This window comes from Helianthus annuus, chromosome 6, assembly GCF_002127325.2.
Source record: "Helianthus annuus cultivar XRQ/B chromosome 6, HanXRQr2.0-SUNRISE, whole genome shotgun sequence".
In the NCBI taxonomy this organism is placed as follows: domain Eukaryota; kingdom Viridiplantae; phylum Streptophyta; class Magnoliopsida; order Asterales; family Asteraceae; genus Helianthus; species Helianthus annuus.
In genome coordinates, this window is record NC_035438.2 from 130,899,878 (window position 1) to 130,971,966 (window position 72,089).

Here is a 72,089-nt window from a genome sequence, read left to right on the forward strand (position 1 = left end):
GGGACCTTAATAAAGGCTAGAATGCACTGCGTCTACCATTGATTGCATCAAGGTCTGACTGAAAACAACAACGTGATTGTAATGGATTATAATTAGCAAAATTGCTCAAAATCATATATTGAAATATAAGGCATATAAATGACTAAAAATATGAATTTTCAGCTTTTTTTAAATAACAAATCTGAAGCGAATTTTGGTGATCGAGGAAAAAGAAAGTGTCTCTAAGTCACAACATGGTTTCAAAAACAAATGTACAAGTTTTATTACATGATTTGTAGGCATGTCTAAATAGCTGCTGCTAATGGTTAGGTTTTAATTTAATGTCTTTATTTATAGAAACTTTATTTGTAACCCATTTGGCTGGATAGCACACTATATAAAGACTACTATCTATATTTAAATTCATCGTAATGTGCATGACTTTTTTGATCATCTACTAAGAGAAACATTTAGAACATGTTCATTTTATGTTTGTAAAAGATTTAAAGCTACCGGTTTCTGTTTTGTGATTTATGCATACTGGGTAATTATTCGAACCTCCTCTTAAAGCAATGAATAACAAACCTCAGGTAGCTCGTTTGACATACCCGACTAAATTTTAAGTTAGCTTAACCTTTAGCTGCTTGAAATGATATTAGACACGATAAAATTAAAACCCTTAGAACTTAATTACCTCTCGCGGTGACCCCTCAACCAGTTGCGCTTTCTTCCGCCCCGACCCCACTGTAGTCTGCTACTTCAGACTTCATGAATCAGCTTCGTAGAGGTATATACTTCGCATCGCTTCTTCACTTCCTTATATTACCGGTCTCGATCCTTCACGCTACCTAATTTCATCTATTATCACCATTTTGTTGACTTTTGGTTACAATATATAACCAGTGTAAACTTTTTATAAGTAAACATTTTGCAATACCAAATTTTTTTCCTAGTCTTCTTCAAATAATAAGATAAAATACTATTGTTTTCCTAAACTTACAATCCAAAACCAATGCTATAGAATCAAACAATGAATTTGCGAACAAAGTACCTGCAGCAGAAACCAAGATTGTTGAGCTTGGAATCGTTCAAGTGTAACACCCCAACCTGTCTAGGGCTGACGTGTCACTCTTACAGATATCAAAACTAAAAACCAATCCATCACATTAAATAAAAGATCCTAATAACATTTATTACATTACTGAAATAAACAATCTTGGCCAACAACTTCCTAACGCTCCTCACTGAAATCCCAGATCATCCCATATTACCTGTAAAACAAATAGGAAAAACACAAAAAGAAAAATACGGCTGAGCCAAAAATTGCTCAGTAACGGAGAAATCAACAGTACAAGTAAAGTCATATCAGCGGAAAGAAAAAACATAACAGAACTAAGACTGAACTGAAACTATTACTGACACGAGTACTGAAAACCGATGCAGACAAAAGACTAGTACAAAAACTGATACACGAACCGATCTGAAACTTTAACGAAAACTAATACGGAAACAAAAGTCAGCCGTACCCATAACTGATACCGAACCAAACACAAAACCGTTGTAGAGATTGATACATCGTTGACCATGATGACTAGATCAATTTAGCTTCTATAAAAAAAAAAAAACTTATTTTAAAACATCGTTGAATTAATCTAGTATTCATATAAAGAGATTGTCTGACCTATCAAATGAAACGTTTGAGTAAATTAAATACTAATAATTATCTAATATTTTGAACAACATTAAATAATACTATTATTGTCAAAACAAGATACTTGGCAAAACTATTTTCTTATGATAAATGTCTGAATTTAATCAATAAAATAATTTATCAAATTTAATAGCGGATCATCATTAGATAAAAATAACTAATTTTCTAACTTTGAAAACTTACGTTTAAGAAATAGAATAATTCAAATAACTTGGATCTCAAACCAAGTACTTATGACAATTTGTAAACCGGCGTGGGAAAGCAATACATAAACGAAAACAAATACGTAAACAGAAACATTTAAAATAACATTTAAAGAAAATCCCTTAACCTTTAAAAGAAAATAACTGTTGAAATTATCATCTTTAAATAATGGTCGGATTAAGATTAAGATTAATATCTATTAACTAATCAACTTCATAAGTGATGATATAATAAAAATAATTATTTTTATAGCTTCGAGATTTATAGTCAATAACCAAAATAACCGATAACTTAAGTTTAAAAGTATAATAATTTAATTCTTACGAAACTTATTAAACTGATCGAGAGAATTGACACGAAACAAAGACAGATTTAATGACAAGTATAGAACAAAGGTTGAATAAAACACCGAATACGGGTACCGACAGATACAAACTACATGTATAACACGAAATCAAAATCCAAATTGAGACTGATACTGAGACGAAACTGAAACAGACACTGAGTCAAAACAACCATAACTAATACAGAACACAATCGGATACTGAACATAATTAGAAGAATGGTTAACTCGATATCAGAAACACGACCAGATGCGTACAAAACATATGAGACATATCGGAACATATACTGAACATAATCGGAAGCATAACCCGATACATAATCAGAAGTATAATCAGACGCGTACAAAACATATCAGACATATCAGAACATATACTTCACATATTCACATACAGAAACATATACTAACTTACACGGCAACTATATATCAACAAAATAAATCGTGTAACACAGAAGCACCCAAAGCCAGAAACAGAAACAGACTGGTACACAGCTAGCTAGCCCATGCACCTATGAGATGGCGAGTGTGGCGTTCACCCCTTATTCCATCTCCAGACGTACAAACAAACTCAAACTCAGAGCTAAGATCGATCTATAAGCCTCTAGTGGCCAAGGTGCTACACAAGCATAAGCTAGAGACGCCGTGAACTTTTATTACGCACTGTCACGATAAGTGCCACGCCGTTGACGCCCAAACGACAAGCCAGACATGCTTGGGTGACAGAGTACATATACTAAGGTCTTGTAAATAATTTACAAGCAACTGAAAATAATAATGACAGGAACATGCGACCATGAGTACAAGTCTGAGGTATGGCATGCTACAACTCACTAGTAAACAAACATATACCAACTGACTCATATAATGTATCACATATCAAACGAGTACTAATATCAAATCATGAAAACCAAACTTGAGACAGAGACAAAGATCCACACTACAAAGTAACAGATACGATAAAGATGAATACTATGATGAGAAGACCAAAGAATCCGTACCAACGAGTAACGAAAAATAAAAATATACTACGATGAAAGAAAAACACGATCCGTACCAACGAGTGACGAAAAACAAAATTATACTATGATATAAAAGAAACGGAATCTGTACCAACGAGTAACGAAAAATAAAAATATACCATGAGGAAAGAAAAATAGAATCCGTACCTTATGTTTAGCATATCAAAGCAAAGTAAATAAACAAACCGTCCTCAAATAGTCAGTAACCTCTTCCGATCGAAAACAAGGAACTGACATGAAACGGTTTTGGCCGGGCGGCAATGGCTGCGAACAATGGCGAGGTGGTGGCGGAGATCGCGAACCCAGTAACGGCGACGAACGGAATGAGGTTGTAGTAAACGGAACCCGAAACGATGGTATACGGTAGTGACGAACCTTAACGGAGAGTATTTTTGTGCGAAACTTGCGAACTTCCAATGAAGGGTTCTACAAAAATTGTCTAATGACTTCGCCTTTTAATTTTTAACATTCATCTTCAATGATTTGAATGTCGGTTTCCTTCACTACTAGAAAATACACTCCTCTTGACACGCGAACAATGACACACGCATATTTTATGACATTCAAAAGCGTATGTCAAGAAAAAAATGTCATGGTTTACGAAATTTATTAAATCTATGACATTCATTTTTGTGTGTCATGTTTTTAGTGTCATAAAAAAACAAGATTTATCTTGACGCGCAAATAATGACACACGCTCATTTTCTGACATTCAAAAGTGTCTGTCAAGAAAAAAATGTCATGGTTTTACAAAATTCAATATGTTTATGACACACTTTTTTGTTTGTCATCCTTTTAGTGTCATAAAAAAACAAGATCTATCTTAACACGCGATTAATGACACACGCTTATTTTATAACGTTTAAATGTGTGTTAAGAAAAAATGTAATGGTTGTACAAAATTTAATAAATTGATGAAACTGTTTTTGTGTGTCATCTTTTTAGCGTCATAAAAAAAAACATTATATAAACATAAGGAATGGAAGAAATTTAGCTCGAAGGAGTTTGGGATTATGACTTTGATGATCGCAAAGTCTACACGGATAGTTCTGAATGGTCTTAAAAGAAAAGGTAAACTTATTCATACTAGTAGAAAAAAGATTTTTTTGAGCACGGGAAAAAGTAATTTTCAGCGTCTAGAACCTAAACCCGCCCAAAATACTTTTGTGCCCATCTTAAAACCAAAGAATCACACAAATTGAAAAAGCAACCACACAAAAACAATATATTTTTGGGCTACCTAGGAATTCGTCCAAAAAAAACTTGGTTTTTTCCACCTAGTAACAAATTCGCCAAAAAAGCATTAAAGAAAGCTAAATAATTTAAACGGGCCCGACAAAACTAAAAGTAGGAACCCGCTTAAAGTCACCGTCCAAAACAAAATCCCTTTAACCTTCATAGAGCCAAAAACTCCAAAAATCCCACCGTTGCATCGTGAGCCCAGAGCGAACACTTCTTCAAATCGTTTTCTTCTCTAAATCGCCCGCATACGTGGTTGGTAAAAACCCTAGTTTTTTTTTTCATTAGATACTTAAACATAGTGCTAATTTTTTTTATAAAACTTCTTATTGTGTCATGAATTTAGGTTCTCGATGTGTGTTGGAGCTTCTTTTGAACATGTTGGTGAAGTTTGAGGAGGTTTGCAGGTTATGTTATCTACCTCTTATTTATATGTTTGTGTACATATTTTGAATGGTTTATGAACCCTAAAGTAGCTAAAGTTGAATGTATGTTCGATTTTGTTGAATATGATCCTATGCGTGGTCTCTTTATGCCGAATTTTGAGTCATTTATGAGTATCACATGTGGTCCCTTGATTTGTTTATCTATTTTGTTTATTAATCTAGCTAGCATGTATGTATATGTCCTGTATTTACTGATTTTTAACTTCAAATACCATACCATACCATACCATACCATATCCTATCGTACAGAACATTTTCGGTGCATGTATCTAATTTCGATGATTTTCCAGATCGGTACTCTTGGTGTCGTTACCGGTAACGAGCCCATCCATATTTTAACATCTTAGCACCGTAATAACTAAACTGAAAACAACTGAATTTCCAACATGTAGGACGTGTTGGGTCCTATTATTATATATTAGTTTATTTAAAATCGTTTTTTTGGGGACAAAGTCCCTATCGTTACCACGTCATTGTTATTTATGTTTTGATTTTCGGTGTCTGCTTGCCGTTGCCGACACGCGTTTTACAGACATTAGGTCCTCGCCGCAACGCGTGGACGGAAAATCAACTAGTTTGTTAAATTTTAAAGACCGGAGATAAAAAATAACCTAGATGAGATGTGGGGGTTTTGTTAAATTATATATAAAAAATTTTGAATGAGTGTGAGTGCCAAAATAAAATGTCCCGCCCCAAAATTTTATTCCCTCCTAAAAGTTCCATTCGCTCAAATTTCATTCCCCCTAAAGTAACCCTAACTTCTACATTGCCCCCTTTCTTTACTCCTTACCCCAATCGACTTACAAATTAGTTACCAGTTTCGCCCTAGAAGACGACGGGTAGCATAGGAACAGGGTACAATCTACCAGATGCAACTTTTTTTGTCGGATGGTAGGGATTTTCAAATTGATTACACCACTAAAGCCATTGACAACAACGACACCATCAGCGGAGTTATTGTAGGTTTTCTATGTTGATTACAACTTCTAAATTTAATGGATTTATTGTTAGTGTTGAATGATTTTGAATGATTTGTGGATTTTAGGGAATAGAGAAGCAGATTGCGTTCAAGATGATGTTGCCTGGATCTAATTGTAGAATTTTATTAGGTGCATCGCCATTCTAGATGGTAAGTTTGAATGATCTCTTCGTTTGTTCTATTGTTTCTGTAATTGTCTATTTCAAAGGTTTATTATGTGTTTTTCATGACTAATTATGCAATTCAAGGTGTGATAATGTCAGTATGGTCAGCTAAATATCATGTAGGTGTTTGAAGTACTACCAATAGCCAACTAAAAGTATTTACATTTGTTCTTCATTTAGTTGTTTTTGTCAGGATTTTATAATTTGCTGAACATATGCTACTGAAAATGTTTTAATTTATGTTACATAATACAAGGTGTAGCTAGATTAGCTTAAGATGGGAGACAGATTGTTGCAAGAGCCAAATCTAAAGCCCACAACTATGAAAGGTCATATCACCTTCCCGCTGTATTTTACTTGCCCTCTTTTGTGTTACTCTCTCCTGATATATATTTAGGTACTGGAGAGACCGAGAGGCCTTAAGCTGGGTTTGGATAAACTTTGAAGATGATACGAATGTATATATATGACAATACTGAATTACATGTATACTCTTAAACTTTGTTTGAGCTTATAACATGTTTGGTGAAGGTTGTTGCTTAAAAGCTACTTATCTTGTGAAGCACGTGTGCAAACGGAAACCCTAAATTCATAAGTCCCTTGTTCGAATCTGATTAGCCTTAAATTCAGGTCTTGAGTTTCTTTTGTCTCTTGTTTGATTACAGTCCTTCGCTTTCTTTTGTCTTGTGTTTGATTGCAGTCTCTTTACGTCACTGCCCAATTACAGATTTCATCAACAGCTCCTCTTAACGCTTTCTGGTCTTCTGTTCAAGCAACTCCCTAAATTACAGATTAAGTCAGGTATTTCTTGCTATCTGTTAATATATATTCTTATTTGATTAGATTATTGGGCGCGTTTCGTTCTTCTAGAAATAATATCTCCCAAGGGACTATGTATATGCCATTTATCATATACCAAACTGAGGTGCTTTTCCCAACCCTGATTATAGAAATACAGTGGAGTCTTATGAATTATGATTTCCCTTTTTTGTAGAATGCTCTTTCTACTCCAGCATGCACCATCCTCAGGTCTTATATCCCAAAAACTTCTGTCTCAATTCTCATTGGATCTTGGTAAGGTGAGTTCAATAAAGTTTCATTTAACGCTAATAAATTAGTCAACGTGAGTTAAGAAGTTAACAAGTTAAGAAGACTTTCTAGCTGATTATGTGTTGTTGTAGTTCAGATTTTAATTTACACATGTGCTTCTTGCATCCTAGTTTATATAAGAGTTGATTAAATTTGTTAACCGTCGTTAAATTCGCTGCAGAAATTCGTATTGACGGAGGTGGGTCGGTCGTTGTATTGTATTCTGATGGGAGAGTATACCTGGATCGGTTGGGAATAGGTATTTGTAGCTAGACATATATTGAAATAAATCTATATATAAAACAAGTTTTATGATCAATTTTGCCAGTATCAATTGTTCTTTTTTTTTTCGAGAAGGGCTCGAGTAGCTCTCCTGGTTTGCACCACTAATTGTTTTGTTATTAAAGTTTATTGAGATATAATTAGTTTTCAATCTTATTCTAAAGTTCAGCTTTTATGATCCACCACAGGAACGCTAGGTCTTTTTCATGATGTCATGAATGAAAACTTTACAAGGAAATAATTATAAAGGTTGCAGTAAGCCCATGGATAAAAAACTTGAATAAAAAACTTCATACGTTAAGATAACAATAAAATTAGTGAAAAGAGAATGCTTACGTATATAGAGGCATTTTTAATAATAAACATATTTTAAGCAGTTCTTAATTATAAGGTCGGAGGGTATAGAGGGCGCCATCCCTTCACCTCATCCATGTATAGCGCCACAGGGGCTCCACCCTTTTTCAACCAATCACAATTTTTTTTTAAATTGTTTACCACTCTCCATGTGTTTGAGCATTGCTAGTGATTGAGTGTAAAATGGGGAGTGAAGGGGGGAGTTGACATGGCATGAGATTATTGGGTAGTGAAAATGGGGAGTGCTTGAGCACTCCTTCCACCCTTATGACCTTCTAAGTCGCTTCATTTCAAAAATTAGAGTAATATTGTAATAATATATTTTTTTTGTCGTATTTAGACATCACTTATAAAAAATGCTTTTTTGCTATGTTCCAACCCGTACTGCTAAATTTGGACATCACATATAAAAGTTGTTTTTTTATCATATGTTATATAAACTTACATGTAAATGTGTTGCTGTAGATATCACTGTGATGTGGCAGATCAGAGACTTGCTCAACATATTCACAAAGGAAACGAAGATGGGTTGCTCATCAGCAGTGTGGCTCCTTGCTCAAACCTATGGGCTCTTATAATGGATTCTTGCACTGGTATCACCTCTCAAGTTTACCAACTCTCTCCCTCATTTCTCAACAAGGTTCTTAATGTTTTAGGGTTGGGTTTGTTGAATGATTTATTTCAGACTACTAAGCATTTTGTTGTATATTAAAGGATTAGATTATGCAACAGTGGGAGAAATCCTGCTATATTGGCGTGATAGCATGTGCGAACAACGAGAGTTCTTTGGTTAAGGGTAAGGACAATCATATCTTGTAAAGCTGAGTGCTTGCCTGCTCGCTCTCTCATCTTCTAGTTTTTTGGTCTAAAATGTAGGTACCCAATTCATTCAGCAGTGTTACAACGTCAGTGAATCATTTTCTTTTTAGTGAATAAATAATAAATGGAGAGAAAGGTTCCATATCACTATTATGGCAACTGCGAGAACCAAATGGGCAATTGTTATGTCCCGTGGCGCTGGATTCTCTGACCAGGTCAAAACATTTCTTTTGTTATTTACATGAGCAATTTGTTTGATTTTGTATTAATGTGATCCTGGGTTGTGGAACTTGACTTGTTGTATCCAAGTGAAGGTATGCATAAACGATGGGATGCTGGGTATATGATAACATTAACTGCATCTACATCAAACCAAGCTGCTTTTGTTCTTAGCATCCGAGAAGAAAACTTGCAGATGATACACAGGACACACTTCGCACTTCTGTGTATCCTAGCACACATGTCAAGGTTAAGTTTCATGTTTTGTTTCTTTCCTTTCATCACATGTATGGTGTCTCTTTTGCTCAACTTTGTTGGCGGTCTGTAGGAAAAATAGACAAAGGGTCTGCTTCTGATATAATTTTGATTTTTTATAGGGCAATGGCCGTGTATGCTTCACAAAGTGGTGCCAACATAAGGGTTAAACTCATCTGGATTAACGCTAGGGTAAGCACTAAATCCCTTATTTAAATTGTGGTTGTAATGATATTGTAAATATTGAAACCTTTTAGTTTAAAGTTAAATCGCAATGGTTTCACATTTCTTGATATTTTAATTGTGTAGTGTCCACGTCAGCCAGGAGGTACTGAATGTGGCTACTATGTGATGAAGTTCATGAAGGAGATAGCTTACGAAGGAGTTGAAATACTTGACAATGATAATGTAGGTTTAGGCATATTTTAGTCTGTATATTAGAGAAATATGTACTTATATATCCAAACAAATGCTTAAATTCATATTTTAGGATTAAATTCTGATTTTTAAGATTTATTTTATTTAATTGTTGTCTCAGGTTGGGAAAGGAGTAGAGGAATACTCGGCTGCGGATATGGATGGCATTCGGGAAGATTGGTTGACTTATGCGGTTAACTCTATTTTTAAGTTATAAATCGTATTTTAGGTGTTGATGTGTGTCGGTGTGTATATAATTTAGATATATTTTTAAGCCCTTTTTACACTTTTAGCCAAGTTTTAAATTTATAAAACACGATATTTACTAACACTAAACACACATATGGGCAAGTGCACCCATCGTGGACGTAGTATAGTGTTGGTAAGATACCGAGGTCGTCCAAGGACACAAGAGCTTTTAATACCGGTTTATCCTCAACGTCTAATCAAATCAAAAAGTTAGAAAAATGTTTTAAACTAAGAAAAATAAAAACTAACTAAATGCTGAAAAATAAAATAAAATAAAAAACAGATAGACAAGATGAATCACTTGGATCCGACACGTGTATTAGTATAACCTTTGATTATTTTCGCACTTTTGCACTTATTTAAGAGATTATCTTAGTTATTGTAGTAGGCCCCTTTTTCGGAGGTGACGTTACCCTCAACCCAGTAGTTTGAGTCAGCAAGGATACAATCCTAAAGGGTTGGATTATTGAAAGATAATGAATTAAGTTATTAATGCAAATTATGGTAGGCCCCGCTTTTGGCGGTGACGTTACCCTCGGCTAAGTAGTCTGAGTCAGCAGGGATACAGTCCTAAATAGCCGGGTTATAGTATTAATAGTAGTTAGCTTATGAGGGGGTCAAAGAGTTTGGGTCCCCGCCATCCAATACCTATGGGCATTGAAGGAGATCCTACTAAATTTGACCCAGGTCCCAAGCAGGACCTCTAAACGCTGAACAAGGGCAAGACCTTTACCAAACCGTTCCCTTAACCCCCGACCAGGTAGCCAACATACCTCCATATAGACCGTGGAGATATGAATGGTGAAAATCTTTTATTTTATATAGACAGTAAAATAATGCCAAGACACCACGGACAAACGATAAGGAAAGATCACCTTCAACATAAGTAACTAGTTATTAAAGTCATTAATACAAAACCAAATAAAAAGTGCAAAAGATTAAAAATAAAAAGTATTATACTAAACACTTGTCTTCACCAAGTGATGTAAGAGACTTAGGCAAACATGGCCTTGATTGTCAAGAACTCTTACGATCAATCTTGGATCCCGAGACGACTCACACACTCTATGATGGACAATGGATGATGGTGGTGGATGATGGTGTTATGGTGGTGGTGGGTGGTGGATGAAGTGTGAGAGAGGTGGTGTGCCAAGGGATGAGAGAGAATGAAGCCAAGCTCCTCTATTTATAGGCTGAACAGAACGCTGGACACGGCCCCGTGTTCGCTGAACACGGCCCCGTGCCCGTCTGACATTCTCTCTCTTCATTAATTGTAATTGCGAATTACAATTAATGCGCCTGCTGTACTTTCAACACGCCCCCGTGTCCGCTGGGCACGGCCCCGTGGTGAGCAATGGAAGCTTCTACTGGTTTGTCTTTTCTGCTGCTTCCTGGGCACGCCCCCGTGTTCGCTGGACACGGGGCGTGTTCAGACTCTGTTTCTCTTCTCTTTATCTTGGGAGGTGCCGTTGAGGGTCCGGGCAGTTTACTTTTGTTCCTTTTCTTGTATTTATGGTAGATTTAGTAGTCTTTTTGCTTCTTTTGTGATTTTGAGCTCATTTCATCCTGAAAATACAAAAGGAAGACAAAAACACTCTTTTTCCAACATTAGTACTTAAAAAGGGTTAGTTTTATGCCTTAATTGATGTGTTTTATATGTTGCATTTTACACACATCAAATACCCCCACACTTGAACTTTTGCTTGTCCTCAAGCAAAACTCTTTTTAATGTGGCTTACACTCCCAAATGGAATAGGTAGAAGAGAAGTTTTTTAACTTGTCCTAGAGTGTCGGGAATCCAAGGTTTGTATAGGTTCTATTTTTATTTTATTTACAATCTTATTCGTCATGGTTTATTTTGAACTTTACATAAGATAAACTACTTAATTTGGCATAGCATGCCTTATTAAAATTCCATTTATATACAAGTTCACATACCTCACGGGAGATCACTCAATCACTCGGCCGAAGGTGTATATTTAAGTGAATCGCTCGAGAGCGGCACGGATTTACATTTTCCATATGCTTGCCAAGCGATCAATCCTCCTCCTTTTTAACTTTTACCTTTGTAAATATCAAGAGGTCTTTTGGGGTGAAGGCTCGGGTTTAAAGGTGGGTGGTTGGTTAGTGGTTAGTAAAAAGGGCGAAAATCGTAACAAGTGTCGGTTTTCGTCAAATACCTTATTTTTGGTGACATTTATTTTTGAAGTATTTCTCCAAACAAGCTTTTTGTAGCTTATGTTTGTTTTTGACTTCATCATAATTATATATATATATATATTTTTTTTTTTTTTTTGTCACGTAAAGGGTATGTTTATGAAAAACCGAGTATGTTACTAAAATAAAGGTGAAAAAATGAAAAAGGTTTTTGGTGGGTAAAAAAAAATTGTTTTTGGGGTAATGAAATGAAAGGTTTAGGCTCAAAGGGGTTTTCTAGGGGGATTTTGGGTAAGTAAAAAAAAATGAAAAATAATGGTTTTGAACGAAAAATAGTTAGTCCTAATGCCTCCATCATTTACTTACTTGGGTTTAAGTTGGTAAGGACCGGGAATGTATCGTCGTGGCAAGTTCTAGATTTGTAAAGACCGAGCGGCTATTCACACAAGAAACGAAAAATGAGCATTTAATCTAAATATGTGTATTTTTATGCTCAATAGAGGCTCAAAACTCACTTTTTGTGGGAATGGGTTTTTAATGTGACCAAGCATATATAATCGAATTTTAGCTAGACTTGTTATACCGTTTCATAATTTTCTTATGTTAGTTCTTTTTATCACGACGCTATCGGTTGTAAGTTTTTAAAAATATAACCCTTTTATAACTTGTTATTCCCAACTTAAACTAAGACAAGTAAATAAAAAAAATTGAAAAAGTTTTTTGAAAAAAATTTGGGGTGTTTAGCGGTTCCAATAGAGTTTTGTGTAAGGCTTGTTTTCGGATTTTGCAAAATTCCAAGGTTTTAGCATCCCCCCCACACTTAAATTACACATTGTCCTCAATGTGTCCAAAAATAGAGTTTTTGGTTGATTAGAATATGTAAAAGTGTGTTTAAAAACAAAGATTTGTGTTACTGGCGCTCTGGACACGGCCCCGTGTCCATTGAACACGGCCCCGTGGAGAACTGCCAGTAACGAAGAACTTACAGAGGGTGAACACGGGGGCGTGTTGGGTGAACACGGCCACGTGTTCGACAAAAATCTGCAGGTCAGTAGCCAAACAGCAGATCTGGGAGATGGACACGGGGGCGTGTTGGGTGAACACGTCCCCGTGGTGACAGTCTGTTAGCCGAAAAAAATAGGGTTTTCTCCCGGTTTCTTTCTCCTAGGGCTGCGAGTGCTAATGTTTAGCATTCTAACCCTTGCATTGCACCTGTTCAAGCATTCAATACCATCCAACCAAGCACCAAACATCCTAATCTTACCATAGTTAAACATTATCCATCACAAAGTAAAAACAAAGTAAAAATAAAAAGAAAAGAGTTAAGGAAAGTAAATTGTCTTGACAAATGGCACGCAGGCCATGAATTGTTCGATAGGAAGGGTAATCAAACCTGTGGGCTCATAACCAGCTAGCCCTTTGCTTCTCCCGGCCTCCTACTCCATATCTTCATCACTGTCTTCACCTCCGCCTCCCTGCCTCGCCATATACTCCCGGATGCTACCGATGTCATCTTGCATGTCGTTGACGCTGCGTTCGATAGCTCCTACCCGGAGGTGTGTGTTGTTGGCGAGGTTGTAGGTGTTCCGGGTGCACATGAGGTTTTCCTGCAAAAGATCATGCAAACTTTGGAAATTAGGAAAACCGCCTCCTTGAGAGGAGGATTGACCCTGTTCGCCTTGGGGAGGGTATTGGTACTGTGGAGGTGGTGCATGAAGAACTAGAGCCTCTTGCGGGTTCCATGCGTAGCCTTGCGTCCTTTGAAAGCTCACCGTCCCGTCCTCCGCTTCATAGAGCAAGTTCATGGCCCGGCAGATATGGTAATCAACCCGTCCCGACCATGGACTCCTTTCGAAGGACTTCGGGATGTTCGCGAAGTGCTTGAAAAGACGGTACACCCATCCCCCGAAGAAGATTGGTGTAGGAGCAGAGGCAAGGCGGTTCAAGTGCATGTTCCGCAGTAGGAGGTAAGGAACATCGAGAGGCTTCCGGTTGTGGATGCAGTGAAGGACAACCAAATCTCTAACCCCAACAACGCCACTACTGTCATGGCGTTGGTTCAGCGAGTACGTGAGGAGCCTGTGGATGTAGCGATATAACGGGTCTCTCAGTTTGGTACTCTTTGTGCTGCTGGAGTTGTAGATCCCCTCGCCGATTTGAGCCCATGCGGCTTGGCGTTCTGTTGCGTCCAAATCTCGCAATCCCCCGGTATTCTCTTCGTTCCCTGCTTCTTCGTCTTTGTACAGCCCAATGATTGATCCGAACTGCGCCATGGAGGTTCTATAGGTCGTACCCCCACATCGAAACTCGACCGCCTCGTGATCAAATGGGTCGCGTCTCGAGTTGAAGATGAACGTGCTATAGAACTCCAATGTGCATTGGTGGACCGACCGAAGTCGGGTAGTCAATGCAACGTGCAGTGGACCCGTCACTATGTTGTTGAAGCGGTCCAGTTGGTTTACCATTGTCAGAAGATCGGTACATGCCCGCCTTGGATATTCTTCGGGCCTTGTTTGTAGGACCTCATAGCGAGCCCTGGCGTCAAGTTCGCTGGCATTGAACCGTGTGAATTTGGACATCTGAAAAGAATACAACAAAAGTTAGTGCGAAACATGGAAATTCGGGTTGAAAACTGCAAACAGTGGGCTGGACACGGCCCCGTGTTCAGCGAACACGGCCCCGTGTTCAGGCGTCTGTAACACCTAATTTTCATTTTTTCGTCCCGGTTTCGAAAACCTGAAAATTTTTAGCCTAATAGCAGCGGTTTCCCCCGAAAATGAAACCCTAAGTGTCATTTTTCCAAAATCAAACCATTTACCCTTTCAATTTTGAGTTTTTCGGTTCAAGAACAAGGGTTTGTGTTTTTAGTTGGAAATCGGACAAATCTATCAACAATACATGGCTATTTACTTCCTATCACTCTACTCCAAACTACTACTAACAATTTTCATCAAAAATTTTGAGTTCGATCCGGATGAACATGAAGAACCCTAGATTTCCCCCAATTTTTGATGTTTTAACTACATGCAAGTAACTAATCTAACTACTAAGAAGGATAGAATCATACCTTGACGTTGTTAGGCTTGGTGGTAACGTTCGAAATCGGCAGAAAATCGCTCTAAACCAGAGAGTTCTCGGCGAAACGGGGCGTGTGGAATGGTGTAACTGATAGAAAAAGAGGGTTTTATCCCGACAGTCGCCTCGACACGGCCCCGTGTTCAGCGAACACGGCCCCGTGCCGGGTGAAATTTAAAATTTTTTTTTTTTTTTTTTTTAACGTGCTTGTGTGCATGCCCCTTATCTCCGAATAATGGTTAGATGATTTTACCAGTTTCGAATGATCACTTACCTGTAACATGTCGGGTATGAGTTTATTCGTTGACCGTTTGAAGTGCGATTTCCTCTTCCTCATCCTCAATGGATCCTCTGTAGAGTTTCAGCCGTTGGCCATTGACTTTGAATGGTGTTCCATTTCGAGTTTTAATTTCTACTGCACCGTGTGGAAAAACATGGGTGACTGAAAAAGGTCCCGACCACCTAGATTTTAACTTACCAGGAAACAATCGAAGTCGCGAATTGAACAGTAGAACTTGATCTCCAATCCGAAATTCATTAGATTTAATATATTTATCATGCAAATTTTTCATTCTTTCCTTATAAATTTCGGAGTTAGAATATGCATAATTCCTAAGTTCTTCTAATTCATTTATTTGACAAAATCGATTCTTACCGGCAACTTCTAAATCTAAGTTTACGTTTTTTATTGCCCAGTAGGCTTTGTGAGCGATTTCTACTGGCAAGTGACAACTTTTTCCATAGACTAGTTTATATGGGGTTGTGCCTATAGTGGTTTTATAAGCGGTTCGAAAAGCCCATAAAGCGTCGTCTAGTTTGTCAGCCCATTTTTTTTTATTTATCCCTACGGTTTTCTCAAGTATTCGTTTTAAACCTCGATTAGTCACTTCGGCTTGCCCATTTGTTTGAGGATGATATGCTGTTGAGACCCGGTGATAGACCCCATATCTTGTTAAGATTTTTTCGAGTTGATGATTACAAAAATGGGTACCTCTATCACTTATTGATGCCTTTGGTGTGCCGAAACGTGAGAACAATTTTTTTAGGAATTTTACTACTACTCTTCCATCATTTGTTGGAAGAGCTTCGGCCTCTGCCCATTTAGACAAGTAATCGACCGCCACAAGTATATATTTGTTTCCTTTTGAAGGCGGGAAAGGTCCCATGAAATCGAGTCCCCACACATCAAAGATTTCACAAACGAGAATGCCATTTTGAGGCATTTCGTTTTTGGAAGAAATATTACCCGATCTTTGGCAGGCATCACATGTCTTTACAAGGTTTTGTGCATCCTTGTAAATGGTTGGCCAGTAAAATCCTGAATCAAATACCTTTCTTGCGGTACTTGCGGCACCATGATGTCCTCCGTATGGACCTTCATGACAATGACGGAGTATTCTTCGTGCTTCATTACCATGGACACACCTTCGGATGAGTTGATCGGCACACATTTTGAAAAGATAGGGGTCTTCCCAAAAGTAATGCTTTACATCAGCAAAGAATTTCTTTCTTTGATGATGTGGCCATCCTTTGGTGACTATACCGCTGGCTAAGAAATTAGCGTAGTCGGCATACCATGGTTCTTGTCATCATTTCCAGGGACTCCGTGGGAAATTTTTCGTTGATTTGCTCGTCCCTGGTTGTCTCCAAAGCTGGGTCTTCTAAGCGTGAGAGGTGATCTGCAGCAGTGTTTTCTGCTCCTCTTTTGTCCTTGATTTCGATGTCGAATTCCTGGAGGAGTAGAATCCACCTTATCAAACGGGGTTTAGCGTCTTGCTTCTTGAAGAGGTACCTGATGGCTGCATGGTCTGTATAAACTATTGTTTTAGAAAGAACAAGATAAGAACGAAATTTATCAAAAGCAAACACCACCGCTAGTAACTCTTTCTCTGTAGTTGTATAATTTTCTTGTGCATCATTTAGAGTTTTACTAGCATAATAGATTGGGTGGAAATGTTTTTCTTTTCTTTGTCCCAAGACTGCTCCAACAGCAAAGTCGCTTGCATCGCACATGATTTCGAAAGGAAATTTCCAATCTGGTGCTATCATGATAGGTGCATTGACTAGCATTTCCTTGAGGGTCAGAAATGCTTGATTGCATTCCTTGTCAAAGATGAAGGGTGCATCTTTTTCAAGCAATTTTGTTAGAGGTCTTGAAATTTTCGAAAAGTCCTTGATAAATCTTCTATAGAATCCGGCATGCCCTAGGAAACTTCTGATTGCTCGCACGGAGGATGGAGGAGGTAATCGAGATATGGTCTCGATTTTTGCTCGATCAACTTCCATTCCTTCGCTTGAGATTTTATGTCCGAGTACTATTCCCTCTGTTACCATGAAATGGCATTTTTCCCAGTTAAGGGCGAGGTTAGTTTCCTCACATCGGGATAGCATTCGTTCAAGATTATCGAGGCATTGATCATATGAGTCTCCAAAGATGGAAAAGTCATCCATGAAGACTTCCATGGTTTTTTCAATCATATCATGGAAAATGGCGACCATACAACGTTGGAATGTTGCAGGCGCATTACATAGACCGAATGGCATGCGTCGATATGCAAAAGTTCCGTAGGGGCATGTGAAAGTTGTTTTCTCTTGGTCTTCTGGTGCTATCGGTATTTGAAAGTAACCTGAAAAACCATCTAAGAAACAATAAAATTTATGACCGGATAATCTTTCTAACATTTGATCAATGAAGGGCAAAGGAAAGTGGTCTTTCCTTGTTGCTTCATTTAATCTCCTATAGTCTATACAGACTCTCCATCCTGTGACGGTTCTTGTGGGTATTAATTCATTTTTCTCGTTAGTTATTACCGTCATACCTCCTTTCTTTGGGACTACTTGGACGGGACTTACCCACGGGCTATCGGAGATAGGGTAGATTAGTCCGGCGTCGAGTAGTTTGATGACTTCATTTTTAACCACTTCTTGAACATTGGGGTTCACTCTTCGTTGTGGTTGAATCACCGTTTTGTAGTCATCATTCATTAAAATTTTGTGCGTGCACATGGAAGGACTTATTCCCTTAATATCTACAAGCTTCCAAGCGATCGCATTTTTGTGTTTTTTAAGTAGGTTAACTAATTTTTCTTTTTCTATGCTAGTTAATTTAGACGAAATAATTACAGGTAGACTACCATCTTTGCCTAGAAAAGCATATTCCAAACCCTTAGGGAGTTCTTTGAGCTCGATGGGTGGGTTTTTAGGAGACACCTTATTTTGTGGCTCATCTAGATCAAGAACTTTAAAGGTTTGTTCTATGGCTACCTCTTCGTCGACAAAGTGGTCTTCCTCGTGGTTTGTATCAGGTGGTTCAGCTTCATCTTCAATTAGGGGGTCATTGTTGCCAAAAGGATATTTCATTGAGCGCTCAAGATCTATGCTCCTTTTGAATGCCCCTAATTGAAGAGTTAGACTGTTAAATTTCCGGTTTTTCAAAGCTTTGTGAGTTTGTACAAAAGGTTTTCCCAAGACTAGGGGGGCATCATCTAAGATGACGAAGTCGGTTGGGATTACCATTTGATTTGTTTGAACCAAAATATCTTCGACTACACCGATTGATTTCATTACTTTTCGGTCGGATAGAAAAATGGGTATTTGAAGTGGAGTAAAATCACTAATACTTAACTTTTCAAAAATGTAGTTGGGCATTATGTTAACACAAAGATCTTTATCAATAGTGACATTGCTAATAAACGAATTTTGAAAGAAACATGGAACCGGTGTGATGTTAATTTCAAAAGGATCTTCTTTTATTAGCGAGGTTTGATCATTAGTTAACTTAACACTTACCATTTCTTTGATTTTAGCACTAGTGTTTAACTCTTTTAAAAACTTGGCATGAGGGGTTATTAAACAATGGTTTTCGAAAGTAGGTGATAAGAGAATAATTTTCTCTAAATTAGACTCTTCTTGAATTTTAACATTATCGGACTCACCATTTTCGTTGTTTAACTCATGTGTCTGTTTTTCACTTTCTTGTTCTTCCATTTTTACATTTTTAACTACCTCTACGTTATTATTACTTTTTAACTCTTCTCTCGCGCGGGATTCCTCTTCCTTTGCGCGAGATTCTTTTATGCAACGTTCGATAGTTTTAATGTGTTCTAATATCCTATTGGTCACTTCGGTGAGATTGAAAGAATTTGGATCCTCAAAGCTTGAATCCGGTTGTTCGATCCTTGGTTCCTCATAGTACTCATATGAAGTAGATGGTTCACACCATTGTTCTTCATTGTAAGTATATGATGGATAAGGGTCGAAACTTTGTTCTTCATAGTACTCATATGAGGTGGGTTGTTCACGCCATGGTTCCTCATAATAAGAGTATGAAGGTGGTGGCTCATATGTTGAATCTTCAAAGTATGAGTATGAAGGCTCATACCTTGGTTCATCAAAATACGAGTATGAGGGAGGAGGTTCATACCTTTGGTCTTCATAGGATGTGTATGAAGTTGATGGCTCGTACCTGGGCTCCTCATAAAGGTTGTATGAATTGGATGGTTGATATGAAGTATTATATTGAACCGAGTGTGCATTACGACAATTAGTGCAATAATTACCTCTATAATCATCCTCATCATAGGTGTAGTTGTAATCTCTTGAGTATTGATCCATAGGAATCACTCAACAGACTACAGCTGAGTCTCGGGACCAGAAAACAAAAATAAGACGGAAACAGAAGCTGAACACGGCCCCGTGTTGGGTGAACACGGCCCCGTGTTCAGGGACTGTATCTGGGCGTTTTAATTAAATTTACTGGTCACTTTGAGCACGGGGGCGTGTTCAGTGAACACGGCCCCGTGTTCAGACTCTGTATCTGGGTATCTACTCTAAAAATATGCAGCACGGGGGCGTGTTCAGCGAGCACGGCCCCGTGGTCAAGCTACTGTAAATGCAAAACTAGACTAAAATGCAGAAAAAAATGCGCGCGTTTTGAAAAGGTTTTGAAAAACTGATTAGGCCGTCGATTTTAAGCTTTCTTAAAATCCTTGTGTCCCCGGCAGCGGCGCCAAAAACTTGATGTGTGTCGGTGTGTATATAATTTAGATATATTTTTAAGCCCTTTTTACACTTTTAGCCAAGTTTTAAATTTATAAAACACGATATTTACTAACACTAAACACACATATGGGCAAGTGCACCCATCGTGGACGTAGTATAGTGTTGGTAAGATACCGAGGTCGTCCAAGGACACAAGAGCTTTTAATACCGGTTTATCCTCAACGTCTAATCAAATCAAAAAGTTAGAAAAATGTTTTAAACTAAGAAAAATAAAAACTAACTAAATGCTGAAAAATAAAATAAAATAAAAAACAGATAGACAAGATGAATCACTTGGATCCGACACGTGTATTAGTATAACCTTTGATTATTTTCGCACTTTTGCACTTATTTAAGAGATTATCTTAGTTATTGTAGTAGGCCCCTTTTTCGGAGGTGACGTTACCCTCAACCCAGTAGTTTGAGTCAGCAAGGATACAATCCTAAAGGGTTGGATTATTGAAAGATAATGAATTAAGTTATTAATGCAAATTATGGTAGGCCCCGCTTTTGGCGGTGACGTTACCCTCGGCTAAGTAGTCTGAGTCAGCAGGGATACAGTCCTAAATAGCCGGGTTATAGTATTAATAGTAGTTAGCTTATGAGGGGGTCAAAGAGTTTGGGTCCCCGCCATCCAATACCTATGGGCATTGAAGGAGATCCTACTAAATTTGACCCAGGTCCCAAGCAGGACCTCTAAACGCTGAACAAGGGCAAGACCTTTACCAAACCGTTCCCTTAACCCCCGACCAGGTAGCCAACATACCTCCATATAGACCGTGGAGATATGAATGGTGAAAATCTTTTATTTTATATAGACAGTAAAATAATGCCAAGACACCACGGACAAACGATAAGGAAAGATCACCTTCAACATAAGTAACTAGTTATTAAAGTCATTAATACAAAACCAAATAAAAAGTGCAAAAGATTAAAAATAAAAAGTATTATACTAAACACTTGTCTTCACCAAGTGATGTAAGAGACTTAGGCAAACATGGCCTTGATTTTCAAGAACTCTTACGATCAATCTTGGATCCCGAGACGACTCACACACTCTATGATGGACAATGGATGATGGTGGTGGATGATGGTGTTATGGTGGTGGTGGGTGGTGGATGAAGTGTGAGAGAGGTGGTGTGCCAAGGGATGAGAGAGAATGAAGCCAAGCTCCTCTATTTATAGGCTGAACAGAACGCTGGACACGGCCCCGTGTTCGCTGAACACGGCCCCGTGCCCGTCTGACATTCTCTCTCTTCATTAATTGTAATTGCGAATTACAATTAATGCGCCTGCTGTACTTTCAACACGCCCCCGTGTCCGCTGGGCACGGCCCCGTGGTGAGCAATGGAAGCTTCTACTGGTTTGTCTTTTCTGCTGCTTCCTGGGCACGCCCCCGTGTTCGCTGGACACGGGGCGTGTTCAGACTCTGTTTCTCTTCTCTTTGTCTTGGGAGGTGCCGTTGAGGGTCCGGGCAGTTTACTTTTGTTCCTTTTCTTGTATTTATGGTAGATTTAGTAGTCTTTTTGCTTCTTTTGTGATTTTGAGCTCATTTCATCCTGAAAATACAAAAGGAAGACAAAAACACTCTTTTTCCAACATTAGTACTTAAAAAGGGTTAGTTTTATGCCTTAATTGATGTGTTTTATATGTTGCATTTTACACACATCAGGTGTTGGTAATGTATTGACAAACAATTCTTTTTTTGTTAACGTTAAAATATTTGCAGTATACTTAACAAATGATTATGTAATGGATTATTTTGGTATATATATGTGTGTATTTATTTTATGAAAAACATTTATTGTTTTTGTTATTATACATGTATCCAGGGCAAATTTGTAATTTTATAAAAAAAAAATTATACAATTAAAAGCATGACACGCGTAAATGAATGTCATACGTATGTGTCATAAATGCTTGTCATGAACGTGTGTTATTAAAAAGTGTCATAAAATGAGTGTCATGAATGTGTGTCATTGAATGCATGTCATGAATGCGTGTCATTAAATGTGTGTCATGAATGCGTGTCATTAAATGTGTGTCATAAAAACATGACACACAAATGCATGTCATGTTAATTTTATGACTCCTCAATTAACGACTCGCATTTGCGTGTCATAAAGACCCTTTAATGACACACAATGCATGTCAAGAAAGGTGTTTTTTCTAGTAGTGGTTGCGGCGGTTACTAACAGAATAGGGTTTCGTAAGGCCATGAGAATGATGTGCAAAGAAGATAATTAATAGGTTCATATTTTCATTTTGGCCCTTGGGATATCCTATAATTTACAAAATGACCATTTGGTTTAGTTTGCATGATAAGCAACCCAAAACTACTGTAATTATAATTTAATTGGATAAATAATATTATTAGTTATTAGCATTTAGTTAGTTTTTTTTTTGTTTTTGTTTTTTTTTTTTTTTTGCTTCATTCTAAAAAAAAATGATTTACAATGTTGTTGAATAATGTCTACTCAATAAACTACAAAGTTTAGCCAAATTTAAAATGTACTAAATTTTTTTAGAATCGACATAATTAGTCGATATTTATTACTTTACGGTTTCAAATTTTCGGCTATTACAATTCTACCCCACTTAAAAAAAATTTCGTCCTCGAAATTGCTAAAAGGCTGTGTTCGGATTCCAAACATAAGCATCATAAATTTAGCTACACAAACTTTGACACACCAAAAATACAATTTATTTGTATGAGAGATAAACGAAGACTAAAACTTAACGAATCAAATTTCATATGCACTTAACTAAAATATAGAGTTCTAAGACACAACTAGATTCGCTATAGGTAACAGATGGTGTCCATATCCCAAGCAAATTTACATTTAAAGTGATCCATCGAAAAAAACTTTAACATGGTGATACAAGAACGTGTTAAAGGTGGCTGAATGGAACGCGGCAACGGGTCTGATGCGGTGAACTGAGGTAACCCATGCGGTGGCGATCTTGGCGATGTAAAGCGATGACAAAGCTAGAGCAATGGACTAAATAGCGACTAATCATGGCGGCGTTTGCAGCAGTCCAGCACACAACAACGACGGTATTTGCGGTGTTGGTTAAGGTCGTTTAGGTTCAGGTGGAATAGAGTGATGAACAAAATACTTATTTCAAACGAAGCCAATGGTTTAAGTTCTTCAAACATAATAAAATAAAATAAAATAAAATAGTAACAATAAAGTTATGGATAATGTTATGAATGATATCAAATTGACTTTTTATTTTGTCATAAGCAAATTGAACTTGGGGCGTGCGTGATTTGCATGGCTCAAATACCAGATACCTTTCATAATATATATATATATATATATATATATATATATATATATATATATATATTCTGTAAACACAAAAGTCAATTTACGCATATTAATAAAATTTCATTTAGTATATCCATATTTGAAATTTCAATTTAAAAAAAATAAAAAAAAATAAACAAATAAGAACTCTTATTTATTTTACTTCATGATTATTATTATTATTATATATATATTTCAGGTGCAATGAATCTACCCCTCTAAAAAACTTCATTATCGAAAATTGTTAAGGACGGATAAGAACGAAAGCAAAGACAATATATATAGAACATTCTTGAGATTGCATACATGAGTATCACACATTAAGTTAGTGATATGGAGGACTAAAACCGATTAAATTCAAATGCGATCAAAACCAAACTGAACAGATCAGAATATACGAGTACTAAGACGTAAATGGATTCGGACATGCATCGATCCACATAATAGGAATCCATAAGCGCACGTATGTACATGTAATTCACAATTACGTTCATGATCGTAATCGTCAATCACCTTACATTAGTGCCCTACTTGTCCTCCCGTCATGCATCTCGATGACTTATCCAATTTGTAAGGCAAACAAAGAAACGATAAAGGAGTCATAGTCAAATGTTATATTCTAAGGAATGACGAGAAGATGAACAAGGTAAATGTGTTGATTCCGCGAGGATACATATTACCGATGTCATACACCTCTTGAAGCATGTGTGGTACCAAGGTCTACGTGGTGCGTACTCGAGTTCGTTCGATGACATGGTCACTTGAATCGTGTCGTCCACTATGTTTCGAGTTATTAATGAACTCCACAATGATGATAGAGCAGTTTATCCCATACAATGAGGAAGTTGAAATTCAAAATAGTAATCACTGGCCAAAAAAAAGAACCCCTATCGATTTAAATCAAAGAACACAAACGGGTGAGCACAAATATTGATCAAAAGTCAAAGCCTAACCCAATGTATACCCACTAACTCACAGGTTTAGTTTTTTTTTTTTTTAAGGTTTAAGTTTTCTACAGGAAAGAGCCTTAGCTCTGGTACCATAATTGTAACACCCCAACCTGTCTAGGGCTGACGTGTCACTCTTACAGATATCAAAACTAAAAACCAATCCATCACATTAAATAAAAGATCCTAATAACATTTATTACATTACTGAAATAAACAATCTTGACCAACAACTTCCTAACGAGCCTCACTGAAATCCCAGATCATCCCATATTACCTGTAAAACAAATAAGAAAAACACAAAAAGAAAAATACGGCTGAGCCAAAAATTGCTCAGTAACGGAGAAATCAACAGTACAAGTAAAGTCATATCAGCGGAAAGAAAAAAACATAACAGAACTAAGACTGAACTGAAACTATTACTGACACGAGTACTGAAAACCGATGTAGACAAAAGACTAGTACAAAAACTGATACACGAACCGATCTGAAACTTTAACGAAAACTAATACGGAAACAAAAGTCAGCCGTACCCATAACTGATACCGAACCAAACACAAAACCGTTGTAGAGATTGATACATCGTTGACCATGATGACTAGATCAATTTAGCTTCTATAAAAAAAAACTTATTTTAAAATATCGTTGAATTAATCTAGTATTCATATAAAGAGATTGTCTGACCTATCAAATGAAACGTTTGAGTAAATTAAATACTAATAATTATCTAATATTTTGAACAACATTAAATAATACTATTATTGTCAAAACAAGATACCTGGCAAAACTATTTTCTTATGATAAATGTCTGAATTTAATCAATAAAATAATTTATCAAATTTAATAGCGGATCATCATTAGATAAAAATAACTAATTTTCTAACTTTGAAAACTTACGTTTAAGAAATAGAATAATTCAAATAACTTGGATCTCAAACCAAGTACTTATGACAATTTGTAAACCGGCGCGGGAAAGCAATACATAAACGAAAACAAATACGTAAACAGAAACATTTAAAATAACATTTAAAGAAAATCCCTTAACCTTTAAAAGAAAAGAACTGTTGAAATTATCATCTTTAAATAATGGTCGAATTAAGATTAAGATTAATATCTATTAACTAATCAACTTCATAAGTGATAAGTGATGATATAATAAAAATAATTATTTTTATAGCTTCGAGATTTATAGTCAATAACCAAAATAACCGATAACTTAAGTTTAAAAGTATAATAATTTAATTCTTACGAAACTTATTAAACTGATCGAGAGAATTGACACGAAACAAAGACAGATTTAATGACAAGTATAGAACAAAGATTGAATAAAACACCGAATACGGGTACCGACAGATACAAACTACACGTATAACACGAAATCAAAATCCAAATTGAGACTGATACTGAGACGAAACTGAAACAGACACTAAGTCAAAACAGACATAACTAATACAGAACACAATCGGATACTGAACATAACTAGAAGAATGGTTAACTCGATATCAGAAACACGACCAGATGCGTACAAAACATATGAGACATATCGGAACATATACTGAACATAATCGGAAGCATAACCCGATACATAATCAGAAGTATAATCAGACGCGTACAAAACATATCAGACATATCAGAACATATACTTCACATATTCACATACAGAAACATATACTGACTTACACGGCAACTATATATCAACAAAATAAATCGTGTAACACAGAAGCACCCAAAGCCAGAAACAGAAACAGACTGGTACACAACTATGAGATGGCGAGTGTGGCGTTCACCCCTTATTCCATCTCCAGACATACAAACAAACTCAAACTCAGAGCTAAGATCGATCTATACGCCTCTAGTGGCCAAGGTGCTACACAAGCATAAGCTAGAGACGCCGTGAACTTTTATTACGCACTGTCACGATAAGTGCCATGCCGTTGATGCCCAAACGACAAGCCAGACATGCTTGGGTGACAGAGTACACATACTAAGGTCTTGTGAATAATTTACAAGCAACTGAAAATAATAATGACAGGAACATGCGACCATGAGTACAAGTCTGAGGTATGGCATGCTACAACTCACTAGTAAACAAACATATACCAACTGACTCATATAATGTATCACATATCAAACGAGTACTAATATCAAATCATGAAAACCAAACTTGAGACAGAGACAAAGATCCACACTACAAAGTAACATATACGATAAAGATGAATACTATGATGAGAAGACCAAAGAATCCGTACCAACGAGTAACGAAAAATAAAAATATACTACGATGAAAGAAAAACAGGATCCGTACCAACGAGTGAAGAAAATCAAAATTATACTATGATATAAAAGAAACGGAATCCGTACCAACGAGTAACGAAAAATAAAAATATACTATGAGGAAAGAAAAACAGAATCTGTACCTTATGTTTAGCATATCAAAGCAAAGTAAATAAACAAGCCGTCCTCAAATAGTCAGTAACCTCTTCCGATCGGAAACAAGGAACTGACATGAAACGGTTTTGGCCGGGCGGCAATGGCTGCGAACAATGGCGAGGTGGCGGCGGAGATCGCGAACCCAGTAACGGCGACGAACGGAATGAGGTTGTAGTAAACGGAACCCGAAACGATGGTATACGGTAGTGATGAACCTTAACGGAGAGTATTTTTGTGCGAAACTTGCGAACTTCCAATGAAGGGTTCTACAAAAACTGTCTAATGACTTCGCCTTTTAATTTTTAACATTCATCTTCAATGATTTGAATGTCGGTTTCGTTGCGGCGGTTACTAACAGAATAGGGTTTCGTAAGGCCATGAGAATGATGTGCAAAGAAGATAATTAATAGGTTCATATTTTCATTTTAGCCCTTGGGATATCCTATAATTTACAAAATGACCATTTGGTTTAGTTTGCATGATAAGCAACCCAAAACTACTGTAGTTATAATTTAATTGGATAAATAATATTATTAGTTATTAGCATTTAGTTAGTTTTTTTTTTTTGCTTCATTCTAAAAAAAATGATTTACAATGTTGTTGAATAATGTCTACTCAATAAACTACAAAGTTTAGCCAAATTTAAAATGTACTAAATTTGTTTAGAATCGACATAATTAGTCGATATTTATTACTTTACGGTTTCAAATTTTCGGCTATTACATCAAGTGACCTAATAAGTTCATGTTCTGTCACACGTTTATCAATTTAGTAAATCTAGCCAGCAAGCCAAAGGCCACTTAATTTAGATATAGACCAAGTTTCATCAGTCACCGGAGAACTCGCCGGAGCCTCACCAGACTTCTGTAACATCGAATATAGCTTCAACCGAAACAACATATGCCGATCTAACTTAAAAAGGAACATGCAACTGAATCGAGGCTTACCGGAATTCTTGCTGGAGTTAACCTGAGTCTCGTAACAACCCTAGCTAGCTCGCGCCGCTTCAATCTTGTCCAGCATTATGTAGTCGTCGTTCATTTTTCTAGTACTAAGACAACTTCGCCGAAGAAGCGGTTGTACTATCTAAAACCACCCCATCGCCCCTCTGTTGGCCCAACCTCGTGTTTTGTTCTGTAGGTAGGGGTGTGCACGCGCCGGGAATGAGAAGGCGCCGCCATAGTCATTTTTGAAACTAAACGAACCCGTACTCAATCACCATCCTTGTGTGTTTTCAACTGTGGGAGATAAATCATATTTTCGTAGAGAGATTGAGGAAGAAAAAATGAATGTTAATTGTTAATGTTAACTTGTGGGGTCGTAAAACCATATTAAGTAGTGTCATATTAAGTAGTCAATGAACGACAACCAAAACTAAGAAAAATATAAAATAAAAAATTCTAATACCATGTGACTCACGTGACGTAAAACAATGCTGGAATAACATTTATACCAACATGTATTAGAAATTCAAGGGTGTCAAAGTGATATTGTAAAAAAGTTTTAAGAAAAGAGAGGCAAAATTGACTACTTTAAAAGTTGAGGGGAAAGACAAAAACCTTTTACTAAAAAAAAGAAAAACCGAGGGACCAAACGTGACTATCAAACACTATTCTAAGTAGTAACCGAACGAAAATAAGAACTGAAAAAAAAACGTAAAGTAAAAAACATGAATTTCCAACATCAAGTGACTCACGTAACCAAACTATGCTACAAACATTGTGGAAATAAGAATAATCCCAAATTTTACTATGCTAGAAATACTAAAAAGAGTAAATTACAAGTTTTGTCCTTTATGTATGTGTCAAATTGCAGGCGGTGTCCTTTAACTTCAAAATTGACTGGATTTGTCCTTAATGTTTCAAAATCCTGCATGTTATGTCCTTTAACCCTAACTCACTCGGATTTTTTTGGTTAAATATGGTCATGTGTCTTGCACATGAGGGTATTCTTGTCATTTTATCTCTTCAGGGACTATTGTGTAAAACAAGTTATATTAAGGGGCTATTGTGTAAAACATAAAAAATTTATAAAAAAAATAAAAGAAATTCACCACACACTCTCTCTCTCTCTAAACTTCATCTCTCTCTCTCTCCCTCCTCTCTCTCTCTCTCTCTCTCTCTCTCTCTTTAACCAATCTATGTTGCAGGTCCAACTTTAAGAAAAGCCAGGACAAAATCTACTTGCAGGTCCAGCTTAAAGCAAAGCCAGGACAAAATGGGGAATTCGTAACTGAAGAGCTTCAGCGGGATGAAGTATCATCATCGGAACCCCCTGTCCCTGAGATCAAATTTGAACCACCGATAAAATCTAAAAGCAAAACCGACGCAGTGGATACAAAATCGGATGCGATTCAACCTGAGCTGCAGAACTAAATGGAACAATTTGCCGACGTTGCTGACACGGACACCACCACCCTTCACCCACCGCCGCCCCTAACCCTCCGTCGCCCCTAACCCACCGCAGCCCCTAACCCACCACCACACCTACCTTTCACTCACCACCATCAGAACCACCCTTCACCCACCATCGTACACCTCTCACCACCGCCAAACCCACCAACATTTTCACACCCACCTCAATCCACCACCCGCCACCGCACACCTCCACCACCGCTAAACCAATCATCACCATGGCACCCACCACCGTATACCTCCCACCACCGCTAAACCCACCATCACCATCACACCCACCACAATCCACCATCCACCACCGTGCACAAGTTTTTAGAGAGAGAAAAGACTGCACAGGTTTTAGAGAGAGAGAGAGGACTGAGAGAAAGAGAGTGTGTGAGGTTTGTTTAATTGTTTAATTATCTATCATTTTATTTTATAAAATAGTCCTTCTATATAACTTATTTACACAATAAACCCTGAAAAGGTGAAAAGACAAGGATACCCTCATGTGCAAGGCACATGACAATACTTAACCAAAAAATCTAACTGGATTAAGGCTAAAGGACATAACATGCATGATTTTGAAACGTTAAAGACAAAACTCGTCAAATTTAAAAGCAAAGAACACCGCCTGCAATTTGATACAAACATAAAGGACAAAACTTGTAATTTACTCTACTAAAAAAAGGAACACAAGAAGACAAAATAGTGTTACTATTCATCCATATGTTAAGAATGTTAAGAATTAATACTCTCTCTCTCTCTCTCTCTCTCTCTCTATATATATATATATATATATATATATATATATAAGAATGTTAATTAATATACAATAATTTAATTTAATTTAATTTTTACAACTAACTAGATTATAACCTCGTGTATTACATGTGTTGATAAATGAATTTTATATATTAAATAATAAGACAATATATCTTTAAAAACCTATTTTATTGCACGAGTTAAATAAATGTAACTTTATATATAAGATAATAAAATGGTATATCTATAAGAACCATATTGTACGGGTTTAATAAATATAATTTTATATACCCAATAATAAAAAAGACATCTTTAAAATCATTTGTATTACACGGTTTGAATAAATATAATACTGTTTACCACATAATTAAAAAATTATATCTTTAAAAACCCTTATGTATTACACGGCTTGAATAATTATGATTATATATACCAAATAATAAAAAAATTGTATTAAAAAAACTAATGGGTATACTCGGTACGCGGTATATGTGGTGATTATGGAGATCATTATTGAAAAGAAGATACAGTGGTCAATTACGTTATTCAAGAAACAAATAAGCAGTCATTTGAGTGATAAAATATAAATTATATTTAAAAAAAACCATAGTAAATATAATTTTATATATAAAATAATATTGAAAGTTATATACAATTTATTTAAAAGTTATGTAAGAAAATCGATATAATAATTTTTTTAATGATGAAAAAAATAAATAATATATTAATACAAAGTTTGGTTTTGGTGTTAAATAATTTGGTTATTTAAAATATCTTAAATTAACAAGTTAAGTTTAAGGATAATATTTTATTAGAAAAATAGACGTATTCTATTCGACATTTAAAGTAGGATAAGATTTCATATTAATTTTTATTTATTTAGTAATATAAGATAGAAAAAAATATGATTGAATAGTTGGGAGGTTGTATGATGATAAATGGGTTAACTGTATTATAATGTCTTATGTTTTTAGTTATATATTTTTTTTAATTATTTTTAAAAAAATTAAGATTTTGTTTTTATTAGTTAAATCGATGATTTTATATTTGTAATTTTTTAGTATTATTTTATTAAAAAGTGCATATTATACATATAAATTATATTATGTCTTAAGTTATTAATGTCACCCAAAATGTTTTTTGATTTTATGTCAAGCATTATATATACAATGGTAAAAGATTAAAGTTTATTAGAGATAATTACATCGTAGAAAAGAATAAGAGTAAATTTATATATTAAAATAAAAAGTAGGTATCTGTCATATGATATCGAAAATAAAAAAAATAATATTATAAATGGGAAGTATACATTAAATTTAAACTAAATAATAATTATCTATAGTTAAGTAGAAGAGATTAAACAAAATAACATTTAGTAGGAGAGTTATCTATAATTAATTAGAAATGATTGAATTAACTAATAATTATCAATAAGATATTAAACTAAATAATATTTAGTAGGATGGTTATTTATAACTAATTAGAAGAGATTAAACTAAAATAATAATTATCCACAATACATGACCTAATATGATGACAAATGTCCTCTAAATAGTTTCTTTTATTATATAGTATAGATTTTACCAACAAAGTATTTGTTTATTGCAAATTACAATAATAAGTTAATTAAAAGTTTAATAGGTAATTTCATTAGGTATAAAATATAGAGTAAACTTTCGTTTTGCACTCTGTGGTTTGGTCAATTTAATGGTTTTGCTTAATATTTTAAAAATAGTCATTTTACTCCCTGATGTATCAATTATATTGCCATTTTGTTCCCCACCTCTAACGCAGTTAATAATCACAATTAAAAATAAGGGTACTTCAGTAATTTTACTTGCAATCAGAAGGACATTTTGGTAATTTGATATATACGGATTTAATGATTTATAACTAATTTATTAATTCATAAGCATAAAACTCTCTCTCACTACCCCATATATATATATCTCTCTCTCTCTCTACCTTCTCAGTAGGTTTTATAACCACCACCGCCATCACCTATGTGATCCCCACTACCACCAGTCGCCCATCACCACCCCTCCAACCACTCTTTTACCACAAAACGGATTTCCTTCATTTACTTATCTTTTCAGTTATTTTATATCTATAGTACGTTGGTTCGTTGTATTTTCATCGTGAACTTTAGATTTCCACAATAATTCTGTGTCAGAACAAATCTTAATAAATATGGGTTCATGATCACATGATGATGGTTTGTTATAAAAGTATTTAAATCAACAGTTTTAACTTATATATTTGTGTGTTAGTCCACCCGTGAAACTCGCAGGACTTTTAACTAGTTTTTTCAATAGAGTTAATAGCCAAAATGGTCCCTGAGGTTTGCTCACTTTTGCCACTTTAGTCCAAAATTCAAAATTTTAACTCTGGGTCCCTGAGGTTTGCATTTTGTTGCCATTTTAGTCCAAATTTCAAAAAACCAACTTTTTTGACTGTTGCAACCAGCCTACTTTGTCCTTTTGCGCAGGGGTATTCTGGGTTCTTATCTGAGTTTGTTATAATAACTCATAAAAATGACCAAAATACCCCTGCACAAAAGGATAAAATAGGCTGGTTGTAACAGTAAAAAAAGGGAGTTTTTGAAATTTGGACTAAAATGGCAAAAAATGCAAACCTCAGGGGACCTAGATTTAAAAATTTTAAATTTTGGACTAAAATGACAAAAGTGAGCAATCCACATAGACCATTTTGGCTATTAACTCTTTTCAATATAATAAACATAATTCTTCCCTTTTGAACCCCTTTTTCTAGTCTTGGGGCCCATTCAGAACGAGTAGAAAACGTCATGGTCATAGCGAAGTAGGTCCCCTGTCACTATCAAATCGGAATCCAGGAAAGAAGAAGAAACTTCATCCCGCCTTCCTCTTGACCTCCAAGTCGTACATTCACCTATACATTCATCCTCTGTATCTATTACGATCGCCCCCTTTCTCCCTCCCAATTTCATCTACTTTTCATGGCTTCCGGTGACGACGACAATGAAGATCACCCCCAATTAACATCCATCGTAATCATCACGTTACCCCCTGCAGATAACCCTTCCTTGGGCAAAACCATCACCGCTTTCACTCTCTCCAACCCACCAAATCATCCACAACCACCACCACCGCAACAACCACCGCCGCCGTCAGTCCCATCGTCACTCCGTCCGATTCAATCCACTCGTACGAGAGAAACCCTGTTCGCACACCCAATTTTGACCCTTATGGGTATTTTTCTTGTGGGTCTGCTGACTTTTTGTTCTTTACAATCTTCGCAAAGTCTTGTGAGTTTAGGCGGGTCTTCTACTACTGAAGTTGAAGAGAATGATGAGGAGGATAAAAAGGTTAATGGTTTTGTGTTACCGTTGTATCCTAAATTGGGGTATGGGGAAATGTTTAAAATGAGGGATATGGAGGTGAAGTTGGGGAAGTTTTTGATGTTTGGTGGGAAAAGTGCAGTGTTGCCTGTTGTTGATGATGGAGGGTTAATGGCTGGTAAAGTTGCAGCAGCAGCAGCAGCAGCTGGGAATAGTGCGGTTTTGCCCGTTAATGGGGATGAACTAATAAGAGATGGGTATGCTTTATTTATTTATTTATTTATTTATTATCATATATTTATATAGCTGCCTCTAGTTTATTCACATTTATGTTATGTCTACTTTTGTGCCCCATTGTTTGTTTGTTTGTTTGTTTTTTCTACTTTTTAAGAGCATGTGTAATGGTGCGGTATATCACCCTAAAATTGAATATGGCACCCCCATAGCGCCGCCAACACCACTACGGCGGGCGCTAGGGGTGATGTTTTTCCTCTCCCGCGATGCATTTCACAGCGTGATGAATCTTTCCCCTCTCACAGACATATACATACATTATACATTATAAAGCCCATACATATATAACCCTACTACACACTCAAGTTATATAAAGCCCCTCTCTTACACAACCCGCCACTTGTCGCATAACGCCCCACAAGGGGGCCTTAGACCCTACCTCATGATTGAAATGTGATTCATGTTAATGGATGCATTTGCGTTTTTTGTTTGTTCGTATACACAGTTATGTAAATGTTTAGCATAAAGTTATCAAGAATTTTCTATCTGCAAAATATACTCACTTTTGAATATGACAGGGTGATTGTGTGTATAAATGTACTAATTCTTTAGATGATTCATGGACTATTTGGATGCAATTCTTAGAGGGTGTTTGGTGTTGCGTTTTCAAAATAGATTTTGCGTTTTCAAAACTGCGTTTTGGAGGCAGATAAATCACTTTTTCATCCAAACACTTTTTTAGATTATTTATGTTTTACAAACGCAATAATCAAATAATCACTTCAAAACGTAATCCCAAACACCCTCTTAGATATTACGATGTTTGTGTTTATCTAACTGCTGGTAGCTCTTTTTGCTTATTCCATCTTTTGATTTCAGTTTATCACAATTAACATAATATATTCTAAATTGTTTGTAACTTTGTATGTGTGTTCTTTTGAAAACAACACAGGCTGTATTACACACAGATTCATGTTGGAAACCCTCCAAGACCTTATTTTCTTGACATAGATACCGGTAGTGACTTGACATGGATTCAATGTGACGCTCCATGCACTAGCTGTGCCAAGGTAAACTTTCATATTTACCGAAAACGACAATATGAAGGTTCCGCTGCTATAACAAGAATTGTGAATGCAGGGAGCACACCCGTATTACAAACCCGCTAGGGGAAGTATCTTGTCTTCTCAAGATTCATTCTGTTTTGATGTCCAACAAAACACCAAATCTGGATATTGCGAGTCTTGCAGTCAGTGTGATTACGAAATTGAGTATGCAGATCATAGCTCCTCTTTGGGGGTACTTTCAAAAGACAACCTTCGTTTGGTAGCTATAAACGATACAACAGTTAACTCTAAAGTTATCATAGGGTACGCTTCTTTTCTTAAACCTGGTTAGACAGTATCGACCCGTTTACTTATGAATTGGTTGCTTTAGGCTATGTTAACTGGTCAAACATGTATAATAAATGATTAGCATAAAACTTAAAAGAAAACTAAACAAATGTTTTAAATCGGTTTCTTTAAAAAAGTAAACTTTTTTTGGTGACAATATAAATTTGTAGCCACGTTTTACAATCTACTTAAAAAAATGTTTGGATAAAAAGTTGCCAAAAGTTTTTTTCTTATTTTTATTTTTGAGTAAAATGTCATTTTCGTCATTTTGTGACTTTCGTCCAAAGTTCTGTTTTTTCGCATTTGGATCCATAATGTTTGAAATCTTGCCATTTTCACCCGACTTGTTAACTTCATCCAGTTTTCTTCGTTAAGTCAGGGATATTACCGTCAGTTTAGTCATTGTTTTAATTAAACTAAAAACACTATAAAAAATAAAGATCCGCCTCTGTTGACATTATTTCTTATAGTGTTATTAGTTTAATAAAAAATGTCTAAAATGACGGTAATACCCCTGACTTAACGAAGAAAAACGGACGGAGTTAACGAGTCGGATGAAAATGGCAAAATTTCAAACCTTTTGGATCCAGATGCGAAAAAACAAACCTTTCGACGAAAGTCGCAAAACTGGCTAAACCTTTTGTCAACTCTAATAGTTAATACATGATCTTTAAAACTTTTCCTTGACGATAATTGTTTAATTAACACAAAATTTATATCTTTATTTGCTGTTCGTAGGTGTGCGTATGATCAGCAAGGCATACTTTTAAACTCTTTGGCAAAAACAGACGGGATCCTTGGTCTTAGCAGGGCTAAAGTGAGTCTGCCTTCACAGTTGGCAAAACAAGGTATTATCGACAATGTCATCGGTCATTGTCTTACATCTGATTCTGTGAGCGGTGGATACATGTTCTTAGGAGGTGACATCGTGCCGCAAGCAAAGATGTCATGGGTTCCTATGCTCAATGATGCTCATGCTTCCATGTGAGCACTTTATCTTTGATTTTTTTTTACTGTAAGAGTAAAATGCCATTATCGTCCTCGAGGTTTGGCCAGATTTGCGACTTTCGTCCAAAGGTTTGTTTTTTCGCATCTGGATCCAAAATGTTTGAAATCTTGCCATTTTCATCCAGCTCGTTAACTCCATTCATTTTTATCTGTTAAGTCAGGGTATTTTCATCTTTTTTGTTAACTTAAAGGGCAATTCGGTCTTTTGAATACTTGTACATTATGCTAAATGCTTGTACATGAAGTGACTGAAAACGTGCACACCTAAAAGTTGAGCCCATATACCGTGTTTCTTTGTATTCATCTTTCATTATTCCACACTAATATATAAAAAACATAAAAATAAAAAAAAAGAAACAAACCCCAATAAAACCTTACCTAATTACAAAAAGAGTAAGATGCCATTTTCGTCCCTAAGGTTTGGCCAGATTTGCGACTTTCGTATAAAGGTTTGTTTTTTCACATTTGGATCCAAAAGGTTCAAATTTTTGCCATTTTCATCCAGCTCGTTAACTCCATTCATTTTTCTCCATTAAGTTAAGTCAGGGGTATTTTCGTCTTTTTGTTAACTTAAAGGGCAATTCAGTCTTTTTACATTGGAAAAAGAAAAGAAAAATACTTCGAGCATATGCACGTGCATATATTCTGCCATCTCTGAATTTTTTTTAGAGTAGTTATTTCATTTCAATCATCAGGGCAAATTACATAAGGATAGCAGGTAGACGAGCAACAAACTCGTTATTACTGTTGAGGAGGAAATTCGTTTAATACATACAAATGGCCATATTTGACAAGCAACACATTAATATATTTAGGTGAAGTATCTAGTGTATAAAGTAAACCATTGGTGTTTTATTCACTATTTCTCTTTTTTTTTTTTTTGTCATTTCTTTTTGCCTTTTTTTCTCTATCTCTCTCCCTCATGATTCTTGTATGCTTCATTTTCTGATATATAGCTTTTTGTGTGAAGGAATTATGTTGCAGAAGTTTCTAGAATGACATATGGATCTAAGCAACTTGGTTTAGATCGTTACAATAAAGGAAATGGACGTATAGTCTTCGATAGTGGGAGCTCTTATACATACTTCACAAGACAAGCTTATTCTGATTTAGTTAGTACGGTAAATAACTTACTTTTACGGGATGCTCAACGTGTAATGGTAAATATACATATATAACTTTATTTGTTTATGCCACTTGTAATTTCAAGTACATATTTTGCAGCTTAAAGATGTCTCTCGTGATGGCTTCGTTCAGGATGCTTCAGATACAACACTACCCATTTGTTGGAAATTCAAAACTCCAATAAGGTGCTTACAAATTTTGCTTATATTTATATTGAGGGGAAAATATCTTTAATTTAATATTGCGTTTTTATATTATTTAACATTTCAATCAGTGTTGTCAATAGCGATGATAGCGGTCGCTATCGCGCGCTTCGTAGCGTGCGATCTTATCTCGCAATCTAATGATTAGCGACTCCATAACGGAAAAATAGCGGATTTTAGTTTATTTTTATTTTCATATAAATAGCGATGCCCATTAGGGCTTTCTTTCTGCTTTAATATGTATTTAGATGAAGAGTAAAATGCACGGATAGTCCCTGTGGTTTGGTGAAATTTCACCTTTAGTCCCCAACTTTTCAAAATTACACTCTTAGTCCTTGTGGTTTGACAAGTTGTTACTCGGATAGTCCCCAAAGCGGATGGAGGTTAGTTTTTCTAGTTAAGTGGGTGTGAAATGACAAGGACTATCCGAGTAACAACTTGTCAAACCACAGGGACTATCCGAGTAACAACTTGTCAAACCATAGGGACTATCCGAGTAACCTTCATCTGCTTTAAGGACTATGACTAAGAGTGTAATTTTGAAAAGTTGGGGACTAAAGGTGAAATTTCACCAAAACGCAGGGACTATCCGTGCATTTTACTCTTAGATGAAATATACATGTAAAAACAGCGTATTTTGATTAAGTATACATATAAAATATTTCTTAAATTTTCTTCTAGTGATCGCTAAACATGAAACAGCTCCCGATATTTAATTGCTATCGCTACGTAGCATATAGGTAGCTTGTCGCTTTCGTCCTCTATTCGCTATCGACAACTACGATTTCAATATTAAATTTTAAAACTCATTTTTGTATTTAAAGCATTTCTTCAGCAACCTCAATTCATACCGGTCCTTTATGATTTGATTGGACTAATAGTTTTTTAGATAGAATTCTATTAAGATTATACAGTACCACTAGATGCAGTTACTATAATAACTGGAAAATATTTACATGCATACAGATCCATCAAAGATGTTGAGAAATTTTTCAAGCCGCTAACCTTTCAGTTCGGGAGAAAGTGGTGGACTATTTCAACATATTTACGGATTCCTCCGGAGGGCTACTTGATTATAAGTGTATGTTTTTTTTTTTCCTTTTTTAAATAATTTGTAGGGTAATTCATTTGGCAAAGCAACTATGACTAACATTGTAATTCTATATATCTTTGTAGAACAAGGGAAATGTGTGCTTAGGCATCCTTGACGGTAGTGATTTGCTTGACGGATCACATATTATTTTTGGAGGTATGATTTTTTATTCCCTGATTAATGTGCAGTCCTATGTGGTAAAGAGTATTTTTAGCTATAAGCGCACCGATAGTTAGGGGTGAAATTTCTAACAAACCTACACACGAAATTTGCGGGTTTGGGCTTAGTCTAAACGGGCTGATGTGACGGGTTCGCAGCACCTGTTTATTTTTATATCTTTTTTTAATGTGTTTGATAGTGTTAAGTATTAATATGCAAACAAATCTAAGAAAGAAAAGTTTGGGTTAAACGGGCTGAGTTCGTGTCAAATGTCAACCCACGTCCAAACAGCCCTTTAGTCAAATCATAGTTATTAAAGGCGCTAAGCGCGCTCAAGGCGCATAGGCCTCGCCTGGGGCCTAGGCGTAAAGCGCAAAAAAAGCAAGGGCCTGAGAAAAATAAAGCGCATAATGAAAAAAAATTAAAAATATATTATGTATTAGAAAAAGAATACTATTCTTTAAATAAAATAAACAAAATCTACTATGGGGCTGTTTGGTAGCCTCTGAATGGTCGTTAAGAGGCTACCTCTTAATGGAACCATTAAGAATTTTACCAATGAGAAGGTAGAAGAATGTGACATGTGATGATTTACCATTGAGAGGTTACCTCTTAACCATTCAGACTTGAGGTTACCTCTTATTCATTCAGAGGTTTTAAACCATTAAGAGGTAGCATTTGAATGGTCATTAAGAGGCTACCAAACAGCCCCTATGTAACACTTTATATCATTTATTTAGTACCAAAAGTTCTAAAATATTAGTGTATTAGTGTAGAAAAGTAGTTTTCATTAGATAAAAGTACGGATCTGGCTAGAATCTTGCCGGAATTTAGAAAATTTGGCCAGAAACTCAACTCTCCTGAATCTAGGAATCTCGTCGGAATGTGCACCTGAACGAACACCTGGAGAATTAAAGCGCAATTTCCTCGACTTAAGGCGCAACTGCCTCGCCTCGCCTGAAAAATGGGCCTAGGCGCAAGAGGCGATGGCTTTTAACAACTATGAGTCAAATGCCAAAAAAGAGAACAATCTTGTGGAACAAAATTAACACACACATTGATACTTTGCATAGGTGGGATTGGGGATGGGTGAATTGGTAAATTCAGCTTGAAACCTTAAAAAGTTTGCGGTATTGCCTTTAACATGGCTATCTTTTGTTTCCTTTTCAGACATCTCGATGCGTGGAAATCTAATCGTGTATGACAATGTGAGGCATAAAATTGGGTGGATGAGATCAGAATGCGACAATCCGAAGCAATCTAACAATCATCTTCCATCTCTTTGAGGCAGTTTATATTGTACATATCATATTGTAAATATTTAAGCCACATTTTCAACATCTTTCTCTTGTAGACTTGTACTAATCTTGTGAATACACCATTCTAAAGCCCCTATATGTTTTGTCTTGTTTCTTGAGTGTATGAATACACCATCTGACGTGACGTTCGTTGCTTCCATCGTGTGTGTTCTTCGGTATTCGTAAAAAAATGTGTGTTTTTCACGAACATTCTATGGTTGTAATAATAGTTTAAACGAATCGCAATTGGATCACTAACCGGTTTAAATTGTGTACACGCTTCCGCCGCCATTAATATGAGATATTAATAAATAAATAATATATTATCTTATTGAAAATAAAATTTGTACACTACAAATCCTAAGAGACTCTTCATATGTTAGATTGATGTGGATACTCCAATATATCATGATGCACATATTTAGACACCAACGGTCCTTAACATGATAACAATATACAAAATCAAGATAATCAAGTCTAAATATAAAAAAGAAAAATTGAATTTTAATAATTCAAACTAACATCAATTGGATGGTAATAATCGAAACTATGATCTATTGGACGGTAATAATCAATACTTACAGTTTGATCAATGACACTCTCAACTTTCATTTTTTGTTGCCAAAAGCAATCCCAGTAGCATGTTGATCATAGATTTTTATACTTATTTTCCACTTGATTTCTCTCACAATGGTGATTATGAATGAAATGAAGAAACGTACAAGCAAAATCGTGTATAAATCAAGTGTAACTTGAGTGTGAATCTATGACGATTATGATACTAAGATTGCCCTTGGCAACATAAGTGAAAGTTGGGAGTACTATTGATCAAATTGTAAGTATGGGTTATTATCGGTCAATGTGTCATAGTTTAGATTATTAAAAACTAATTTTATCTGTCAACCCCAAATTAAAATAGAAATGGGGTCATAAATCACTCACATTATCAAGAACTGATTACAATGAAAATGTGGATGGGTACAAGACTTGTAAAAAATAAAAACATGTTTTTATCCACCTCCTATCACATCAATAAGTTTAATCAAGAATCATAATTTACTATCGTTAGCTCTATTATACTTTCATCCACCTCCTATGACATCAATAAGTTTAATCAAGAATCACAATTAGTATCATTACTTCTATTATACTTTCGTATCTATAAATAAGTGTCGTGTTTCATCCGGATCTTTAGGTACTCCCGTGGTTCTAATGCGAAGTTTTTTCTCTGAGTTTTAAATGTTTGATGGTCTATGCAACCAAAATAGGTGATATCAAGTTTATATTACTTGTTATAAAGTTTTGTAATTAAAGTTTTGAAATCATTATTGTAACATCCTACTTTACGGCGTATAAATAAGGTGTTGGATGTTCATTTATACTTCAAAATGTTTATAACGGATGTGATTGATTTTGTATTAAAAGAGCTTAAACAATAACAATGATCGTTGAAAGTTGAAGGGCTAAAATCATCACATTGAAAGTTGAAGGACAAACTTTAAACTTTGTCGAAGTAGGCTACACAACTATGTAGCATTGGGTGTACACGACCGTGCACACGATGTTGAGTCAAAAAGCAAGATTCGCACGCTTATGAAAATTCAACATGTGTGTAGGTTTGACATGGGCTTGTACAAGCTTATATTACTTGTTATAAAGTTTTGTAACCGAATTTTAAAAATATTACTATAGCATCCTATTTCACAACATATATATAGCGTGAAGTTCCAATAACCAGTCCATGGCCAAAAAAATCAGAGAAACAACTCGATCCAAACTGGCCGAGCACAACCTGTCTATTATTCGATCTTATTTTCAACTAAAATCCAAACTCGCACCTCTTCCAACACAACCCAACCCGATCCAATTTTAACCTAATCGATGACCACTGAACACCTAATAAAATTGGGTGAGGCCCATTTCGCGACTGTAAGCCCAATTGTACCCCTATAAAAACCCATTTGGGCCATCCTAAGCCCAATCCCACTTCCCTCTTCCCGAACCTAGCCTCCTCGAAAGGTTGCCTGAGCTCGGCCGACCCCGGTTTCATTTCGTTCTCAACATCTCCGATGAGTGTTTCTCATCGGTAATAATTGATCCAATTTAAAGGTATGTGATGGTCTTTACGACATCTTTCATGCCCATTAGCGTATTACATCAGAAGCAATGCCATTGAGGCTACCCATTAATCTTCCAACCTATTCGTTTCGCCTCTCTAACCTCCAATTTGTTTCGAAAATCTCATCGGTTTCAAAATCTCAAGGTCAAATTGAAGTGCCTGGGTCACTTTGGTTTGTTAAGGTTGTATGCACACTATGTGTTCGACGAAAGTCCTCACTGAAAAAAGTTATTGTTTCTGATTATCTTCGCAATAATTTGAATCCCCTTATTGCTTGTAGTGTTATTGAACATATGATTAGTAGTTTACACAACCCGGAATTGGCTTTTGGTTTTTTAGAGTATAGTAAGAATATGTTGAATCTTGTTCATTCTGTTGAGACATATAGTTTTGTTTTACGGGTGTTTTGTCAAGTGGGTATTCATGATTTAGCTAGACAGGTTATTGGTTTGATGCGGGTTGATGGGTTGGTGCCGGATAGTGCGGTTTTAGGAATTGTGGTTATGTCGTTTGTGGATGCCGGTAAGTTTGAGGTTGCGAAAGAGTTGGTTCTTGAGCATAGTGGCGTGATTAGTTTGTTTGTGACTAATAAACTATTGAGTTCGTGGGTGAGGAATAACCAGGTGGATGAGGCGGTTGCGTTGTTTGAAAACATTGTTTTAAGACCGCGAAGCTATTCTCCCGATGCATGTGCGTTTAACATAGTCATCTCTGGTCTGTGCAGGGCTGGGGAGGTTGATAAGGCTTTTAAGCTTTTCAACCAGATGAGGAACTTCGGGTGTTTGCCTGATTCGGTTACGTATAATACCCTTATGAACGGTTTTTGTCGTGCTGGTAATGTTACAAAAGCACACGAGTTGTTAAACGAAGTTTGTATGGTAGACGAATGTTCACCAAATGTGGTGACTTTTACTTCGGTTATATCAGGATACTGCAAGCTAAGTAAAATGGAAGAGGCGTTAGTCTTATTCGATGATATGATCGATCGTGGAATTAGACCTAACACCATTACATTTAACGTTATAATCGATGGCTTTGGAAAGATAGGCAATGTTAGTTCGGTATCAACCATGTATAAGAAAATGCTTACTTTTGGTTGTACGCCTGACGTTATCACTTTCACATCGATCATCAATGGCCATTGTCGCGTAGGAGAATTGCACAAAGCGTTAAACGTTTGGGATGAGATGAATAGAAGAAATTTGTATCCAAATTTATACACGTTTTCGATTCTTATTCATACTTTGTGTAAAGAAAGTAGATTAAATGAGGCGCGCGCTCTTTTAAAACAATTGAAGAGAAGAACTGATATTGTTCCTGAAGCGTTTATTTACAACCCCGTGATTGACGGTTTTTGCAAAGCAGGAAATGTTGATGAAGCTAATATGATTGTAAAAGAAATGGAAGAGAAACGATGCAAGCTTGATAAGCTAACGTTTACGATTTTGATAATCGGGCATTGTATGAAAGGGCGAATGGTGGAAGCGATAAGACTTTTTGACAAGATGGTTCTAGTTGGTTGTGTTCCGGATTCAGTTACTGTAAATTCGTTGGTGTCACGCCTTTTAAAGGCTGGGATGCCTAAAGAAGCGTATCAAATAAGGAAAGCAGTTTTGGGTGTGCGGGTCCCACAAACAGATGTTTTATGTAGTAAAAAGATTGATATTCCTGTGGCTGTGTAGCTGATATGGCGTTTTGATGTTGGTTTTGGACATAGCAGTTATTGTGGTCATCGGTACGTTCAGTTGTGCAAAGAGCTCAATACTTGGCATTATCAGGTGTGCATTTTATAAGTATACATGTATTTATTTATACCAAATGCGTTATAAGGTGCGTTACAAAGTGCAAACCACAGGGACCATTCGCGTACTTTTAGAAAGCTAGGGACCAAATCCAAAATTTTGATAAACCACAGCGACCATTCGTATACTTTACTCTTAAATTTTGATAAACCACAGCGACCATTCGTTTTTATTTTTTTTTTAATTTTGAGAGATGTCACATTTATTAGTTTTAACCTCTGTTTCTTAACAGATCGAGTCTGAAGAGTATTCTAGAGTCCTGCTAATCCGAGTCCTGTTCGACTTCACCACAAAGATGTGGGTCTCAGATGTATGCTTCAAATTCAAGGATACATCAGCAGAACAAGGTACAAAACGGGACCCACTATCATGCCACATCATCATTCAGATGATAAATTTGTTGATATTCTACACGTGCTAAAGTTAGGGACTTTTATAAATTTCAGGTGATGGTACACGTGTTTAATCTGAATTTTCAACTTGTTATTGACATCAATAAGATCTTTTGGTGGCCGAGGCACAAACACAAACGCCAAAGGTTCGCCATGTATACGACATGTTCGAGCAAAGAAACAATCAGGTTGGTTGATTTCTTCATTCGTCACTGCTTTTGCCTTTGAAATAAATTTCGGTTCCTCGTTGATTTATTATACATTTTTTTCTTTCACCATAAGATTTGGTATTTCCGGCCTGAAGATTTACATATTTTTGTTCATTAATTTTAGAGAAAGAAGTACAGTCTTGAACTTGTTTCGGCAATATCTAATATTTTTGGGAAATTGTACTAGGGCAACATGTTTTAAAGGTAGGCCAAAGGCTAGGATGCTAAACGGGTCATGTTTCTGGGTTACTAGTGAACCCAACACCCATCCGAAAGGTGACAAACTTGAAATTTGTGTCAAACACACAAACATGAATACAACACGAATGTTTGTGGTGACGTGAACACGACCCTCTTAACCTGTATTTTTTATATATTCTTTTTGTATATTATTGCTTTAATACTACAAATTTACAAAAAAAAAAAAAAGTACGGACATTTAATTATAAAATTTTATGATAATTTTGCTTTTACTCTTACTTTTATATTTTGTCATAATTTTCCTAACAAGTTTAATCTAATCCGACGTCTCCACAAACTCCTATTATGGACCATGTCTGCAAAGAGGTGCGGGTCTAGCGAATCCCGCTTAATCCTCTCTCATCACAAGTTAGTTTCGGCCAGCCTCTACTCTTCATTCCCTCCACAATGATGGTTTATATGGTTATAACTGTGGCCATTGTCGATCTACTAGTAACAATGACTAAACCATCTCAACCTTCCTTCCGTATATTTATATTTTTTAATCTAAAGTTTCAAAGAAAATAATATTAATAATGATAAATGAAAAACGAAAAAAAAAAAAAAAAAAACTAGAGGGAAATTAGATCCACTTGTTTAATCAACACTATTTGACATCTTTATAAGTTGTGGTATAGGTAATACTATGAAAAGAAAAATTATAAATTTTCTATCAAGTTTCTGTCCCTGACAAAATACCTGGACATCATGACTGATAACCTCATCATCTTTCTCACTTATTAAAACTAGATATGGTTTCCTTACTATTCTTTCTTTTCCTCTCTACGTTCACACGCTCTATTTCCACCACCACTGCGGCCGCCACCACCACTCTAGACGTTGCCTCCTCCACAAAGAAAACCCTTGATGTCCTAAACCCCGCATTACTCCAACGCCAACAAGTAAAAACCCAAAATGAAACCACATCTTCTTTGTCTTTCATTATACGCCCTCGATCCTCCATCCACCGTGACCAACACCACCATGATTATGAATCATTAACTCTCGCCAGACTCGCTCGTGACTCGCACCGAGTTACCTCACTCTTAGCAAAGCTCAATTTCGCAATCTCTGGAACCAACAAGTCAAATTCGGTGTATAAAGTGGAAGATTTAACTACTCCAGTTACATCAGGGTTTTCTCAAGGAATCGGGGAGTACTTTGCTAGGGTTGGATTGGGTACGCCGGTGCAAACGTATCACTTGGTGATTGACACCGGAAGTGACATAACGTGGCTTCAATGCGAGCAGTGCTTCAATTGCTACCAACAAACAGAGCCCATTTATGATCCTTCGGGTTCAAGTTCATACAATGTGTTACCCTGCACCTCTCAACAATGCGAGTCACTGCACCCTCGGAATTGCTTGAGCAACCAGTGCTTGTATCAGGTGTTGTATGGAGATGGATCGTCTACCACCGGTAATTTTGTTACAGAGACGATATCGTTTGGGAATTCAGGATCTGTTCCGTCAGTAGCCATAGGTTGTGGTCACGATAACAAAGGTTTAGCGGCTGCTGCAGGGCTTCTCGGACTCGGCGGTGGTCAGTTATCTTTTCCATCTCAGATCAAAGCGACGTCGTTTTCGTACTGTCTTGTTGATTTCGATTCTAGCAGGGCATCCACTCTGGAATTTAACTCCGCACCCGCGGGGAATTATGTCACCGTACCGCTGATACGGAACCCTAGGATAACGACTTTTTATTATGTTGGGTTGACCGGGATATTAGTGGGTGACCAATCGCTGCCCATCCCTCCTTCCATTTTCGCCATTGACGAATCTGGAGGAGGTGGAGCAATTGTCGACTCCGGCACCACCTTTACTCATTTACCAAGTCAGGCTTACAACGCGTTACGCGACGCTTTCACACAGCAAGCAATAAACTTGAAACCCACCGTCAGCAGTTCAGAGTTAGATACGTGTTTCGTTTTTTCGTCGCTGACCAATACGGAAGTCCCAGTGGTGGCATTTACTTTCGCCGGTGGTAAAACATTGTCGTTAAAAGCGGGGAATTTTTTGATTCCGGTGGATTCACATGGGAAATTCTGTCTGGCGTTTCAACCGACGATGGATTCAGTTACAATCATCGGTAATATCCAGCAGCAAGGGACACGTGTCACTTACGAGATGAGTAAATTGGTCGTCAGTTTTTTGCCTGATAGTTGTTAAACTAAAAGGAAACATTTGATCATAATACATGTATTATCCTTTATACAAAGAAACGAAATGAAATAATGTTTTTGTTTAATTTGACTAAAACGACGACTTTGGAGTTAATTAGTGGTGTAAGGAGATCCAAATCATTTGACTAGTACTTGTTCTTCTTTTCTTAATTTGACTAGTAAGGAATATTTATATAATTCGAAAAAAATGGATATATCTTGGAATATAAGATTGAAATTTCTTGGGTTAAATCTTCCTAGCTCCTTCGTTGGTTAATATGTGGAGATGAAATCAAAAAGACGGTGGGCATGTTAGCCCGATGGGTGAATTACTGACTCCCTTAAGTCGAAGTGGGTTGGGCCGGATTAATTCAACAAGTAGGTTAGGTTAGACTAATTAAGGATTAGTTATTAGTTGATGCACAAGTTGGTGAGTTAAATTAGACATAATTATTAGTCTTTTTATTATCTAAGTAATTCTAGTTGTGTTTGAATTGGGATTACATGTCTAGCAAGTTAGGCTTGTTGTCTCAATTGTTGTTTGGCCCAAGCGGGGGTCCGACCCATAAATGGGCATATTAATGAGATTAAACAAGTCACAAGCCAGGGAGCTTTGGGGATCAAATTTTACAAGTTTGTTAAATTGGTTAAGTTTCCTAATTCCATTATAATCAATTATGATAATGTGTTGGCTAGCAAGGTAGGGTTAGTTTATATAAACCAACTTAGGGTTTGACATAATTAAGAGAAACCGAGTTATGGTTGAAGCATGGTTGCAGAAGTCGCTAAACGCTCCTACGTCGGTCAACTGGGGAGTTGCGAGTACTCGTACATGGTAAATTATAAAGAAATTAATTTTCGGAAAATTATATATAAATCAAATATCATAAGCTTCTTAGGAAACGTCGGTGTACAACTTTAATTTTAAATAATACCATATTTTATTTATTCTTAATTAATATATCATATTAATCATAAAGTGGGAGCATGAACAAATTGAAATCTATAAACCCGTTCACTAATCCATTTGCAATTCGTTATAATGAAACCATATGGTGTTTTGTATTACTAACCTTTAGACGAAAAACTAAAGCTTTACACTGTTAGGGCCCAAGTCTCAGTTATTATGGATCCCATATGGCGTCTTCTGGATAAATTATCCTTAACGTGTAGAACGGGATCTCGGAGGATCAAGGATCCTTAATGTTTATTACGGTTTCTAATGATTGTTCTCGATGTTTTCTTATGTTTATGTGCAGGGAGGCAACGTGGTGGACCAAGTCCAAGCTGGAATATCGACGATAAGTTGTTGAAAGCTAGCACGTGCCTATTTTTCGAACGGTTATGAACGAAGACGTGGGTCTAGCGACAATATCGCATTTAGTTGTTATTGTTATATTCAAAGGCGTTGATCAAGTGAATTAATTAATTCAATTCGCATATACACACACATTAGACGAATAGAGCTTACACTCAACACTCGGCATACATACGACATTGTACCAACTTGATCAACTTCCGTAGTTGTATTGGATTTCACTAGCTAAGAGCATTCACAATCACATCTCTTACTCCATCTCTATAATTATACTAAAAAACACTACCTTTTCTCTCTTTATAAAATGTTTTTAACTGCAGTTCAGGTGACTTACTGTGAAAGTAAAGGAACATGCTATGAAGCACTTAAGGCATAAATAAAGTGGCTATGTTATCAGAATAAAGAAAAGAAAATGTGTTTTGTCAAAATAAGATTTATCCCTATAAAAATCTTTGTAATATGGGTTTCATCTCAGTTGGTTAATATTTTACAACTCTGAAATATTCCTAACTACGGTCCTGATGAAATTTTCCGCTGCGAATTTAATAAAGATCGGTACCACTGCTGTAACTGCTCACGACTCTCGCCCAGGGTGGGATCAGGGGTTGTGACACACAGCAACTGCTGAAATTTCACTAGCCGGAGAACAAGATTCCGGTCAACACTCTTCTATATTTTTATGTGTTTCTTTCAATTACTCGGATAAATAGAGAGTCAAAGACAAAAGCATAGAAAATCATCATAGTTTGCTACTTTTCACTATAAAATCAGATCGACTGCTAGATGGTCAACCGACGGACTCTCCGAAACCCTCTAGTAGTTCCGCCCTCGCATGTATTGATAGATAGATAATTCATATTAATATTATTATTAAAAAATAATAATATTAGCAGTAGTAATAACAGTAATAAATCTATAAAACATAAAAACAACCAAACCAGAATGTAATATTTTGAGGGGTATAAAAGAAATATAAAATATAAAAACAACCAAACATGAATGTAATATTTTGTGGGGTATAAAAGAAAGAGATTGGGTCATTGGGTACATCTAAGCAATCTTTAGCTTTTTACTTGAAAAATAATTCACCAAGTAGCTACATGAATAAAAGGTTACACTACCCCCTCAATAATTTATGATAGTTGGTGTGGATTGAACAACGATTACCACAAGCCACCTTTTTCCAGATTTGACACTCTAAAAAATAAATTAAATTAATTAAGAGGATAATCGTTTAGGTCATGACCACACCCTTAAGGTAGTGATTTTAAATGGTGAATTAGAAATAGATGACATGATGGCAATATGGAAGGAACCTTTTAGCCTTATAAATATCTAGACACTTTACTACACGTTAATTTTGTCCATGTCGGAAGACTGTCATGTCACGACACAATTTTTCGTTCATAAAAATCATCGTCTTTCTCAGTTAACTCATAACCAAAAACCAGATATGATTTCTTTTTTCTTCTTCCTCTTTCTCTTTCTCTCTCTCCTCTCCTGCTCCCATTCCACTACCGCTATCGCTTCCACCATCACCACCAACACTTTAGATGTCGCCTCTTCAGTGCAAAAAACCCTCGACCTCCTAAACCCTACTTTCCTCCAAAAACAATCCGAAAAAACCCAAACCGAAACCAAAACTACTTCTTTGTCTTTCACTTTACATCCTCGATCCTCCGTCCACCATAACCAACACTACCACGATTACGAATCATTAACTCTCGCCCGACTTGCTCGTGACTCACACCGAGTCACCTCACTCATAACAAAACTCAATTTCGCTATCTCCGGAACCAACATATCAGAGACGAATCCAGTGTATAAAGCGGACACTTTAACAACGCCCGTTACGTCGGGTTTATCTCAAAGAAGCGGGGAGTACTTCGCAAGAGTTGGACTCGGTACACCGGCCCAATCGTATTACATGACAATCGACACCGGAAGTGACCTAACTTGGCTTCAATGTAAGCCATGCTCCAATTGCTACCAACAAACCGACCCGATTTACGACCCGTCGGGCTCAAGTTCTTACAATGTATTACCTTGCACTTCTGAGCAATGCGAGTCACTTGACACGTCAGCATGCGAGAGTAACACGTGTTTATATCAAGTGTCGTACGGAGACGAATCATTTACCGTTGGCGATTTCGTTACCGAAACGGTGTCGTTTAATTCAGGATCTTTTCCGTCCGTAGCCGTCGGTTGCGGTCACGATAACGAAGGTTTGTTCGCCGCCGCAGCCGGACTTCTCGGACTAGGCCGACATCCGTTGTCTTTTCCGTCACAGATCAAATCGACGTCGTTTTCGTACTGTCTTGTTGACCGTGATTCGGCCAACGTGTCCACGTTGGACTTTAACTCCGTACCGCCGGCGAACTCCGTCACCGTGCCGTTACTACAAAACCCTAAGATGAAGAGTTTTTATTACGTCGGGTTGACTGGAATATCCGTCGGTGAACGACCGTTACCCATCCCACCGTCCATATTCGCCATCGACGGTTCCGGAAAAGGTGGAGCGGTGGTGGACTCCGGCACTGCCGTGACTCGGTTACACACTCAGGCTTACAACTCGTTGCGGGACGAGTTTACTCAGCAAGGAAGTAGCTTGAAACGGACTAACGGATATGGGTTGTTCGATACGTGTTTTGATTTTTCGGAAATGACGAGTGTGAAGGTGCCGGAGGTAGCGTTTATTTTCGCCGGAGGTAAAACGTTGTCGTTACGACCGGAGAATTATCTGGTTAAGGTTGATTCAAGTGGGAAGTTTTGTCTGGCATTTGCTCCAACGGCGGATGCATTGTCGATCATCGGTTCTATCCAGCAGCAAGGGACACGTGTTGGTTATGATATGGGGAATTCGGTCGTTAGTTTTTCGCCAAATGATTGTTGAATTATTAAGGAAACATTTGATCATGATATGTGTATCTTTTATGCAAACAGACAAATGTACCTGGTACTGGAGTACCTAATAATTAAATAATTTGTTTGCTTGATGTGACACATGAAAGTGTAATGATATGAATGTTGGATTTTACGAAAAAGGAGTTTAGACTATCTCCAACGCTACGGGTGTTCTTAAGCATCCTTAGCTGTCATATCATCTGCCATATCATATCCTTACAAATCCTTAAAAATCTTCATTTCATCTTCAACCCTACAAATATCCTTACTTTTCTAAATTTCCACCTCATCACCTACTCACTACACACAATCCTTAAATAAAAGTTTTTATTTTTTTAGTATGGGTCCACCTTATCACCAAAACCAATACAAACATACATCCATAATTAAGGACTTCATTGTTAAAGGATTCAAATGGCACCATTGCTCCAATGGTAAAGACATGTAAGGACTTCTAAGAACAAGGGTGTTAAATATGCATTGGAGATAGTCTTATGAACTAAACATCTATTTGTGGCCATGTGGTGTAAGGAGATCCATATAACATGAATATGGTATCTACAAAAGAAATAAGAGTAAATTACAAAAATCGTACATATTGTAAACTACATTTTTTATAGTGGCGGACTTACAATGTTAGTGGCGGACTACATTTCTTCTACTTAATTCGACAAGTAACGAAAATTTGTTTAATTTCAAAAATAAGAAATTTAAAATATTTACTAGTAGAATTCGCTAGTACGTTATAGCGGAAATTTGGTCAGTATCAGTTCGATTTAATACGATATCGCTACTGTACTCATGACACTCGTTATGTTAACCAAAGGACAAAACCTAAGATATAAAGTCGTGATATGAGCACAAAAGGAGTCGGCACATGTTTTACATCATTCGAAAACCAGAAAAACAAATATCGGTAATGGTTTCAATAATATCGATACCGCTATCAATGTTGTTCGTTCAAAATCAGTTCGGTTCGTCGCGACACCAACACTCACTCGTCATAGCTTACTATAAAAAACACACTATATTTTGAATACAACTCAATTTTCAACATTTATTGGTGAAATCGAAATGAAATTATATTTGACCCGATTAATTTTAAACAAAACATTTTATCAAAGCAAGCATGTATATTAGGAATTTTGCCAGGCATTACATTATATTATGATAATAACAAAAGGAAGTTAATTAAAATAATGAGATAAACATATCTAATATATCTTTAATTATACATAACTAAAATATAAAAGACCTCGTAGTCAATTCATCAAGAACATAGCTAATATATCTTTAATTATACATAACTAAAATATAAAAGAACTCGTAGTCAATTCATCAAGAATCTTCATAGCTCGTCTTGATGTCCTAGATTAACGTCTTCATCTCCCCCTTAATTTTGAATTAGACCAATTTCTTCACATCCACATCGCAATCGGCAACGTTAATCCCTTGACCACTAATTAAATTATGATCATTAGGCTATATGTAATGGGGCTTTATAAGGGCGTGAAAGATTTTGATAATGTCCTTACATCATTTCTCATGGGCATTATAGGGGCATTTCTAGAATAATGCCCAATAAAAAAAAAACTAATAAATGAAAGGGCATTATGAAGCCTTAACCATTACATGAAGCATTATAATAATGATATGGTAAAAAATGCCCTTTAATGGGCATTAACCATTACTCATAGTCTAGTGTGAATCCATATTAACATCTTTCTTTTCCTTTTATATATGTGAACCTATGTTTAATTTTTTTTCTCTATAACTAAATTCCAAGTTTAATTTAATGTCATTGAAAACACTTTTAACTTGTAATTAAATGTTTTATTATTGTACTTATCAATCAATTAAACAATTTTATATTATGATCATTAAATAATAAATATCGTTCCTTTTAGCTCTTTTTATGCACTAAAACCTACCTATAAAGACTAGAAATGACTCATAACCTATAAACATGTACTTATCTATGCTACTATATTAAAGAAACTGAGTTTTCTACCTTTTGATCATCTTACCATATGTATAAGTTTTAAAGCTACATCTACAAACACCGTCAAACCATTTGAGAGGGACGAAAACAACAACTTTTACAAACTTTTAAGACGCTTTAGGGGTAAAATTGGGAAATCTTCATCCTGGGTCCACAGTGCAGTTAATACATAGCCTTCGACTGAATGACTGACGCATGCTCTCCTTCACCGCCCTCACAATCAAGTCATGCATTGAATATCTCGTCTCTTCCTTTCCCTAACGGATCAAAACCCTAAGACCACCCGTAGTGGGGCGTTTTTTTTAAAAAAAATTGAAAAAAAAAAACGCCTTAAAATGCCCATCCCCCCATTAAATGGGGCGTTATTTTTAAAAAAAAAAATTGAAAAAATGGTGGCCGGCGTTTTAATCATAACGCTGTGTACATGATTTGCTTAACCAATGAATTCCACTTTTGCATGTGTCAAAGTTTGACCCACCAATCAACATCTCTTTGTTTTTTTTTCTTTTTACTAGGGGGAATACCCGTGCGATGCACGACATGCATAATAGTTATTGTTTTTTTCCTGGAACGACGACTAATATTGATAGTGCGTGACACGGTATGAAAGTGCGAATATAGTATAGATTTTTAAAACAAAACCGGGTTTTTTTAAAGTTAGCCGTTTGACCATGGTTATTTTGACCAAAGTCCACTCCTCATTCGGCGCTTTGTGGGTGGTAGCACCACCAGTCAAAAAAGGCCCAAAACACCCGAGAGTACAGTGTTCCCCACGTTTTTAAGACGCTTTGAGAGAGGTTTGCGCCCCACCACATGTGGTCTCACAAAACTTCAAATCTATGGACGTGTGGTTTCTCAATCCTCTTCAAAAGACGTCACAGTTTTCAAATTTTTTTATTTTTTCTTTTTCATTGTGTTTTAAATGGTGTAAAATAGATGTTATATATATATATATTATACTACATACACATATACATATAAATTTAGTTTTAACATCTAAAAGTCAAATTGCAGGTTTTGTTCCCTTTTATAGATCAGAAAGCAGTTTATAAACCAACAAAATTAACAAATCCTAACAGTTCTTCAAGTGTTTAGTTATATAATCTATATATTTATTTACTAAAATTTATTACAATTAACCCAATACTTAATAAATAGGGTATGCAGGACTTAAAAAGTGTTATCTGGACACGTATGTCACTCTAGCTTGCCAATCTTGTGTACCGACTCCAGGGTAACATTTTCAGATGCCTGAAACACATCTGGTTATAAAAGAAAAAAATAAACAAAAATGATGTTTTAGATTTTTACCCTGGTCTCAAACTTAATGTAGTTGTTTAGTCCATTTAATTAAATTTTATTTTTAGTTGACGCATAGGTACAATGTAGTCCTCTATTTGTGACAATTGTCATTGTGCTTATAGTCATCTGATGTTGTTTTAATACCCGTTAACCAACTCGTTTCGCCTCTATTTCTCAGTTATTTAAAGAAGTAACATATACATCAGAAGTAAATTTCTAAAGATAATGGTGAACCGTCAATGGTACAATAAACTTACCTCAAGACTACCATTTGCTAAACTGGTAGTGTATCTCAGAGTTCAGAAATCCCGTGCTAGAGCTATTTCAATTAATATATGGAGAAAAGGAAGAGCCGCATTGATTAAACATGTTCATAAAGGCTCGTACTATTTCATTAAAGTTAATTGTAATATTAAGTATTAGTTAACTAATAACCAATCAATCCTTTAAGGTGAATTGTTATGAAAAGTCTATAAACCCTAACTTAAACATTAATATATGGAGAAAAGGAAGAGGCTCATTGATTAAACATGGTCATAAAGGCTGGTACTATTTCATTAAAGTTAATTGTAATGCATTTAAAGCAACCATAAATTTTGATTTTAAATATAAGATATAGCTAAACTTAGAAATTGTTTGATGAAAGTTCAAGTTGAAATAAATCATATTCAGATAATTATTTTTTATATGCAAATTCAAACAGACCTATCAAAATATGTAGGAAAACTCCATGCAAGTCTAACTCCGTCACGCTTAAATTCATGTAACCTGAATGCGGTTCATTACTTATTTAACCCATTTATTTAAATAGGCAGGCGAGTAGTAATCGGGTTGGTGGGTTGTAAAACTGTGTTAATTTTACCAGCATGGTGGAAGTCAATATTCTACCAGTATCATTACATCCAACTTTTTAAAAGTAAACAAATGGTTTGATAATATGAAAACTATTTCAAATGAATATTAGTAATGTATAAATTTAAACGAACATTCAAATGAAAATAAAGAATGGTTACAAACGAACGCAAATAAGAGAGAGGACAGACATAAACGAAAGTCAATCATCGAACATAAATGAACGAAAATAAACGAACATAACATTGAACCCCCAATTCGTTTACGGGTTGCACCTACTTCTGTTTAAAGCAAGATGTATAGATTATGCAACGTACCTTAACCATGCGTGTGTGTGTATGTGAATATATGTTTTTAACTTGATCCGCATAAATAGTTTTGAGCCAATAGAAAGCGAACCGGGGACTAAATAAAAATGGAACCCAACTAAAAGCGAAAACCAAGGAAACTGAAACCAAACCTAAACGAACCAAAAAACAAAACCAGACCGAAATGAACCTATACAAACTGAATAATTTTACCGAAACAAATAAGCTGAGACAAATAATGTTGCTGAAATGAAAACCGAACCTGAACCAAAAACAAATAAAGCGAATCTAACCGGAAAGGAAACTAAATTTACACAAAACTAAAAAAAACTGAAAACGGAACAAAAAACGTAAAAGATCTTACCGAAACGAACTCAAAAAACTTAGATCGAAACAAAACAATTCCTGGGAAAAATCAAAACCAAAACGATGCAACTAATGAGATGTCGTACGGAGGCGAAACTAATGAGATGTCGTACGGAGGCGAAACCGAAACCTCTGGCGGAGGATTTAAAGCTTTTTCGGCGAACCTCCAATGACTCGCCTTCTCTTTCTTCTGGTAGGTTTACGGCCGCGACGGTTAACCTGTTCACTACTGGTAAAGTTTTCTTCAATAGCTTCAATTACTTGATGAATTAGCTCTCGGTTAACAGACGTGTCCCACCGGAACCAGTAGTTCGTGTAATAATCGAAGCAATCGCAGTCGAATACCGGAGATTTGTGTGCGGCCGGAGCTTTCTTCTTATTGTTATTATCAGATGATCTAGGGTTTGTGGAATTATTTTTGACACAAATGATTAAAGTAATGTAACTTGTGATTATTAAACTGGAATTGTTTTTGACCCAAATGATTAAAGTGATGTAACTTGTGATTATTAAGTAAATTAAATGAAATTAATAGGATTCTTATAGGCTTGTGCATTTAAAAGGAATTTTTATATATATCCCCTTATTAAAAGCCCTTATTACATATTTGTCCAATCTTTAAAATCAATTACATATTTCCCCTTTCTTTATGAAATTACCCTTTTACCCTTTTTCTTAATTTCTTATCTCTTATCTTCAAAATCAATCTAGTCAATACTCTATATGTTGTGATAAAATCTTTAAAATATTTCTTCGAAAAAAAAAACGGTCATACCCATTTTATAAAACAAGTGACCTTTTTACATATCTAGTTACTGGTTAAGTTTATGTTTACATATTTTTTACAACCGACCCATTATACATTTAAATTTTAGTTAACTACACTAACAATTTATGTTAAAATATTGATTATCTAAAATATCGTATATAAAAAAACATATTGTTATACAATATACGTTTGTTTTTTTCAAGTCGTAATCAATTTTTCTTTAGCCTAAATCTTAGTTCGATCATCAACATTTTAATTGTTTTGAAGCAGGAGCTGACTTTCCATTTTTTTTTGTGTAATGCTATTTCAGAAATCTAATTGTCATGTTTTAAAAATTCAAAATAATATTGAAAAAACTGTTTTACAGCAAAAGTAAATTTTTAAACCATGGTCGCATGACTGTTTTCTTTAAAAAAAATAATGCTTAAGAGCTATGACGTATTATATATAAAGCAAAACTTTCAATTTTCACATAACAGAGGCAGAAGCTTATAAAAAAATAGGCAGGGCTTATAAAAAATGAATTCATATCATTAGGTTAATATCTTATTTGTAAACAATTATATTACACATTAAATCATAATGTAAGTAATGGTATTAGAAAGAGGAAAAATGTAATAATCATTTAATAAGTTCATTAAGGGTAAAATAGTAATTCAATAGGAGTGATTTTAATAAAATGGGTAAATATGTAATATGTATGGTTTAAAAGGGGGAAATATGTAATTGATTTTATGGGTTGGGTATATATGTAATAAATGATCTTAGGAGGGGGATATATGTAAATGACCTCATTTAAAACAACCATAAATTTTGATTTTAAAATAGAACATATAACTAAACTTTAGAATATATATAGATTTTTTAATGATTGGAAGGGGCATTATTAGGTATTATTCCAATTACACCACTTTCGTAATAATGCCCCATGCTGACTGGAATAACACGTGTCGAATAATGCCCCATGGTGGGGGCATTATTTTTCTCTACCACTACGCATGTTCTAACAATTCATAAACTTTGTCTCATCGGCTCCAATCTGTGATTATTTCAATTCTTTCCCCAACAGAGAATGGTACCTGTATATTGATGATATTGATATTTTCTACGCAAAGTTGGATAGTGATTGTAATTGTAATTGTGACGGTGGAGGTGGTGGGTTGAAGGTGATTGATTGGAAATTCCCGGTTTCAAGCTTCAACTTTCAACGTTTAACAAGTCTCACCTGCCGTGCTGTGTGTGTGAAACCACCCTACGATCCGACATACGCCAAATCTTCCTGATGGTAAACTGCATTCTTGATTGATCGATTGTTTGTTCGTTTGTGTACTTATCAGTGCCAAACGCCCAAACTTAGTGCTTGATTGATGTAGCTTCTTCGGCTAGGAAGAACCCATAGGCACTTTCACGTCCGGTAAGTGTTTGATGAAATGTCTCAGTGAGTAAGTGTTTTAAAGGGCTCTTGTATCTGTCTTTTTAGTCAATTGTTTAATGATTCTTGTTGAGATTAGTGGTTCTGAAGTGATATTCTTGATGGGTATGTAAGAAATCTTTGAGATACGTTCCTATTTTCAACTATTTGTTGTGAATTGTTAGGTGATGGAAGGAACCTTCTTGCTTTCTTGTTACGGTGATATATTGAAGGAAGAAATATAAATTGTTTGTAATGTTATTGGTTTGTTTACGAGTTGATTGGTGTTATATGCAGTTGGGGAATCATTGCATCTGTTTGAGGAATAAAACTACTAGGCAATGCAAAAGATGGTAAATTGAAGTCTCTTCTTTATTTCTTTATTTGTGTTTTTTTTTTTTTTTTTTCTTTTTTGAATTATTTAGTTGATAGTTGTTTATATTTAGTTGTCAGATTGTTACTTGTTTAATTTGAATATGGAGTTTATATGTATAGCATTACTGGATCTTTCATTTTCTATTTCTATTTCTATTTGGTAGTTATTATTAACTCTGCACACATACATTTTGTGGCAATGTTTATGTTTAGCAGTGGGGTGATTTAGGTTTGGCTGAATCCAATCAACTTACCATCTGGTAAATCATGTCTGTGACATCTGTGGTCAACCTCTTCAGTTCTTGCTTCAGGTATTTCTAACATTTTATCTTACTCGTAATTTTTCCAACATTAGTTTATTCTTTATTACATAATGAATTGTGACTTTTGAGTCGAACCTTTACTAAAGTCATACCTATTTCTGTTTGGATTAAACAACTTATCCTTATAAGCAGAAATAAACAGATAATTGGTTTATTAAAAAGGGTTTATATATTTTTCTAAAGGAAACCTATAACCATCAATAATAATCATTTTGAAATAAGCAATCTCAAACTGCATATATAAACGCTGTTGTTCATCCAAACCTTGAATTTTAGACAACATGCACAATACGTACGACTATGTCGGGATCTTAAAAAAGCAAATCCGGAGACTTCAAGTTCAATCACAATAACCTTTCTAATAATTTATTTGTAGATTTATGCTCCTTACTCTGCAGATAAATTATCGGAATCGACATACCATAGAACCTTATTTGTATTCATAGACAAACATGAACAATGGAAACACCTCCCAGAAAAGGCCTCTTGGAGGTATTCTTAATTCATATTCTTTTAATATGAGATTGTTCCTTTTTTAATATTACCTTCTTTTTAATCAAATATTAAGGTCTTCCGTTGTCAACTTCCTTGCCACAATCAGTTTTACTCCAGTGAACCACCTAAAAATGATGGCAGTGACAAGCCTTTAGTTGCAGCAGCGTGTAGAGAAATTTTGCTTTTCTTAATCTTTTGTAGTTCCATTGAGCCGAGCTCGAGCTCGCCTCGAACTCAATTCAAGATGGCTCGGCCCGAGCTCAAATTTTAAATCGAATTGAGATTTGAGGCTCGAGCTCGACCCGACTAAAATTCGAGCTAGCTCGAACTAACAAAGAACCGCAAAATTCACTACTTAAAAAGCCTTGGAAAATGAATCTTTTTATAGACTAAGGGCCATAATTACAATTTACCAAATGGCTAAATATGCAAGTATAAATAGTTAACTCACTTTATAATTTTCTTTACCTTCTTTTATATGGGAGATACTCCCTTAGTTTTTGCCTTCTTAGCGATGTGGGACAAAAAATTAAAAGATGTAAACCTTTTCGAGCCGGCTCACGAGCTCACAAGCCGAGCCAGGCCAAGCTCGAGCTCGGCTGGTTTACAAATCGAGCCGAGCCGAGCTGGCTCGTTTACAACCGAGCCAATTTCGAGCCTATCTTTTTTCGAACTTTCTTCGAGCGAGTTTCGAACGAGCTGCAAGCCACGAGTTTTTTGAACACCACTAGCTCCACTTTGTAGTTGGTGTGTTACCTGGAAAGGAAATAAAGTTTGTACTTTGTAGCAATGCAAAAGAGCACGTTACTGTTCCAAGACGCACCAGGTTGTTACCGCACTGCTAATCTTTTAGCTTTTTTTTTTTTTTTTTTTTTTTTTTTTTTTTTTCTGTTTGGTAACTTTGGTTATTCATTCTTGTTCTTTTTTCTTTATGCAAGCCAATCACTGGAGTTCAACTCATAAAATCCAATGTAGAACAATAGATCTTATGCTTCAGCCATCTAATTCTGGGCCCCACAACTCTTAGGAAATGCCAAATGATCACCAGTAATATCTACATGTACAATCTTATGCGTCACACAACATATCTACATTATGCGTCAAACAACATATCTTCCTGCGGCAACGTGCGGGCATTCCCACTAGTCAATCAATTAAACAATTTTATAATATGATCACTAGATAATTAATCTCATTCGTTTTAAGCTCCTTTCATGCACCAAGACCTATCAAAACACAAACTAATAAAATACTAGCCTATAAATACTAGAAACGACTCAAAACCTATCAAAATAATATAAAAATATAAGGATAAATTGGTGTGTTTGCAACACATCAAATCAAATATCCTCACACTTGAACTTTTTTCGTCCTTGGAAAAACTTTGCAATAGAATCATAACTAGGATTAATGGTTTCAAAAAATTTAGATTATTTCATTTAAAAGATATAATAACGTATAAACCACGATTACCAATATTATTATCCACTTAAATCCAACCACCAATTCATTAAGTCTCATTCATGCTAGCATTATTTTCAAGTAAACAAACAATTTAAAAGTCTCACACTTAGAAAACCACAAATCCACCTAATTTCGCCTCAAGCTTATAAGGTAAAGAGTTGAAACTCTACCATTTTATATAAAAACCCTTATGTATTTAAAATTAAAATTTTAATGAATAATGGATGAAGTTTATGAGCTCGGATACATTTTTTTTCTTATGTTTAACTTAGAGGGTATATCAACCAAGTCTCCATCTTGGAGGGTAATACCATGAGCTTCACTTGTTTTTCTTTTCTTTTCACGACTTAACCTAGAGGGTATATTGTGACAACTATGAAATCCCGGTAAACCCTAATCGTTGCTAGTCCGCGATAAAAGAACAGGATGTGATAGTAATCTTGTGATGATTTTGAGGATAAAAGCGTCTAATATATGATTACTAGAATGTACTATGCGGACCAGAAGTTATGATGTGTGCAAAGATTCATTGTAAACCCTAAGTGACACATACGGCTTACACGATTTATGAAACGATACTGATCATGCCTCGGATGGATTCGAGGGCACGTTATAGTGAACATATGAACGATAATAGTCAACAGGATGATATCAATGCCTCAGTGTGTAGAAAACAGGTTAAACGGAAAGATTGCCAGTTAACAGTGCATTAACGAATGGACGTTTCGTAAACAATTCCAAGGATTCGAAATTAGGGAGACATGAAAATTAGACGGTAACTGTTAGCCCATGCAACCAAGCCTGTAGAACAGATGATTGGAAAAGCTGTGACAACCCTCACAAAACCAGGTATCCGTACGACTTAATTAACTATTAATTGTTGCCTAATTACTGTGCTTAACTGAGATTTCTGATAAACTGCTACTTGATTGTTGATACTTGTACATATCTGCATCATACTTTGGTTTTTCCGTCACTACATTATTTACTTACTGAACTCTAGTGACAAACATGATGCACAAAAGCACAGTAGCATTTGAACGGATAACCTATTGAACATACTGATATAGCCAGCATCAGGCAGACACTGCCTCTAAAGGCCTGAATGAGCCAGAAATATTTTACTACACCCATAGTGTGTGTAAGGATACAAGGGTTGTTAAACTGCGTCTCTAGGAATAAGATACAGAGATTGGATGTGCCTAAAACGTACTCTAAGCACAAAACACAGCATTTTTATCAACACACTAGCTTCTAGCTAATTAATAAAGTGCCAAAACATGGGGAAATATTCCTGACACTTTGCAGAATAAATTGTGTCGCTAAAAATATTATTTACGACGCTTAAAGGATTACTTAAGCACTTTAACGGATTACTATCCAACCGAACAACCGGACTATACCCGGAACATAAAAATATTGCCAGAAATATTATTAGTCTTTTTCTGAGCCAGTTAGGGTCCCTGATTACCCTAACACCCGCTTTATAACGCATCATGCAACTAACGGGGTTAATCCCTAAAGTTAACCGACTTAACGTAACTAAATCCTAACTAAACCATTGAAATCGAACCAAGTGACCCCCCCTTGGGCCGGTTTGGTCACCATGTAACTAGCTAGTACTCTTTTTGATTATTTTATTTGATTTCGTGGATATCTAGAAGGCATGTAACCTAAGGATCTTGGCACAAGATTTCTCTATAAATACTCACACACATACATGAGAGATTATCACATCCACATTTACCAAACAACTCTCTCTCCCTCTTGCTCCATTCTCGGCCGAACACCCACACTTGTCCACCACCATTTTCGAGTTCTTGTCTAGCCATTCCAAGCTTATACAAGGTGTTCGGGTCACGTATAAGGAAGCTCGAAGCAAGCGGAAGTTGAAGGACCTCACCCATTTGCTTTTATCCACGCCATTTTCGCCAAAGATCTTCCCTAGCCCCGAGCTAGAGGTATAACGTTTAAAACTCGCTCTTGATCGTATCTAAAGTGGTTAATATGATTTTTAACGGTTAAAAGTCGGAATCATGCGTTTTGAATCTTTAAAGGCTACTAAAACTCGAATATTGTTGGTTAAAAGCTTATAACGCGTGTAAAAGTCGTAGTATTCGAATATGTTGGTTATTGAGGCCCGATCTACGATGTGGTGGCTCTTATCATCGTTTAACCCGACTTTGTTAAGATCACGAATCTTGACATACGCTTGTTTCTATCGGTACAAGGGTTAAAAGGTGAAACTCCACCACACGAGAAACATGAACTTGTGTAAAAGTATTTTGACTTGTAAAATAGTATTTAAAACAAGCCGATCTACGTATGTACAAGTGGTATATTCGTAGAACCAAGTATCGAGAAAATCATGTTTTATAAAAGTTGGATGACATGTTAACAAATATGATTTTTACAAACTACAAGTGTATAAACACTTGTGAAACGAAAGATCCGACAAAATAACAATTTTTATAAAAGTTGTCGGGAAGTTGTAAAGGATGATTTGTTCCAAAAACGGGGTTTTTACAAGAATAAACTATTTTATACATAGATCCACTAAATATAAGGTGATCTACATTACGACTTTCGGAAAAATTACAAGTTCATGTAACAACGCGACTTTACATACTAGTCTACAAGATCGACGTGTTAAAACTGGTTTAAAGTATCGGAACTTGATTGGTTGATTAAAGAAATTGTTGAAGTGATTTTGTAAAAGAAAATGATACGCTTGAAAGCGTGGCCACCTCCAGTTACAGGGGAAACTCTGGCGAAATTTTTCTAAAATCTAGCACTTAGAATTATTTGCAAGTGTTAAACTATTTTGAGATGTTTTCAAAATACATTTCGCCATGACTTTATTTATTAAATAATCGGAGGTGAGATTTTCACAAAAACTAAACGTGATAAATATTTATTCGATAAATATATTTTTCACCACACTGTTTATGATTATTTTGTGAAAATATATAAATATTATTTTTAGAGTAAAAATAATATTTACAAACTGTAACGAACCCAAAATAATACCAACGCCTACACGACAAACATATAAGTTACAACGGTAATTATTATTACCACTAAATCGCCAAAACGTAACTTACGCCTTATCCGGAAATATTCATAAATGCGGATATTGTCAACGTATTATTTTGGAAAGTATTATACGAAGAGAAAATATATTATTTTTGAGAAAAATAATTATATTTTGGAATGAGAAATAAAATATATTAAGTGAGACTTAATATCATAAACGCACATGTATTAATTCCCCCACCCTTGGGAAGGAGGTTTACTACCAAATATATACAAGGAACGGTTGTCTAACTGTTTCCCGAAAATTAAACTATGAAGCTAAAGCACGGCCATCCGTCTAATAGAATTAGCACATGTAGGTCGTTGCACAGCTTTCGGACTTTTGGAGTGCTTGATTTAGCGACGCACTGACTGTGAGTTTATGTCCCCCTTTTCTCTTAACTGTTTTTAGTTTTCTAAACTGCGGGGGTGAAATACATGTTACAATGATTATGAATATGTTTATACATGGTATGATTAGCGTAAGGAGGTTTGTTACTTAGATCATGTGAGTGGGTAGGCGGAAACTTGAGGCCATTAATCCTCATAGTAGGACCGAGGGACAGGAGCGGTAGATCTATCTGGGTGTAGCGAGCCCAGCCCCAGGTCCAGCTGAACGGACCTCGGGGTGACTTAGTGCCCGACGCATAAATCCGCTAGGTTTGAGTCTTCCTACTTGCACTTCACACATATCAATGGCCTTGCAAACCATTGGTGATCTCTTTTTCCTTATTTGCTACATACCAGGTTTTTGATAAAGATAAAGGTTTATATACTCACTTTCGCATGAACTCGCTCAACATTATTGTTGATTTTTCAACTTACATGTATTTCAGGAAACTAACGATCTGGCGCGGTATGGCTTGTTTTCCGCTGCATTAGGCCCGAGGTCATCCAGGGTTCGAGACTTGTGACTCTTTCCTGGACAAGTCACAGTCCCTGAACCATGTTTACTTTAAGTTTGCATTTGTAATGTTTAGACAAAGTTATGGTTGTTGGGTGTTAACCCGTTAAGACAATGTTTAATATTTTTATTATCAATGGATGATCTTGCATATTTTAATTCATATAGCTTTGTTATGATTAAGCTATGGTATTAAGAAGTCACACCAAATTAACCACGCTTCCGCAAAGCCAGGGTGTGACAAAAGCCAAAACTGGTTCTCTAACATTTGATCACAATAAGCAGAGCATGTTCTATTCTTCTCCCAATGACAGTGATTTGCTATCAGCTGATGGTTTCTAAGAACTGATCTTCTCAACAACTGTTAAGCCAAAGAACTGCTGAAGATATAAAGACTGAAGCTCTAACGACTGCTGATTCTCAAGTACTGTTAAAGAACAAAGCACTGATGACTCAAGGTCTGATCACCCTTTGAAGAAAGCACCGATCACTCAACATCAGTGCTTAGGCTACAACAGTGGAAGCTGCATCAGTGCTTGTATTATCAGTGTCTATTGTAATCAGTGTTTAGATATATCAGTTGTTAGAGGTTGTTAGGTTGTTAGATGTCAATGTTCTATCAGCTCTTTTTGCGCACACACTCATTCTGTACGAACTAACTGTGAGCTCAGGTTGAGGGGGAGATTAGTTGCATGCATGCATAGTTGATATTTGTAATTCATACAATCATTCAATAAAAATCACGTTTGCTTAAAGCTTTTCTTCTGTGATTGTGTTTACAAAGTTTGATTATCATTTCCGCTGCAATTACATCTCTGTTCTATCATCTTATATCATTTACATTTAAACAAACAAACAAACACAATCTAAGAAAGTCAGATCCTAACAATTGGTATCAGAGCTCAGGACAGTCAAATTTGATCTAACAATCATTTTGACGTAAAAGTTCAGCTCGAATTTATTGATACTTTAGTTGTTCGTATTTTGTTGGAAAACAGAGTAAGTGTAATCACGTATAAAAGTTGATTATTCAAGATCTGTAGAACAAACAGAATGACGTCACAATCACATGACTCTCACAACACGGGAACACTCTTTAAACCACCTATGCTTGTCAGATCCGAGTATAACATCTGGCAACGTAGGATGGGTCACGTTTTGGCTCAACAAAACATCGGATGTTGGAAGTCGGTCATATTTGGACCGCACGTTCCAATGGCGCCTAGTGCTGAGGATCCCAAAAGCTTTGTGCCTAAAAGCCTAGAAAATTATTCTGAACAAGATTATCAAAAAATTGAATTAGATGCAAAGGCTTTAGCATGGTAGCTTCAGCTCTTCTAAACGATATTTATGCTGGACTGTTACATTGTAACAGTGCCAAAGAGCTATGGGATGCACTTAAGGAACAATTCGGTGGTATAGAAGAAGTAATTGAAAATAACAGGGATGTTTTGAATCAACAGTATGAAACCTTTTGCCATGTGAAAGGAGAATCACTAACACAGCAGTTTGAACGCTTTAGTTGTCTCATTAGTGAACTGAAACTTGTTAATGTTGAATTGGCTAAATCAACTCTAAATAGTAGGTTTCTTAGGTCACTACCTGAAAAAAGGGACACAATTGCTTTTGTAACCAGAATTCCGTTGGATTCAAAGAACTAACACTGACCCAACTTCATGGTCGACTCCTCACTTATGAAAGAGAGTTGAACCAGAAAAAGAAGTTACAGGAGTCTGGAAAGGTTGCTGATGATTACACCTTCGGTAATACAGCACTTCTGGGTCAAGAAGAATCTGGTGGTAGTAAGGATCAGAGTTATGATCATTATATTGACATAACTGCTTGTGGAGCTTTTAACAACTCTGATTCTTACTCATCTAATTATGCTTTTACAGCAAATGGAGAAAACTAGAATTCTGACAACTTGTCCTTTGAACTCAATGATCTTCAATATTTTGATCTAGCTGATCTGGAAGAAATGGACATTTTGCACCAACTGGCACTGCTGAGTGTAAGAACCAGCAAGTTTTATAAGAGAACAAGAAGAAAATTTCCAGGGTTACATGGGAACTTGAAAGTTGGGTTGGATAAATCAAAGATAAAGTGTTACAAGTGTAATAGGCTAGGTCATTTTGCTAGAGAGTGTAGAAGTCAAAATAATGGACCAATTATCACACATCCTAGTCCTAGACCTCAAAACACACAAAACACTGTCCATTATTCCCATTATACCCCTGCTGCTCATGTAAACACTGCTCATTATGCACACCCTGTAACACCTGTTCCAGTGCAATATGTTCAAACCACTGTTCCTCAAATTCAGTATGTTCAAGCCCCTGTCTCTCGGGTCCAAGTGCAACAATCTGCACCACAACATGCTGCACAAACATCTGCTCAAGCAGAGGCCAGTCAGCAAAGCTTCTTTACCCAAGGCTTTGTTGATTGGAGTAGCATGCCTGATGAACTATCTGATGAAAACTTTGCTCTGTTAGCTAAGAATGATGCTCCTGTCGATGAATTTTGTTTTGCAACTTTAGAGTCAATTCTAGAAGGGCTGGAAACTGAAGAAGAAGAAGAATCCAGTGCTGAAACAGTGGATCAAATAGCTGAAGTAGTGGTTACTGCTGTAGTTGGTGAGGAGTTGTTGAAGAAGAAATCAGAACCACTGATAGAACCTCTGTCTGACCCATGGTGTGTTGATGAAGAAAAGAAGAATACCAAAGCTTGTGAAGATGTTTGTGACTGTGCCATGATGGCTGCAGCTAAGGTATCACCTCAGGTCCTAAAAAACCTATGTTCAGTAAAGTGGCCAACTAATAGGAGCTAAACCTTTCTTGTTAAGTCCTAATCCCTTAATCCAACCAAATTGTTGATTAAGTTGCATTAAGCCAATCCACTAATTAATTCAGCCCATAATTTAATTTTTCCAACCAACTTGAACTTCAAGTCGGCCCAACCTCAATCCAACTTGATAAGTCGGAAATGTTACCAAACAAAAGGTTCTAGTACCATAATATACATTGTTGTAGATTTAGTAATAGATTTAAAGAGTTTGTGAGTTAACGTTTTCGAGGAGGGGGATTTCAGTTAGGTGTTGTTTGTTTTTTCAAAGGCAAAACGTCTGCAGTATGCGGACCACATCTGCAGACATCTGTAGCTGAAGAGGTGGACCAAACCTCTGTAGTCTGCAAGAAGAAGACTGTTTGTTTTTTAACCTCAGCAAGCTGCTGAAATATCAAACACAAGTATTCTCCACATCTAGGTTTCTAGTAACCTAACATATCTAACAGTAACAATACTTATAGATTCTAACCTAACAAGATATAATATCATAAACACACTGAAATGATCTAGAGAAAAACTCGAATAATAACAATCAAACGGTCACGAGTGTGATTCAGAGTACAGGATTTGATACCTTTTCAGTTTGGATTGATATATTTGTCGATTTTATATTGTGGAGTAACGGATTCGATACACGGAAAATCGTCTTCTTCTTTGCTGCTACTCATTGTGATTTAAAGAAGTTAACTTCGGCTGCAAGTATACGAAGCTTTTTTGAAGCTTTTGGTTTGTGAATTTGTTGTGATTTTGAGTTTGGAGCCCTAATTTGAGGTCAGCATTTGTTCGGTTGATGTTCTTCCCCAATTTGAGTTCAGCAACTGTAACTGGAGAAGGTGAGACGGTGGAGGTGGAGGTGTCGGTTGGAGAAGGTGAGACGGCGGCAGAGGGTGGAGGTCGACGGTGGAGGTGTCGGCTGGAGGAAGAGTGTGGAGGTTGACGGTGAACGGAGGACCAGGGGTCGACGGTGAACGTGGGGGGCGGGGGAGGTGGAGGTGGTGGCGGAGGAGGTGGAGGAATCGGCTGGAGAAGGTGGAGGAACGGGGGACCAGGGTCGATGGTGAATTCTAGGGTTTTGAGATTGTCTTTTGAAAGAGGAGAGGAGCCTTGAAGTGGTTTGAAGAGGTGAGTCCAGATCTGCACAAGAAAGAAGTCTAGAAGACCTATTTTAATGAAATCTCTTCTAAAAATCAAACATGCGTGAGACAGACATAAGAGGTTATGAAGTATTTTTTTTTTTTTTCAAAAAACAAACACCCCCTTACTCTCTCACGGCTTATGTGCAATTGCAATCATGAATTGTGACAAATTTTAAAAATGGGCCTAATAATTGAGTCTAGAAAACAAACTCGACTTCTACAATTTTGAAGCCTTTTTCTAACGGGCTTGGGCCGGCCCTATCTCCTGATGTGGACTGTGGAGTATTAATCAACTGTTAAGTCTAACAACATATGTTCGATGGTTTGATAAACCTCTTGATGACTTGATTTCAATTGGATAATTCGGTCAGTTAATTCAAGCTAGCACTCCCGGTGAATATTCTCTTTCACAAATTTAAATTCCTACCTTTAAAAACACTTTGTTTTAACACACTTGCAAGTGATACAATGAAACTTCGTGTATTCCCATTAACACAACAATAACAATAAAAATTAAGAGTAAAAATATAATTTTCTTATATTATGTTTGTATCTTCCTGCTTACTATAATCTAATACTAATAAAAAAGTATAAATAATTATAATGTCACATAACATTCTCATATTAAAACAAGAGCCTACTTAATGCCACATGGTATTCTTCTTCAATACACTATTATTATTAATTAATTAATTAATTAACAACTTAATACTAATAAATATTTTATTGTTTACTTAAATATTGATTATTTATATTTGAGTTATCTAAACTATATAGTTAGTTATTAGTAACAATTATACTTATAATAAACAATTTCAAATAATGTCAATGTGACAACACCTTCTTATTCTTTAAAATGATTTTTTTACTATATGTTTAAAACATCTATTAAATAAATTATTATTTTATATTATAATAATAATAAAAAGGTAAATAATAGGTACTCTGATATTTGAAAACTGTTTTATTTCCATGCTTTGAAAACACTTTTAATGTTATTAGACCCGTGTAATAAACGGGTTTAAGGATAGAATATCTTCATAATAATTTTGATGCAAGACTATACTCACCGGATGTCCTAAATGGAGATATATTTTTAGGCTTGCCAAACCACTGATAATTAACAAAGTTCAATGTTCCAGTGACGTTATCAAGAAATATTGATTGAAATAATGGTTTATGTAATGGAACTCGACTACAGGTCCTATCACTAGGTGATTAAGTTATTGAGGCACTCATATTAACTGGAAGTAATACTAGCACATGAAGGTTTATCCCTAGATTTCATTTAATACCGCCAAATAGAAGGATTCTGTTTATATTGAAAAGAGACAATTTCCTCTCGCCCTATGTTTTGTCATGACGATAAATAAAAGTATAAGACTATTTCTATGTAAAGTTGGTTTGTTTCTAAAAGAATTGGTTTTTACACATGACCAACTGTTGTATCATCTATGTTAAAAAAATTCACTTATGTAAATTTATGAAGAGAATATAAATTAAATAATCTACAAATTTATATCGTTAAACTCGTGTAGTACACGAGTCTAATAATCTAGTCACGATATAAATATATTACTTCATTTTCTCTAACTGGCTTAGATTTTCCGTTATCCTTTTTAAATAACAAATTTATTCTTACGACTAGACGACAACTTCAAACATGGATATTTTGATAATCAGTGACATATCAGGCAAATAGACATGGAAGCTTGGTATTAAATTCGGTCGGATAATGCATACCAAGTGTTTAGTAAAATGTTGTTTATAATTGTAGGTTTTTTTCTTTCGAAATTTGCTTGATCCAATCTATATTGCAATGTTTGCAGTCCTTAGTCTGTATTCGTAAAACGTTGTTAATATGGTCCAAATTACAATGTTGTCACGGTGTTCCTTTTATCCTTTAGTTTGTATTCGTGGTGCTTCGAGACAAATACAAATATGTTTTGTCTTCGTATTTGTCCTCAAAGAAAAACGGTAGTAAAATGCATCGTGTTGAACTAAATAACTTCATTAGGGCCGCTCTAACGTTTTTGAAGGCTCTAAGGGAAGTATAAAGTCGGGGCCCTTGTAAGACTTGAACCTAAAACAAATATCAAACGGTAATAGCAAATCGCAATATCAAATCGCAAAATCGCAATCATCAAATCACAATTTTTTTTATTGTTACTCATCAATTGCAAATCGCACCATCGGCAGCAATCGATTACCCATAGTTTCTCCGCCATCGTCACCATTGGCAGAGGATGCATAATTGCTTCAAGAAAAAAAGAGACCTGGTAACTTATGAATCCAAGAAAAAGAGATTTGGCCAATAATCCTTCAAGTTTGGGTGTAGATATTTTATGTGTTTGGGTCATTATGTGTTTGTTCATTAGGGCCAAGTACACATACACATACACATGTAATATATGAAAAAAATATTTAAAAAAATAAAAATTAGAGGCCCCTATTTTTTGGAGACCCTAGGTCTTCGCCTAGAATGCTAAACCTTTTGGTCTGGCCGCTGGATGATTCTTGTGGGCAAATGCACCTTTTTAGTATAACAACTAGACAATTAGACATTATGTAATTTTTAGACAAAACCTTCTAATCTTCATCATTAAATGTTATAACCATATTTTAGCATGAAAATTCTACCTTTTTCCATAGACTTATCAATAATAGAAGATGTATAAATGGTATCTCGAGGCTACACATCGACGGAAAGTGGGTTACAAATCCTAAACTCATTAAGAAAGAAATTTATCTTTTTTCCGAAACCACTTCTCGGAAAAGGTTAATTCTAGACCAATTCTGTTTTGCCACGGGGTGAAGAGACTGTCGAAAGAGGAGGCGTTCGGTTGTCGGGGCAATTCTTGTAACATTTCGTATTTTCAAACTTTCCATTTTTGGAAAGTCTACTTGTACTTTCTACCTTTGTAAGTTGTACCTTTGTTGTACTTGATTCAAATTCCAAAATTGTACTCGAGACTTGAAATCATAATGAAATTGCATGATTTTATCCATATTTTGTGTTTGAATACTATGAATCATTGAAACTATGAAACTATGTTAAACACGTTGAAACTATGTTAAACACGTTGAAACTATGTTAAACACGTTGAAACTATGTTAAACACGTTGAAACTATGTTAAACACGTAAAAACAGAGGAATTCCATCTTAATTTCGACTCTTTAATTCATCGTTGCCAAGAGATTACCCTAAACCGTACAAAATTGGGAATTTATACACTGATTCGGTAAAAATATTGAAGTTTGGGTTAAATTTGATTATTATATTATTTTATTATTATTTTAAATGAATAAAATAACAATTTAAATTAAATAAATAATTATTTCTGAATTTTTATTGATGTTTTAAGCATTTTCGTTAAATAACCTAACCTGGTTAGCTTTTACTAAAGGGCAGCACTAACTGAGTTGGAAAACTCAGTTAGTGGCTAACCCAGTTAGTTAAAACTAACTTATACCAAAAAAAAAGGGATTAAATCCCAAGGATGTGAGCGAACCGGGTTTCGAACCCGCGACCAACAACAACTCAAACAGCGCACAAACCAACTGGTCTACACCAGAACATGTGTTTATCTTGGAT

General features: G+C 35.9%; 5 protein-coding genes and 1 long non-coding RNA gene across 33 annotated transcripts; all 6 read left to right on the top strand.

Annotated features, from left to right (window-relative positions):
• The first annotated feature begins 5,631 nt into the window (after positions 1 to 5,631).
• LOC110923096 lies at positions 5,632 to 9,811 on the top strand. 20 transcript variants are annotated; one of them, XR_002583727.2, is made up of 15 exons: positions 5,632 to 5,900; positions 5,987 to 6,070; positions 6,341 to 6,413; positions 6,482 to 6,570; positions 6,648 to 6,714; positions 6,812 to 6,885; positions 7,079 to 7,163; positions 7,355 to 7,432; positions 8,275 to 8,402; positions 8,524 to 8,605; positions 8,686 to 8,843; positions 8,943 to 9,096; positions 9,225 to 9,294; positions 9,412 to 9,510; positions 9,641 to 9,811. XR_002583727.2 is itself a non-coding variant. In XM_022167272.2 (4 exons), exons 1-4 carry the CDS (start codon positions 8,945 to 8,947, stop codon positions 9,734 to 9,736), a joined length of 417 nt encoding a protein of 138 aa, XP_022022964.1. In that variant the 5' UTR covers positions 8,850 to 8,944; the 3' UTR covers positions 9,737 to 9,811. The 20 variants fall into 20 exon arrangements, 1 of the variants encoding a protein (XP_022022964.1); XR_002583726.2 differs by having other exon boundaries at positions 6,482 to 6,542; positions 6,616 to 6,714; XR_004859641.1 differs by having other exon boundaries at positions 6,482 to 6,542.
• A 22,921-nt stretch (positions 9,812 to 32,732) lies between these two features.
• Positions 32,733 to 39,880, top strand: LOC110884856 (aspartyl protease APCB1). Its single transcript, XM_022132559.2, has 9 exons — positions 32,733 to 33,465; positions 34,395 to 34,512; positions 34,583 to 34,812; positions 35,575 to 35,820; positions 36,815 to 36,965; positions 37,069 to 37,154; positions 38,139 to 38,253; positions 38,349 to 38,421; positions 39,595 to 39,880. Exons 1-9 carry the CDS (start codon positions 32,867 to 32,869, stop codon positions 39,708 to 39,710), a joined length of 1,734 nt encoding a protein of 577 aa, XP_021988251.1. The 5' UTR covers positions 32,733 to 32,866; the 3' UTR covers positions 39,711 to 39,880.
• Positions 39,881 to 41,707: 1,827 nt separating this feature from the next.
• On the top strand, positions 41,708 to 48,209 carry LOC110884858 (pentatricopeptide repeat-containing protein At2g06000). Of its 2 annotated transcripts, none has more exons than XM_022132560.2 (4): positions 41,708 to 43,619; positions 43,876 to 43,990; positions 44,090 to 44,223; positions 47,905 to 48,209. In XM_022132560.2, exon 1 carries the CDS (start codon positions 41,889 to 41,891, stop codon positions 43,521 to 43,523), a length of 1,635 nt encoding a protein of 544 aa, XP_021988252.1. In that variant the 5' UTR covers positions 41,708 to 41,888; the 3' UTR covers positions 43,524 to 43,619; positions 43,876 to 43,990; positions 44,090 to 44,223; positions 47,905 to 48,209. The 2 variants fall into 2 exon arrangements, with proteins under 2 accessions (XP_021988252.1, XP_021988253.1); XM_022132561.2 differs by lacking the exon at positions 47,905 to 48,209 and adding an exon at positions 44,432 to 44,583.
• On the top strand, positions 45,086 to 46,886 carry LOC110884859 (protein ASPARTIC PROTEASE IN GUARD CELL 1-like). The gene has a single exon (XM_022132562.2). The coding sequence runs from the start codon at positions 45,237 to 45,239 to the stop codon at positions 46,650 to 46,652; it is 1,416 nt and encodes a 471-aa protein (XP_021988254.1). The 5' UTR covers positions 45,086 to 45,236; the 3' UTR covers positions 46,653 to 46,886.
• Positions 48,210 to 49,326: 1,117 nt separating the features above from the next.
• On the top strand, positions 49,327 to 51,007 carry LOC110884860 (protein ASPARTIC PROTEASE IN GUARD CELL 1). Its single transcript, XM_022132563.2, has one exon. The coding sequence runs from the start codon at positions 49,330 to 49,332 to the stop codon at positions 50,854 to 50,856; it is 1,527 nt and encodes a 508-aa protein (XP_021988255.1). The 5' UTR covers positions 49,327 to 49,329; the 3' UTR covers positions 50,857 to 51,007.
• Positions 51,008 to 57,377: 6,370 nt separating this feature from the next.
• On the top strand, positions 57,378 to 64,676 carry LOC110884861. 8 transcript variants are annotated; one of them, XR_004859648.1, is made up of 5 exons: positions 57,378 to 58,230; positions 58,466 to 58,563; positions 58,952 to 59,896; positions 60,009 to 61,383; positions 64,446 to 64,676. It is a non-coding gene; the product is annotated as an uncharacterized LOC110884861 (long non-coding RNA). The 8 variants fall into 8 exon arrangements; XR_002561618.2 differs by having other exon boundaries at positions 58,952 to 59,067; positions 59,144 to 61,383; XR_004859649.1 differs by having other exon boundaries at positions 58,952 to 59,067; positions 59,815 to 61,383.
• The last annotated feature ends 7,413 nt before the right edge of the window (positions 64,677 to 72,089 follow it).

Coding starts and splice junctions, on each gene's coding strand:
- LOC110884860 (XM_022132563.2), top strand. CDS start 49,330: ATGTCGGAAGACTGTCATGTCACGACACAATTTTTCGTTCATAAAAAT.
- LOC110884856 (XM_022132559.2), top strand. CDS start 32,867: ATGGCTTCCGGTGACGACGACAATGAAGATCACCCCCAATTAACATCC. Junction 34,813..35,574: donor AACTCTAAAGTTATCATAGG/GTACGCTTCTTT, acceptor TGCTGTTCGTAG/GTGTGCGTATGATCAGCAAG. Junction 38,422..39,594: donor ATCACATATTATTTTTGGAG/GTATGATTTTTT, acceptor TTTCCTTTTCAG/ACATCTCGATGCGTGGAAAT.
- LOC110884859 (XM_022132562.2), top strand. CDS start 45,237: ATGGTTTCCTTACTATTCTTTCTTTTCCTCTCTACGTTCACACGCTCT.
- LOC110884858 (XM_022132560.2), top strand. CDS start 41,889: ATGCCATTGAGGCTACCCATTAATCTTCCAACCTATTCGTTTCGCCTC.
- LOC110923096 (XM_022167272.2), top strand. CDS start 8,945: ATGCATAAACGATGGGATGCTGGGTATATGATAACATTAACTGCATCT. Junction 9,097..9,224: donor ATCCTAGCACACATGTCAAG/GTTAAGTTTCAT, acceptor GATTTTTTATAG/GGCAATGGCCGTGTATGCTT. Junction 9,295..9,411: donor TCATCTGGATTAACGCTAGG/GTAAGCACTAAA, acceptor TTAATTGTGTAG/TGTCCACGTCAGCCAGGAGG.